General features: G+C 49.3%; 3 protein-coding genes across 4 annotated transcripts; 1 reads left to right on the top strand and 2 right to left on the bottom strand.

The window, feature by feature from the left end:
- The first annotated feature begins 5,299 nt into the window (after positions 1-5,299).
- Robo3 (roundabout, axon guidance receptor, homolog 3 (Drosophila)) lies at positions 5,300-21,397 on the top strand. Its single transcript, XM_013009864.1, has 28 exons — positions 5,300-5,631; positions 8,898-9,224; positions 9,635-9,792; positions 10,110-10,230; positions 10,327-10,465; positions 10,741-10,868; positions 11,094-11,218; positions 12,202-12,373; positions 12,659-12,864; positions 13,086-13,167; positions 13,474-13,639; positions 13,834-14,000; positions 14,511-14,632; positions 14,796-15,021; positions 15,385-15,506; positions 15,682-15,853; positions 15,959-16,141; positions 16,704-16,727; positions 16,841-16,883; positions 17,064-17,203; positions 17,513-17,707; positions 17,862-18,000; positions 18,176-18,388; positions 18,775-18,926; positions 19,054-19,164; positions 19,355-19,516; positions 20,014-20,198; positions 21,212-21,397. The coding sequence occupies exons 1-28, from the start codon at positions 5,466-5,468 to the stop codon at positions 21,221-21,223; spliced, it is 4,158 nt and encodes a 1,385-aa protein (XP_012865318.1). The 5' UTR covers positions 5,300-5,465; the 3' UTR covers positions 21,224-21,397.
- Positions 21,398-23,268: 1,871 nt separating this feature from the next.
- On the bottom strand, positions 23,269-35,204 carry Robo4 (roundabout, axon guidance receptor, homolog 4 (Drosophila)). The gene is made up of 18 exons (XM_013009865.1): positions 35,087-35,204; positions 34,434-34,763; positions 34,045-34,202; positions 33,736-33,856; positions 33,373-33,500; positions 33,041-33,269; positions 32,439-32,551; positions 31,661-31,832; positions 31,326-31,511; positions 31,158-31,200; positions 29,039-29,175; positions 28,686-28,949; positions 26,531-26,638; positions 26,212-26,350; positions 25,851-26,087; positions 25,372-25,730; positions 23,970-24,176; positions 23,269-23,833 (listed from the first exon to the last, which is right to left on the bottom strand). The coding sequence occupies exons 1-18, from the start codon at positions 35,154-35,156 to the stop codon at positions 23,823-23,825; spliced, it is 3,012 nt and encodes a 1,003-aa protein (XP_012865319.1). The 5' UTR covers positions 35,157-35,204; the 3' UTR covers positions 23,269-23,822.
- Positions 35,205-45,168: 9,964 nt separating this feature from the next.
- Hepacam (hepatic and glial cell adhesion molecule) lies at positions 45,169-58,370 on the bottom strand. Of its 2 annotated transcripts, none has more exons than XM_013009639.1 (7): positions 58,221-58,343; positions 49,504-49,845; positions 47,970-48,251; positions 47,605-47,698; positions 46,671-46,744; positions 46,332-46,402; positions 45,169-45,646 (listed from the first exon to the last, which is right to left on the bottom strand). In XM_013009639.1, the coding sequence occupies exons 1-7, from the start codon at positions 58,303-58,305 to the stop codon at positions 45,338-45,340; spliced, it is 1,257 nt and encodes a 418-aa protein (XP_012865093.1). In that variant the 5' UTR covers positions 58,306-58,343; the 3' UTR covers positions 45,169-45,337. The 2 variants fall into 2 exon arrangements, with proteins under 2 accessions (XP_012865093.1, XP_012865092.1); XM_013009638.1 differs by having other exon boundaries at positions 45,297-45,646; positions 47,599-47,698; positions 58,221-58,370.
- Positions 58,371-61,332: the final 2,962 nt, after the last annotated feature.

The following is a 61,332-nucleotide window of genomic DNA, read 5'->3' as shown; positions in this document are numbered from 1 at the left end:
GCCCAGGCCCAGAGTTCAGGCCCCACGACCGACCCCCTTACCCCCCCCCCAAAAAAAAAAAAAACTCAGTGGCAGAGTAGTAGAGTGATTGCCAAGTATATGTGAGTTCCTGGGTTTGATCCCTCACTACAAAAGAAATCTAAAAGGATATGTGAGCCCCATGGAAGTGGGTGTATAGGACAAAACACATACTTTTTTTTTGGCCAGTCCTAGGGCTTGAACTCAGGGCCTGGGCACTGTCCCTGAGCTTCTTTTGCTCAAGTCTAGCACTCTATCACTTGAGTCGCAGCACCACTTCTGGCTTTTTCTGCTTATATGGTACTGAGGAATTGAACCTAGGTCTTCATGCATGCTAGGCAAGCACTCTACCACTAAGCCCACATTCCCAGCCCCACATTTGGCTTTATAATCTCTCACTTTTCATACTGCTTGGGTATTTTAACATGAGTAGGCATTATGCCTATAATAAAGATGGTTTAAGACTAGAAAAATAGAACTCCTGGGAGAGCCCTAGAATAATGGAAAAGGAAAAGGAGGCAAGGAAGACAGGAAAAGATGTACTGAGCTGAAGAGTGTCTCCTGTAAAAATTCATGCCCATCCAGAATGTGGTCTTGTGGCTAAGGGTATAGCTCAGTGGTAGAACATGTGCTTAGCATGTGTAAGGCCCTGGTTTGGATATGCAGCACAGGCACACATGAGTACATGCATGCACATACACACACTTTATTTAGAGATAAAGTTTTCATAGATATAATACTGAATGAAGTTGGACATGACTATGTAGACTTATAGGAAGAGAGGGACACAGAGACACCCACTTGGGGGGAAAAGGCATGTGATGACAAGCAGATCAGGGTGATGTGCCTAGAACCTAGATGCCTAGAACACCAGGGTATTCTGTTGGCAATGACCAGAAGATGAAGAGGCAAGGGAGCATTGTCTCTAGAGACTTCAGAGAGGACATATACAGTGAACACCTTGATTTCAGACTTCTAGCCTCCACAATGAAAGAGGATACATTTCTGCTATTTTAAGACACTATTACAGTAGTCTTAGGAGTGGTCCTAACAGTGAAAGAATGAGAGAGACAGACAGAGAGAAGTGGACAGAGGAGATGCTAGTGGCTCCAGAGGGGGAAGCGGTTGAAGAACAGTTAGATGTATTCACTAAGCATACCTATGGAGTGCTTGCTGTATACCTGGCTTTTCAAAAGTCACCAGCAAAGCTCTGCTCTTCCTAGCCTTTGTTACATCTGTACTGGGATGTGTCCAGTTGCCTTCAGATTTCCAGACCTGATGGGGTGTGCGGCCTCCTCAAAGGCCCCTCCATTGGAACCCTTTTGGGGGGCAGTACTGATGCAAGGGGCCCTGGCTTATCTCCACAGCTTCAGGGGTTGAACCACCACTCTGGCTCCTGCCAGGGGCAGCTCCTGCTGTCTGCCTTCCGGCTGGGTGCTGCTCTTTGCTCTCTGATCCCCAGTCCCCTCCTGCTCAGCCCTCTGGCCCCTGCTGGCTGGGTCACTGCCCCCTGGCATCATTACTCTGAAGCCTGCAGCCCTGCTGGGCCATTCACAGGCATAGCCTAGTGGGGGTGGGGGCAGATGCTAGGTCCTTGCCCCTGTCCTCCTCCCCAAACACACACACACACACACACACACACAGAAGCACACACACTTGCCTCAGTGTGTATTAGAGTTCTGGGAAGGGGTCCAGGCAGGGAGAGTGATGGGAGACAGTAGGCCCTGGGGATGGATGCAAATGGATTGGTGTTGTATATGTGCATTGGAAAGAGGCAGAGGTAGTAATCAGTGTAAGGTTGGAGGCTGTCCTCAGACTGCCCTCTTGGGCAAAATCACCGCTTTGGACCACCAGGAAGCCTTCCCATATGGCCCTCAGCTCGGCCACTAGAAATTCCCAGCCACATTCTCTGGCCTTTGTGCTGGCACTAGGCCAAGGGAGTTAGTCTGGGGTAGTTATTTTCCCCTACAACACACACACACACACACACACACGTTCGCACGCATGTATGCATGCGCACACCTCATTTTAGAAAGAGGAAAGCCCTTTTAGAAGCATACAGTTCCCCAAATGTCCCTTTTGTGTAGGGCTTCTGTGCTGCTCATAATCACTCTTCTTCCTTATTGTCTAAAATGTTACTTTGGGAACGAAATAATTGCCTTCCACATCTTTGTCATCAACTGTGACCCCATGCACTTCTTTATGGCTCTGTCTGAGAAAACACACACACACACACACACCTTTCCCATCAGATGTCATGACCTTATCAGAACCCCACACACCTACCATCCCTCCTGCCTCTTGCCACTCTCCGTTTTTTCTGTAATAAATCCCCTCTCAACTTCTTTTCTAAAGAAGTTCTAAAGTTTGGTTGTTCTACTGTTGGCAAGCCCCTGATGAAGAAGTTGATTTCTGAAGTGGGAGAAAGGAGAGACATGAATTCAACTCCTACTCTTTTTTTTTTTTTTCTAAGGTGGAAGCTTACAAATCAATTGAATTGACTGTTTACACAAGGCCCAAGTTCCTGAGCTTACTGGTTTAGTAGCTCCCCAAGCACCAAAAGGCTAGGAAATGGAGGTAGATGCAGTGTTGCCTACTTCCACTGAGCAAGAGCCAATGTCCAAAGACTTATCCTAGTTATTTGGGAGAAGGCAAACCTTTTCCAGAACTCCCTTTGGGAACAGTGCACAGGGCAGAGGTCCACAGTTAAGCAAGGGGGGAAGGAAAGACTGCAGAATTCTGGGAGATATGAACTCCCCTGGGCCTTCTGTACTCACTCCGGACTGGTCCCGTCTCAGAGGAGGTGCTCTAGGAATAGTGGGGTGGGCAGGTGGAGGAGGGACCTTGTGTTAGGGTTGCAAGAGTGCTTATTTAGAAGGCCTCTCCTGGGCGCCTCAATCTTCTGGCTAGTTTTGTTTTAAAAGGCAAGGTATTCTAGAGTTGCTGGAAAATATTTTTTAAGAAAAGGAAAGTGAAGAACGAAGGAAAAGTAAGAAGAGAAAGACAATATGAGAAGGGGTGAAGTTCAGAAGAAAGACAGGAGATTGGGACCAGACATACAGTAGCTCCACCATTTGTCCCCCTCCAAATCTAGATGACAGGGATTAGGCAGCAGCTTTGCCCATGGGCTGTGCTGCTGTCTCAGCTCAGGAAACCCTGAGCAAATACTCCCTGATCCCCACATAAAGGGCCAATTAACTGCGCCATCTCCGGAAACAAATCCGCTAACAGGGTGACAAGCCCCTAGACACTAGCAGGGCCAGTGTTTGCTGAAAGGCCGGCCAGGAGCAAATCAGGGGATTAGGATGGGGCAAGATCTGGTTGGCAGGAGGGTTTCCAGGATTTCTCGCTGCAGAGCAGAGCCCGGAGCCAAGACGTGAGATTTCTGTCTGTGGAGCTTCTGATGTGGTTGTAACCCGGATGACTGTGGTCAGCCTCAGGAAATCAAGACTAGGAAGAGTCAGAGCAGATCAAGTAGTCCAATTCTTCCTTGTCAGGTTGGGGTAAAGTGAGGTGTAGAGTGCTATCATTATCACATGAAGATGGCAACCCACCTGTGGGTTCATCATTTCTGAAGGAATAGATTTCTGATGGGGAAATGGTATACATAACCTAATTTACCACCTCTCCAGGCCTGCAATAAGGCCCAGAGGTAAAATCCTATCTCTTAGTATGCTGGTGCTTTAGAAGCAATGTATCCCTAGCCCCATTCCCACCTATCCAGCCTGTCTCACCCTCAAGGTCTGCTAGGGTTTAAGCCTTCCATGGTGCACCCAGGCCCTAGTGTGGCACCCACCTAACACGTGCTGAAGGAACAGCTCCCAGCTCAGGCTCCGCCCTGTCCCCTCCTCATTCCCTCTCCCCCCCCTCCCCCCTCCCCCCCTTGCGCTTCAGGCCTGGTGAAGTTTGGTCTACATTTGAGGTATAAGAGCCGGATGTTGTCTGCTGGGGTCCCTTTCAGTTTTCAGGCTTCACTAGGGGGATGTGGCCTGGGGCGGGGTGGGGCGGGGGAGGGGGAGGCGGAGTGAGTTTTGGGACACACCCTTAACCCTTTGACTAAGTCTAGCAGGGGTCTGAAAGATTCCGCTTGTCAACCTTTTTTCAACTGTGATTGCTTACCTCTGATCTCCACCCTTTCACCCACCCACTCCGGTGGAGTTACAAAACCTGATTGCGGTGCCAGAGCGAACTTCCTCTCGGTCAGGAGAGCCCTACCCCAGATCCGAACTCCTGAGGTCTCTCCCCACCACCCCAAAGTCTCATCCCGAGCCTAGGAAAAGTGTATGTGTGTATTTGTGAGTGTTAGGGATTGGAAGGTCTTCAGGTGGAAAAAATCCCCAGAAAAGTCAAAATTCTGTGTCTGGGGGCAGGGGGAGCAGTCGTTTTTTTTTCTTCTTTTCTTTCCTGGAAGGATTGTGTGCAGTTACATGGTTCAAACAGAGTTGCACGAATTTTGCATCCTTCTCTTTTCTTGCACTTGTTTATAGATTCGTATTACTGCACTTGGTCTTTGTTCCATTCTTTTATTCCCTTTCAGTCTCCTCAATAAATGGAAAACAATAGAATAAAATAGCTCAGAGTAAAGCAGTATGCAAAGAAATGCAAACAGCACGGTCTCCCACCCAGGTAAATCCGCGTTCTGCACGTCTGCCAGGAACTCCAGATTATGAGGGCACTTGCAGTGGGACTCTGGGGTCCAGGTGAGTCGCTCCATTTCTTGGCCTCCAGGCTGCCGAGTTAGATGATTGGGAGGCCAAGGGATGGGCCTGTGTTGGAATTCTCGTCCCATTCCCACTTCTTGCTCCAAACCACTTCAGCCTCCCTAATTCGCATCGCTAAGCCCTGGGGGCCGGGGACCGCATGGAAACCAGGGGTCTGAAAGCCAGAGAGCGTCTGGTAGTGGGTAGTGAGCAGTTTGCCTCGGTTTCCTCCAGGAAAAGGAGAGGAACAACGGTCTAGATTTGGTCAGAAGGGAAGAGTCCGAAAGAACCTCAGCCCCGACCTTGGCGGCTTTGAGAAAGGAGGGAAACCCTCCCGCCCCGTCCAGAACAGATCCTGGGGGCGAGGGGTAGAGGAAGGGCGGGGACTCCAAGTCGCGCGCCACCGCGACTCGAGTTTCCGGCCCTGCTAGTGGCCGTCGGGGTGGGAGTGGGGATGGGGAGGCGGATTAAGCCCTTAATTACGCAGTGATCGGAGTGGCACCTGCTTTCCGCCTGCCCCGCTCCCGGGGGACGGCGGCCAGGGGGGTGGAGAGAAGGACGAGCGGAGGAGGTGGAGGAAGAGGAGGAGGAGGAGGGCACGCGGAGGCTCCGGCCGGCCGTTCCCGGGCGCGCCCGCAGGACGGCGGCACCGTGGCTGCGGCGGCGCGCGGCGGCTCCCAGCCCTCGGGTCTCGGACCCAGGGGCTGGGCCCCGGGCCCCCCACCACGGTCTCGAGCGGGTCGCGTCATGCTGCGCTACCTGCTCAAAACCCTCCTGCAGATGAACCTGTTCGCGGACTCCTTCGCGGGGGGCGCCTCCAACGCCAGCGACTTGCTGCTCTTCGGCGGCTTCAACTCCTCGCTGGCGCCCCTCCACCCCAGCCCGCTGCCTCCGAGCGATCCGCCTCCCAACGGTGAGTCCGCCCCGGGGGGCGTCGGGTCAGGGGCGAGCAGAGGGCTGCCTGGAGGGGAAGCGGGTGCGGGAGGAGCCCCTGAGTTGGGGCCGCCTCCCCGGGGCGCCCCTCGCCCACCCCCGGTGGGGAGAGACGTGTCTGGGGTGGGCAGGTCCCCAGCCAAGAAAGGTGCACGCGCGCGGGGCAGAGGAGGGGCGCAGTCGCCTCCCGGCCACTCGGGGTGACCCGCTCGGGGAGCAAGTCCCGCGGTTCTCCGGGAGCTCACGCGGGACGAGGGCGAGGACGCCGAACTGCCGGCTGTGCTTGCTGCCCAGGGGGACGGGGACAGCCATCGTTTCGGGGAAACTTGGAACTAAGTTTGTGTGTCAGCTGCGGGAGTCACCGCCAGCCCACCCGGGCAGAGCAGCGGGGAGCGGGCAGCGCCGGCGGCTGCGGCGGCGGCCAGGTCATTACCGCTAATTACCGTGATTAATAAATGACTGAGACAGCGCTAGCTCCCCGCGCGCGACGGGAGGCGGCCGCGGTGAGCCCCGCCGCGCGCGGGGAGACGCGCGAGCGCGCCCCCTCGCGGCCACCGAGGGAATTCCCGCTTCCCGGGACGCTCCTGCGAGGTTGTCGGTTCAGGTGCTGCTCAACTGCACCCCTCTCGGCCTGGGTGCTCTAGTCCGACGGCGAGCACTGGGCTGGGGAGTCAAGGCGAGGAGAGACGCGGGCAACGTGTGTGCGTTTGTCTGTTAGGTACTCCAGGTGCTGGGGAGGGGCCCCAGAGCCTCATTAGCATGCCCATTAGCTATTCATTAGGTTGCAGTTGAAGCATCTCTGGAGACAGGGAATGACAGGCAAAAAATTCCAGGGAAAGGGAGCCGGCAGCTGTGTCTACAGGAATTAGACGGGGAAGGGGGACTTGAGGGTGTGGTATGTATGCAAGAAGCCTGGGGGAAGGGGATGGGAGAGGAAGCTGGATTCCATCTCCTGACCCCTCGGGAGTCAGCACTCCCGAATTGATGGCCCCGAGTTACACTCCCTGCTCTCCTACTGCTTTTTGCAGTGTTTCACCATATCTCGCGTTATTTAAACTTGAGAAATTAGCCATGTGCAGAAGACGTTAATAGTCACATATTGCAGCTAAGAGAACAAAGTTATAGAGTGAATGGTACCCAAATGGTTGCAACAGCAGTCTGAAGCAAAATGCCAGCAATAACAGATCAAAGTCAGCTTCCTGCAGTTGGTGTAAACAAGAAAAAAATTACTAGGGCCTATTTGAATCTCATTCAGGTGAACTGTAGAGTGTGCTGTGTAGACTAGCCTTTAAAATAGTGACAGAGCAAGGCACTTACGGTTCACATCTGTAATCCTAGATACTCAAGAGGCTGAGATCTGAGAATCACAGTTTGAAGCCAGCCCAGGCAAGAAACGCCTGTGAGACTCTTAGCTCCAATTAACTTCCAAAAAAGCTGAAGTGGAGCTGTGGCTCAAGTGGCAGAGCACTAAGCTCAGAGACAGTGCTCAGGCCCTGAGTTATTCAATGAATAACATAAAACAAGAAATGAATAACATAAAACAATAAGAATCACCAAATGTTTTAACTTTTTCTGCAGGGTCTTTACACCATGTTACAGATAAAGAAACTGAAGCTCAGAGATGTTAAATATTTTGCCTTAGCTGGGTGCCTGTGGCTCACACCTGTAATCCTAGATACTCAGGAGGCTGAGATCTGAGGATCAAGGTTCAAAGCCAGCCATGGCAGGAAAGTCTGTGCGACTCTTATCTCCAATAAACCACTCAAAACTGGAAGTGGCGCTGTGGCTCAAGTGGTAGAGTGCTAGCCTTAAGCTGAAGAGCTGAGGGACAACACTCTGGCCCAGAGTTCAAGCCCCACAAGTGACAAAACAAACAAACAAACAAACAAAAAACCCACTTTGCCTAGATTCTTACAGCTATTAAATGTTAAAGTCTGGGATTCCAACTGGGTGTTCCAAAGCCACCTTCCTGGGCTCTTCCTTTGATCATGCCTGGATGGATCACCATGGATCCCACTAGGGTGGGAAGGAGGAGAAGATGGGTGAGCTTCAGAGATTTCCTTTTGTAGCCCCTCCCTCCACTAGAGTGTGAATTCAGGACCTTGAATGCTAGGCAGGTGCTCTACTACTATCACTAGCCAGAGATTTCCCTTTGAAAGGGAGAAACTTGAGGAACTTGCTTCTTTCCCAAGAGGCAAGAGAAATTGATTATACCTGGCAGTTAAGCTCTCCGCAGAACAGTGCTGGCACACTTGGCAATCTGTCCAGCCTTGTCTATGCCAGAATTTCCAAGAGGAAGAGCAGGAAAGGAAACCTACTTCTCACCAGGTCTGGAAGCTAGAGATCCCAGAGGTGTTTAAAACGGGGTGGGCACAAGGTGGGGAGGGAGGCCTGGAACGGATGTGCCAGGTTGTCCTGGTTATTTAAGGGCACCAAGTTACACGAGGCTGCAGCGACACTTACTGGTGGATGCAGGTTACAAACCATTACGGAGAAAGGGACTGAGCCTGCGCGACTCTAACAACCTCCCAGATCCCAAACCAAGCCATGGAAGATAAACCTGGGGCAGAATATGCAGACGAACCGATCCGAGCGAACAGAGGAGACAGTAGACTTTCTTTTCCAGTGTGCTTCTTCGCCTTTCCCCGATAGTAAAATAATCTGTTGAAAGCTAATACCTTTCAGAAAAAGGCGCATTACGCATGTTTCCACTACCAGTTGTGTTCAGGTTCCTGTTATATCATAGGATCCACACACACACACACACACACACACACACACCCAAAGCAAAAGGAAATTGGGGGTGTCAGGGGTCCAGGTTAAGATCCCCTTCTAGTCAAGGCCCATCAGTTGTCCTTACACAGAGGACCCCAGACCCACTCCCATCCTCATCCATTTCACCAGGCAGAGGTGGTTGCGCACTGAGCAAGGAACCACCTTCGAGCCAGAGCCCAAGGGCGAAGCCGGTCCTTAGTCAGGCCACGGGCCGGTCGTTCCCCACGTAAGCTGGGCAGGAGAGGAGAGGAGGTGGGGTTCTTTCAGTGATTCACAAGTTCCGAAGTATCCTGAAGGATACTTCCAAGAAGGAGATACGAATCTCTCCCATGAAAAGGGAGGGCCAGTGGAGACCCAGCTCTAGCGGAGGAGGCATGGGGGGGGGTTGTCTTTTGGGACGTCCGCCTGTCCCTGTTTCTTGGTCTGTCCCTGTTTCTTGCTGTGAGCCCTCTGAACCATTACCCTTTCCAGGGACAAGAGTCGGGCCTGAGGACGCCATGCCACGCATCGTGGAGCAGCCCCCAGATCTGGTAGTGTCCCGGGGCGAGCCGGCCACGCTGCCCTGTCGTGCCGAAGGCCGGCCTAGACCTCACATAGAATGGTACAAAAACGGGGCGCGCGTAGCCACCGCGCGGGAGGACCCGCGCGCGCACCGCCTGCTGCTGCCCAGCGGCGCCCTCTTCTTCCCGCGCATCGTGCATGGGCGCCGCGCGCGGCCGGACGAGGGCGTCTACACCTGTGTGGCCCGCAATTACCTCGGGGCAGCGGCTAGCAGAAATGCCTCTCTGGAAGTAGCAGGTGAGAGTCCTGGTCGGTACTATTTGTATGTGTGTCAGTACTGGGGCTTGAACTCGGAGGCCTGGATACTGTCTCTTACATTTTTCACTCGAGGCTGGCATTCTACCACTTGAGCCACAGCTCCCTTTCTGGCTTTTTTTTGCTGAACAGTTGGAGATAAGAGTCTCATGGACTTTCCTGCTCCAGCTGGCTTTGAACTGCAAGCCCACAATCCTCAGATCTCAGCCTCCAGGATAGTTAGGATTGCCAGCGGCCAGCCACTTGCACCCGGCTTCATCTTTGGTCTTTAATTCCAACACCAGGGCCAGAGGAAGAAGCCAGTGGGCGGGTCTCTAGATGCGTTTGTAGTTTGGAACCTGAGAATGTGCTCTGGTCTGCTGTGATCGCTCTGCCTTCTCCCCCCCCCCCAGTTCTGCGAGATGATTTTCGTCAGTCCCCCGGAAACACGGTGGTGGCAGTGGGCGAGCCGGCAGTGATGGAATGCGTGCCCCCCAGGGGTCACCCAGAGCCTTTGGTGACTTGGAAGAAGGACAGCACGAGGCTTAAGGAAGAGGAAGGAAGGATCACGGTCAGGGGCAGAGCCAGAGGCTGTGGGTCTGGGACCTGTCTCATGGGAGAGAGACCTGAGGGTCCTGGAAGCTGGGAATAATGTCCCTGTGGGAGATTTGAGTTCAGGGCACCAGGTGACAGGAAGCTAAGATTCAGCCACAGGGAGAGAGACAGGGAGGAAGGGTGGGAATGATGTAGGTGGGATGTAGGATTCAATGCCCCAGGGTCTTCTTAGGCTTGCCATGGGAGCCAAGTAAATTTCTCACACACACACACACACACACACACACACACTGATGGTTGTGAAGGACCAAGGTTACCACTATTGCTCTGCAGATACGTGGAGGGAAGCTGATGATGTCACACACATTCAAGAGCGATGCTGGGACATACGTGTGCGTGGCCTCCAACATAGCAGGAGAACGAGAGAGTGGGCCAGCTCAGCTGGTGGTACTGGGTAGGCACTAAGAATATGGGAGATATGGGAGGAGTTAGCCCGGGAAGTAACTAAATAAGCTGGCAGACCTCCTGTTGACTGGCTCTCACTCTGTAGAGCGTCCTTCATTCCTGCGTAAACCAGAAAACCAAGTGGTCCTCACTGGTGCCCCTGTGAACTTCCAATGTGAGGTGCATGGGGACCCCCTGCCTCATCTCCGCTGGCGCAAGGAGGATGGGGAACTGCCCCCTGGCAGGTGAGAAGCCCCCTCCTTCTGCCTGTAAAGAGACCCAAGCAGCCCCCAAACCTCCCCTGCTCTAGAAAGCCGGAAGGCCGATTCCCTCTCACCTGAGGACACAGAGAAATCTGTTGCCCAGAGCCTATGGTTCCTATCGTACCCGGTCCCACCGCATGTCCCTGTTGAGTTCTGCCTTGCCTTTCTGTACCCTGACCCTAGCATCTGTCCTGGGGGAAAGAGAATGAGGTCTATGACGGTGGCCAACCCAGCCTGGGGGGTGGGGAGTGGAGCAGGTATGAGATCCGGAGTGACCACAGCCTTTGGATCGGGCAAGCGAGTTCTGAAGATGAGGGGGCTTACACCTGTGTGGCGGAGAACAGCGTGGGCCGCATAGAAGCATCTGGATCCCTCAGCGTTCACGGTGAGGGCTGCACATGAGATGGCCTGCAGCAGGGCAGCATGGAGGAGGTAGGAGTGGCTTGCCTGACACTTCTGGAAGGAGAGAGAAGACAGAGCCAAACAGGCTTGGGCAAGACATGGAAGTCTGCTCTTACTTAAGCCAGGTGTGGGCTCTTCCTTCCCATCCCTCACTCATCCTGCCCAGTACCGTTAAGTCCCCCTTCTTTTGGCTTTCTCCTGTTCCCAGTCCCACCCCAGTTGGTGACCCAGCCGCAGAACCAGACAGCAGCTCCAGGAGACAATGTGGCTTTCCAATGTGAGACCAAAGGAAACCCCCCACCTGCCATCTTTTGGCAAAAGGAGGGAAGCCAAGTAGGTGCTTCTGTCCAGGGCTCCACCCACCTGCCTTTCATTCTGGGACTTAGAGCCTCCCTCCTCTGACCTTCTGGATACTTTTAAAAAACCAATGTTAACTATAATGTTTAGATGGTAGGTACATATCTGGAGAAAAAATTCTTGGGGAATGTTTTTGCAGAGTTGTATTTTGTATATAGCAAATCCAATTAGTTCTCTTCTTTCCCACTCAGACTTTCTGGATCTTTGCTTTGGGGGGTGGGGGGAGAGAAACTACTGGAAACCAAGTAGTGAACTAAAAGCTGCTCAGGGTGGAAAATTACTTGCTCTGACAATTCATAGCTCCTGCCACCAGGGGGAGCTCACAGTCATCTCCTTCCTACCCAGCAAACAAATCCCAGATCTCACAACCTGAAAGAACAAGCACGTTGCCACTAGGAAACACAGTCAATATAGTAAAATGCAAGGGATTACCCAGGTACCACATAACCAGGTAACCTGGTAACCCAAGACTTTGTTCCACATCTGCAGCTACAATATCTCTAGCCCCTGTGACTGCTTTGTTTAAAGTCGATTCTCACATAAAATGATGGTATGACAGGGTAGAGCTATGTGTCATTCAGAGGCTTAGCCTGGCCCATTTATCCTGAGACCCAAACTGCTTCCTGTAATTCCACCTGTCTATCTAAAGTAAAACGTTAAAGCCACATGTTAGTACACAAGGTGTATTAAAATACTACCAGGATTCTTTCATTAACCCTCCTTTAAGTGATTGAGGCTCAGGAATTCTTATGCTCAAAGGTTCTCAACTAATAAGTCACACAGCCAGAAAACAGCCCCCCCCCATCTACAATTTTCCCAAGGCTACTTCAATGCTTGGGGATGGGATGTGAATTAGAACCTTAGGAATTCTCTGGATTCTAAAATAGACAGGCATGGCGGGAAATCTCCCTGCCCAGTTGCCAGCTCATTTCCTTCCTTGGTTCCTTGTTCTGTTCCAGGTCCTGCTGTTCCCTAGCCAGTCACTTCAGCCCACAGGACGCTTCTCAGTCTCTCCGAAAGGCCAGCTCAACATCACAGCAGTGGAGAGTGGCGATGCTGGCTACTATGTGTGCCAGGCTGTCAGTGTAGCTGGCAGTGTTCTGGCTAAAGCCCTGTTGGAGATCAAAGGAGGTATTTGTCCATGGAGGCAGGGCCCATGGTCTAGAAAGACATAGCCTAAAGAGATCTGTTTCTCTTGGATGCCATGCAATATATCTGCAAGGAAAGTGGGTATGCTCCTGAAGCATGCCCTTGAAGTATGGAAGTCAGGGGCACAGTGGCCCCAGGCAGAGACTACAGATGGCTACAGATTATCAAAGCCCCCTTGGAAGGTTGGGATGGGGGTTTGATGCTCCAGGGACTGGTGGCTTGACCCTAGATTTCACCCCTGAGATGTCTGAATCCTTCCTCTCTCAGCCTCCTTGGATGGGCTGCCTCCCATCATCCTCCAGGGACCAGCCAATCAGACGCTGGCACTTGGCTCCTCAGCATGGCTGCCATGCAGAGTGGCTGGGAACCCTCAGCCTAGTGTCCGATGGAAGAAGGATGGGCAGTGGCTGCAGGGGATTGACCTTCAGCTAAACCTCATGGCCAACGGCACCCTGTACATTGCCAGTGTGCAGGTGAGTGTCACCCCTGGAGCCCTTGTAACTGAGAATGGCTACCAGGCCCACCTTCCCAACTCTCGTAAGTACTCACTGGACCTCTAACCCCATTTCTGCTCCTCTGCTCTCTCAGACCTCCTAAAGTGTCCAGCATCTTCTTCCTCCTTCTGTCACCTGCCTATCCCCTCACCCTACCTTGCTCCTCTCTCAGTGTGCCAGTGCTCTACCCTCTCCTACAGGAGATAGACATGGGTTTCTACAGCTGTGTGGCCAAGAGTTCCATAGGGGAGGCCACATGGAGTGGCTGGCTGCGGAAACGGGGTGAGTTTGTTCTCTGTCCCCTTGCTTAGCCAGAACCTTTCTCCAAACCTGCTTTGAAGACAGTCAATACCTCTCCAAACCCCAGGGCTAGTTTTAATCATTCAAGTGCCACGGTGTGGTGGGCGGATGGGGAGAATGGAAGTGGTACACTTGAGGCCGACTAGGATACGTTGTTGCCCTCTGCCCATCACCTGTCACAACCCCACTGTTCACTGGTGAAGGAGAGAGGTTGCACTGTGGTCCTCCTTTCCACATCATTCTACTTAATGATTACCATGATTATCATTCTACTTAATGATACTGCAGAAGACTGGGGAACATCACCAGATCCCCCTACAGAACTGAATGCCCCTCCGGGGCCTCCCTCTCAGCCTTTGGTTACTGAGATCACCAAGAACAGCATTACCCTGACCTGGAAGCCTAATCCACAGGCTGGAGCCACCGTCACCTCCTATGTGATAGAGGCCTTCAGGTATGGAGAAAGTTTGGGGCACAAACCTGGACAGTTACAAAGCGAGAGTCCTAAGTCCTTAGTATCTAGGATCTTAGGATCTTTGCTGTTGTGGGAAGCAGTGCTTCAGTGCTCCCCTCCCACGGCGAGAAGAACACGAGGTGGAATAGACAGGTTGGGAGTCGATAAGCCCTGACACATTATTTCTGTTGTAGCCAAGCAGCTGGCAACACATGGCGGACAGTGGCAGATGGCGTGCAGCTGGAGACACACACCATCAGTGGTCTGCAGCCCAATACCATCTACCTGTTCCTGGTACGAGCCGTGGGAGCCTGGGGCCTCAGTGACCCCAGCCCTGTCTCTGAGCCTGTCCGCACTCAGGGTAAGGTCAGAGTTTCTGGGTTTTGGGGTATGACATGGAACACTGTATGCCACAACAATGCATTTTCTGTACTGTGGCACCATGACAGTTCAGAGTTCTTTCCTGCTATTTCTAGACTGGAGCCCAGCCTAGAATAGGAGATCACATTTCCCTCTTACAGAAGGTCAGGAGAAGAGGGAGGGAAGAATCCACTCCACCACCCCATCACTGCTGAGCCTTTTACCCACAAATAATACAGAAGGCATTTTGGGGGGGGACCAACTCCATGTTAGTGATGATGAAGTGAGATTTTAAAGGATATACACAGTTATACAGGAAGGATATACTCAAGTTAGCTGCTCCCCCATCCCATCTGTGCAAACAGTTCCCCTGAGCAGTCTCCTTAGTGTGTGCTCTGATGTACTAAGTGTTACAGTGTGTGAGAGAGGACAGAGATAGGGCACAAACACATCCTCAGTCCTTCCTCTCTGCCCCTCCTGGGCCTTGCTGAATAGGATCTTTGATCAACAGACAGCATCCCATCCAGGCCAGTGGATGACCCATGGAGAGGCCAGCGGGGACTGGCTGAAGTGACCGTGCAAATTCAGGAGCCCATAATCCTTGGGCCCCGGACTCTGCAGGTTTCCTGGACTGTGAGTATGGTACAGGGGATAAAGGGATGGGGGATGTGAGGGCTCCACAAATGAGTATGAGACAGTGATGAATGGCTGCGGAAGGGGGCGTGAGTGGAGGTGGGGCTGGGTCCAGCATCTGTGTGGCCCAAACCTCTAGTGCACCTTGCCCTGTCTCCTACAGGTAGATGGCCCAGTTCATTTGGTGCAGGGTTTCCGCGTGTCTTGGAGGGTAGCAGGTCCTGATGAGGGAAGCTGGACAGTGCTGGACCTACAGACCCCACACCAGCAAAGTACTGTGCTAAGAGGACTCCCTCCAGGAGCCCAAATCCAGATCAAGGTGCAAGCCCAAGGCCAGGAGGGGCTGGGTGCTGAAAGCCCTTCGGTGACCAGGAGCATTCCAGAGGAGGGTAAGGAGGGCCACAGGGCCGACAGGCCGGTGCAGAGAATGGGTGGGGAGGACGGAGATTCATCCCTAAGGCGGAAGAGCAGGGAGGAGGCTGGACACCAGAGGCTCAGCCTGTAACACCAGCTACTCAGGAGGCTGAGAACTGGGGCATCTGGGTTCAAGCTGGCCCAGGCAGAAAAGTCCTTGAGATTCTATCTCCAAAACGACAGCAAAAAGCTAGGCGTGGTTTGTGTGGTAGAGGGCCGGCCTAGCAAACTTAAAGCCCCCCAGTTCAAACCCCAGGAGGTGAGGAAGGAAAGGGGAAGGGAAGGACCGCTTGCAATGACTATCTGTGTCCTCCTCACCGTGCTCCGCCCTGGCCCAGCCCCCAGTGGTCCCCCCCAGGGAGTGGCCGTGGCCTTGGGGGGTGATGGCAACAGCAGTATCACTGTGTCCTGGGAGCCTCCACTTCCTTCCCAGCAAAATGGGGTCATCACCGAGTACCAGGTACGAGGTTTGAGCCGGGAACTGGGTAAGAGGACTGGGGGTAGGGAGAGGAAGCATCTAGAAGCTGCGAATTCGGGCGGAGGGAACTTCAGGGTTGGCCTGAGAGCTGGGGTGAAGTGGGGAGACGTTCCACCGGGGAAGCCGGGCTCCTAACCCCGCACCTGGGCCTCCCTAGATCTGGTGCCTGGGCAACGAAAGCCGCTTCCACCTCAACCGGTCGGCGGCGGGCTGGGCACGCTCCGCAGTGCTCGGGGGGCTGCAGCCGGGCCTGCCCTACCGGACCCTGGTCGCCGCGGCCACCGGCGCCGGCGTGGGCGTGGCCAGTGCCCCGGTGTCGGTGCAGCTGCGTGAGTCCGGAGGGGGGGCGTGGGGGGGGGCGCCCGTGCCCGCGGGGTCAGCTCCCGAGCTCCGGGGTCCTCCGCCCCGGCTCACCTCTCTGACCCTCGCCGCAGCTCCGCGCGGATCGCCGCCTGGGCCGCAGGCGGGCCCGGGGCTGGCGGAGCGGCTGGCGCGCGTGCTGCGGGAGCCGGCCTTCCTGGCGGGCAGCAGCGCGGCCTGCGGGGCGCTGCTGCTGGGGCTCTGCGGCGCCCTCTACCGGCGCAGGAAGCAGCGCAAAGAGCTCAGCCACTACACCGGTGAGAGCCAGGCCTGGGCGCCTCCAGTGACGGGGCGGGGAAGGGGCCCCCGAGAGGCAGGGCGTGTCCCACAGCCAGTCCAGGGGCCCCGGGGCCTGGGCTTGCAAGAGTGGGCCAAGAGGGCAAACGGTCTGGATTTGGGGCGGAGGGGTGAACTCTGCACTAAGACTTGTAGAGAAGCAGGCGGGCTTTTCAGTTCGGGCTCCACTTGAAGGCGGAGACGGAGCAGGGCCTGGTGTGGAGGGGCCCCAGCAGGACCCCAACACGTAAACTGCGAGTGTGGGGTGTGGATGACACTTGAGTCCCGGGCATCTTTGCAGAGAGGCTGGAGGCTGAGGCCGGTCGTTTCCAAGCTTGGCTATATATGGGGACCACTTGGGAATTTGGGGATAAATTCCCAGACCTGCGTCCCACCTGTAGAAGTTCTGATGAACCTGGTCCTCAGTGCAGCCTGGCTAGTAGAAGCAGGACCAGGGCCAAGGAGTGGACAGGTACATGGGGGTGTTTGTGACCCTTCGCCTCATTTCTCCTCTTCTTTTTCCTATGGGTTCCTTTTCGGAAGCCTCTTTTGCCTACACGCCTGCAGGTAAGCTGTTGTTGACCAGTGGGAGTTAATTCCCTCCCCCCCCCACCTCCTCCCTGCCCTGCGACCCCAATATTAGCTCTTTTCTCATTGCTTCTTTCCTTCATCTTCCCCAGTGTCCTTCCCACACTCCGAGGGCCTGTCTGGAGCCAGTTCCAGGTAATTCTCCGAACCTGTCTCTGAAGGATAATCCTTTCCAGCAAGGGCTGTCTCTCCCCAGTCCTCAGGCCTCCTTATCCTCCAGCATCTTCTACCACCAACTCCACCATTCCTGTCCTGGGACTCTCCGTCACTGCCACCTTCCTGTCCTCAAAGTTCACCTGCTCCGCTCCTTCTCAGGCCAGCTATGGGCCTTGGCCCTGCCTCCTACCCCTGGCTGGCAGACTCGTGGCCCCACCCACCTCGGAGCCCATCCGCCCTAGAGCCCCGGGGAAGCTGCTGCCCCAGCAATCCCGACCCAGAGGACAGATACTATAATGGTGAGGAGTTCTAATTGCTCAGGAGCCCGCCTGGCTCCCTGCCTCCTCTCCAGTTATTGGGGGCTGGGAGGGGGGGAGGTGAAGGGAGCAGAGGAGCTCTATTCCTTCTTGAGTTTGGTCAGCCCTGGGTGTGGGGAGAAAGCAAGTCCGATGTCTCACCTTCACCTTGTTTTGACATGTAAGATTTGAGCTGGGGGAGGAAGTTGGCCGCGTGGGATCCCCTTTTGCCCTCCATTCTCCTGTGGTCCTCTATTGTTCTGTCTTTGCTCCCTGCCTTCTCCCCTGGGCCTCCCTCTTTCTCCTCCTCAGAGGCTGGAATCTCCCTGTACTTGGCTCAGACTGCCAGGGGCACAGCTGCACCTGGTGAGGGTCCTGTCTACAGCACCATTGACCCAGCGGGGGAGGAGCTGCAGACCTTCCACGGAGGGTTCCCCCAACATCCCTCAGGGGACCCAGGCACCTGGAGCCAATATGCCCCTCCAGAATGGAGTCAGGGGGACAGTGGTATGCCCCCGATTCCTCACACCTCGTTTTATCCCTGTCTACAGTCTCCTCTGTTCTGATTCTTTGGCCCCTAGCTAATGCTTCCTTCTAACATGTTGTCTCACCTCTGGCTATCTCCTGCGTGTTCTGTATGTGTCCTGGTACTTCTCCTCAGGAGCCAGAGGAGGCAAAGTTAAGCTTCTAGAAAAATCTGTGCAGATGCCCTCTCTGAACTGGCCAGAAGCCCTGCCACCACCTCCCCCTTCCTGTGAGCTGAGTTGCCCAGAGGGGCCTGAGGAGGAGCTGGAGGGCAGGTGAGGATGCTGCCTGCTGTGGATGCTCCTCCTCCACTGGAGACAGCCCAGGGCCTTCTGGGATGGGAACGAGCAGAGATGCTGGCAGATGAAGGGAAGTGGGCAATGGGAAGGCCATGGGGGAAGGTATGGGAGCTACTTGGTCCTTCCTATCTCTCCTACCTTTTGCCCTCAGCTCAGGGCCAGAAGAATGGTGCCCACCAATGCCTGAGAGAAGTCACCTGACTGAGCCCAGCTCCAGTGGAGGGTGCCTGGTGGTTCCATCCCGAGGGGAAACCCCCTCTCCTACACCCTCCTATGGACAGCAGTCCACAGCCACTCTTACCCCCTCACCTCCTGACCCTCCCCAGCCCCTCACTGACATTCCCCAACTCCACCAGATGCCCAGGTAGGGAGGTATATAGTACCCCACACACTAGAGACCCCCAGTACACATCTAGTCAATGGGTGGCTGGGTGGAGGAATGGATAGGTGAATCTGGGGGTGCAGAGATCCTAGGTCTGTGTCAAGCTGGCAGTGTGATGTGTGATCTGGGGAGAAACATGGGAACTGACAAGTCTCTCACTCCTTTTGGACTAGATCTCCCTGGGAATGGATCTGCAGACTTCCCTTGGCCTTTCACACATGGCTGTCCTCACGCTTCCTTTGTTCTGGAAGGCCTTGCGGGAGACAGTCTGTGTTTTGCTCACCTGAGGATTAGGCTGGGCCTCCAGCAAAGTGCCTGGCATATGGTTCTGTAGTGGGAACAAAGGCTGATGCTCCGTGTCATTGCAGGATGGTGCCCCTTGGGCCAAGTTCTCCTCTCAGTGTGTCCCAGCCTGCTCTGAGTAGCCATGAAGGGAGACCTCCTGGCTTGGTTGCAGGACCCACAGCCTCCTACCACCTCAACCCCAGCCCTGTCCCCAGTTCAGCCAGCAGTGCTCCAGGTGAGTCTGTAGACCCTCAACATGCGTTCTCCTCCCTCCGTGGCTTCCAAAGCTTGGCTTCCCCTCACCTTCGTGTCCCTCTCCCAACTGCCTTCCTTATGTATGCTCTCTCCATCCAACACTACAGGGAGAACACGGCAGGTGCCTGGGGAGATGACTCCCCCACTCCAAGGGCCCCGTGCCAGAGTCCGGAAGAAACCCAAGGCTCTTCCCTATAGGAGGGAGCACAGTCCTGGGGGTAAAGAGGACCTGGGCTTAGGAGATGATGACAGTCCGTAGAGCGGGTAGACTGGAAACCAAGGGGGCTGGAGCAGGTGATCTCAAATCCTGGGTGATTCATTTGCAGCCTCCTGGCGTCAGGGCTGGAGGTGGGAGAGAGATTAGTGTTGGGCAAGACAGGAGACTGCTGAAAACAGGTTTCTCCCCAGACTTGCCTCCACCACCCCTGCCACCACCAGAGGAAGAGGCAAGCTGGGCCTTGGGGCTGAAAACAACAGACAGCACATCCTCCTTGGAGCGGGAGCACACAGGGGAGAGGAACGTGGGCCAGGCAGTGCCTCTGAGTGCCCAGCGGGGGCCCCACCTGGATGGTAAGGAGCACCAGGGCAGCAGGAGGGGGATTGGAGGCTGGCAATAACCCACATGGGTTATTCTATCAAAAGTACTAGGTAAAGACAGGCGATAAGAAGTGCTTCACGTAGCTCACCTGTCCACTCCAGTTGGGTTTATGCATTCGGTCAATGTCAAAGACTGTCTTTTCTTTCTTCCTCTCTCCTAGAAGAAGTTTCTGAAGGCCTTAACATGTGTCCTTTCCTAGGACTGAAGCCCAGGATGAAAGAGTGGGGTCTGGGTGCTCTGATCCCCCTTCCTTAAGGCTCTCTCTGCCTACGAGTTTCCCACACATTTCTGAGCCTCTGTTATGTCAAAGCTAGGTGCTGGGTGCTCTGCTCTCTTGAGCTCCCAGTCTGCCGGAGCCCAGTGCCGGCCCCTGGGTCATCTCTCAGAGCTGAGATACAGGTTACGTTGATCATTGGCTGAGAAGAATCTTTCTTGCTCCAGCCCAGCTGTCTTTCTCTGTCATCTGCAGAAGAGGCCTGGCTTCCATATGGCAGACCGAATTTCCTGACCCATGGCCAGGGTACCAGCACCTGTTCCACAGCTGGCAGCAACTCTTCCAGGGGCTCAGGCAGCTCTCGGGGATCCCGGGGTCCTGGACGAAGTCGGAGCCGGAGTCGGAGTCAGAGCCAAAGGCCCAGACAGAAACATCGAGAGGTAGGGGCCAAATATCATAGAGAAATGAAAGATGAGGGTTAGAGAGGAAAGGGCTTGCAGAAGATGTTCAAAGGAAGGTTCCAGGGCTAGGTATGACAGTGTCATATAATCCTAGCTATTCATGAGGTAGAGATTGGAGGATCAAGGTTAAAAGCCAGCCTCGGCAAAAAGTTAGCAAAACCCCATGTGGTTCACATTTGTGATCTCAGGTATTTAAGAGGTATAGGTAGAAAGATCCATGGTTCAAAGACAGTCTTGGCAAAAACATAAAACTCAGCCTGATAAATAACTAAAGCAGAAAAAAAGGCTTGAGGGGTTGGGAATGTGGCTTAGTGGTAGAGTGCTTGCTTCGCATGCATGAAACCCTGGGTTTGATTCTTTAGTACCACATAAACAGAAAAGGCCACAAGTGGAGCTAGGACTCAAGTGGTAGAGTGCTAGCCTTGAGCAAAAGAAGCTTAAGGATAGTACCCAGGTCCTGAGTTCAAAGTCCAGGACTGGCAAAAGATTGAGAGCATAGCTGAAGTGGTAGGGCACCAGCCTGGCAAATGTGAGGCTCTGGGTTTACTCTCTAGTACTCCAGAAAAAAAAACTACAACCCCCCAAAAACAACCTGTGTGTGGTATCACACTCAGAATCCCAGCTACTTGGAAAGAGGAAGCAAGACTAAACTGAGGAAAAGTTAGCACAAGACACTATCTGAAAAACTAAAAGCTAAAGGCCTAGAGATATGACTCAAGTGATAGAACACTTGCCTAGCAAATAGATGTAAAACACTGAATCTAGTACCTTCAGAAAAGAAGTGAGAAAACCTTCAGTGAGGAGAGAGAAAGAAGGACCTTTAAGAAGTGACAAGGGGGAAGGGCAAGATGAAATCTAAGAGGAGAGCCTGGGAACCCCATAGGAGACTAGATTAGGAGAAAGACAGATCCCTTACTGTGGCCTGTTACCCAAAAATGACCATGCTTTCTTTTCTCTTTCCCTCTTGCTCACTCTTCTCCCTTTCTCTGTAGGAACCAAGATGACCCTTGTTCAAGATGACCCTTGATGAAAAAAAAATAAAAAGACAGTATCAAGAGTTCTATGAGGGAAATGGGTGGGAACCCCCACCTCCTTCAGAAACAAGGGTGTGAGCCTAGAGGAGCTGAGACGGGGCTGTCTTCCCCTCAGCAATGATGCATGTGGCTCAGTCAAGTTCACTGGACTCTGTGGCTCCAATTGACTTGGAAGCTAGAGAGCCAGTTCTTCCTTTTCCATTTCTTTTTCTGATCGGAACCCATTTGTACAAAAGATAATAAAAAGATCTGATCTATTTTGTGCAGTATTTTGGAAAGAAAGGGACTATGAGGATCTCTTGGTAGCTTCTATGACCTTCTGAAAGTCTATCAAAAGCACTAGGTAAGGAAGGCTATTAGAGATGCTGATCGATCTTGCTTTCAAGGAGCTGAAGTCACTGTCCCCCCATGTATCATTGAAACAAGTTACCCAATGCCAGCAACTTAAGGGAGGAATAATTAATTTCAGCCAGTTGTCAACAGGATCTTTTGCTTCTTGGCTGAGGGGGAGAGGATATGGTGGAGCACTGATGCCCACCTCATGGCAGCCAGAATCAAGAATAGGGCAGGCCAAGGTCTATCCTTAAAGACATGCCTCATTCTATCCTACTTTGTCCAATCAGGCCCCACTTCCTGATAACCCTGTGATGACATAATACCCTCCTAATCCAATCACCTCTCAATATTGCCAGCAGTTGAGGAAGAAGCCAATACTTGGGCCATTTGGGGGAACACTTCATACTCAAACCACAACCCCTATAACAACTCTAGGGACTTTCCAAATAGCCAATGAGCTGATACTGTAGTGTCTCCTCCAGGGTCCATCTACTTTTCTGTAAGAGAACATACTCCTCACAATAAGAAGCTTTAAAACTCCCCAAAAGGAGGTACATCTGGGGAGGGAGGTTCCCAAGCAAGAAGTAAGCATATTCCTCTGTGCCCCTGAATCTTCTCACAGAGTATCTATAAACAGGCACCTCTTGGCCAGATTGGGTGCAGAGATTTGGCTGGTACATTAAAACCTATGAATGCCACAGACAGCATCACTGCTGCCCCATAGGTGGGCTACTTGTTCGCTGCCTGGGGTCTTACTTCCTTTGCACCTGCTCCTCCCAGAGCCCAGTGACTGACTTGGACCCTCAGGCAGGTATTGCTGATACCCTTCAAGCCCCAGCCCTGACTTTGGCTCTGTCCAGTTGACTTGAATGCCTGCAAATCCCTTGTCTCCCTTCAGGCTGGCAAATAGGGTTGGAATGTTTTTGAAAGGAATTTTACCAGGAAGTTAAAAAGCAAAATCCAAAACAGGAAAAGCAAATGGAAACGGATACACATCTGGAGCACTAGTTCCTTCTCCCAAGATCACGACAGTCCAACGCAGACTACTGGCCTGCAGACCCCAGCTCAATCACCCAGCACCAGGTCACACCCATTCAGCCTCTGACTTTAGAGTGCACTCCAGGTAAAGCTGCCGGGTTTGGGGGACTAGCACCTACTTATACGGCCTGCTTTTGAACCCCTCTCTCCCTCCCAGAAGTACCTCCCTGTGACTCTGGTCATGTTCCCCAAACTTGGGGGTTTTGCTCCCCACCAATGGCTTTCAGAAGCTCGAATCCTGGAAGTCCTGTCCTTTAGTTCATCTCTCTATATCTCTGCTCTGTTGTTTTTGTCTGAAGACGATTCAGTAGCCCACCACTGCAGGTGTTTCTACCTGTTGTTCAATATAGGTACCTTATCTATTTTTAAGAAACCATCAGGTACTGGTCTGGAGTGTAGGGCTGCGGAAAGCAGCAGCTGTCTCTTCAGGTATTATTGCCAGGATCAGCCAACCCAGAAACTCCCCCATTTCCCTGAGTCTGCGTAAAAACTAGTGAGTACTCTTCATTCTCCCTTCAGAAATGAGAATACTTCCTGAATATGAACAAATGCTTGATCCATCCTTAACCCAGGTATCCTGATACCCTTCCCAGTGTACTTCCCAAAATGGTGCTCCAACAAATGATTGACAGAACTCAAGTCTTGACAGTTTTATAGTATCAAGTTCCTTAAGCTCAAAGAAACATCGGGAGGAGTACTTTTTCCCCACTGTCAAACCTCCCTTCAGCCTCCTCCCCAGGCCTAACATTGAACTCTAGGCCTTGGCACTAGGTGGGTAGGGCCTGGCATCACACTTTATTTTCTTTATGTTGTATATCAGGAGAGAAGCACTTTCCTCCATGGCCCTGTCCCATTGCTACCATGGTCCTCCACAAAGATTCTTCTGACCTCCCCTCATTTTCCTTGAACAACACACATGGAGAGAGCAGGAAACAGGGCTGTTCTTAGGTTAAAGGTCCTGGCAGTGAGAAGGGCTGGAGAGAGTCCTAGAGTCCAGGGAGATGCTCCCTTGCTCCCGCAGGGTTTGCCTTGCTCTTGTTGTGGTTTGCTGTCATTTGTTTGGACAACCCAGCAGCAGAGTTCCCCTGAAGCTCGGAGAAGGTAGACCCCTACGGCAGAGAGGCATAGGCCAGGCCTTGTGGGAGGACAGGAAGGGTGGTCCTCAGGCTTTTCTGGCAGTCTTTAGGGACACAGTTCACGAGGAATCTGGAGAAGTTGAAGGACAGTGGAGTTATCCCCTTGCTCCCATCTTCCCTGCCAAACCCCAATCCTCTCGGAGGCTGTCTCCCCAGGATCCCCCCAGATGAAGATTGTCATGTTAGCCAAGCAGAGAGACACTCACTACCAGCCTTGGGCATTGCACCACTGAGCCGACTTCTCTGGGCAGAGACCCCAGAGTCAGGAGGCCAAGGAGGCAGCCCCCTTTCCAGTCGCTGGGTATGGTTGATCTCAGCATCTTCCAGCCAGTCTGGCCTCCACTCCCATAGGGGTAGGGAGAGGCTCTGGGTCAGGAAGAGGTCATCCCGTGGGGAGGGCGGTGAGGAGGCATCTGTCAAGGAAGGAAGAGGTGTCCGTGGGGGTTTTGACTTTTAGCAGAAAGCTCAGGACCAACTTGGGTACACATACAACCCTAACTATAATCTACCCCCAACTCAGCCCACCAGTCCCAGTGGCTATATCCTCTGGCTGTCCGCGGGTTTCATTACAGAGAATAGCTTGACTTATCTCCTCCCAGCCCAGCTCTGGCCTCTATTCCAAACACTCCTGTTTCTTGGTATTCTTCTCTGTCCGTTATAGGTCCTTCTTTCCTGGACAGTCCTTGTCCCCTCATTTGCTATAAGCCTTATTGTTTTCCTTGTGGGCAAAGAGTAGAGTCAGGGTAAGATGAATATGGGAGATCTGCAGATTATTGGGGGAAGGGAATCCAAAAGGGGACAATGAGGCCTGATAATGGACCCAGGTACTCTTCAATCTCCCTCCATGGACAGGATGAGCAGGATGAGCAGAAGGAGCAGAGTCACATACATCACTAGATTAGGAAAAAATGGAGAGGCTGAGGTGACCTTCCCTGGGACCCATGTCTAGGTAACAGGTAGAGGAATAGGCTATACAACGGATTACGTCCCTGCTTTAGAATTGTACAATTTGTCTTTGTTCTGTGGGTGATCCTTGGCAAGTTAATAAGCTTACTTTATAGTTATCTAATCTGAAAAGGAGGGATTAAAAAATATTCCTCAGAATCAGGCACTGGTGACTCAAGTCTGTTATCCTAGCTACTCAGGGAGGCTGAGATCTGAGATGGTGGTTCAAAACCAGCCTGGGCAGGAAAGTCTGTGAGACTCTTATCTCCAATTAACCACCAGAAAACTGGACATGGAGCTGTGGTTCAAAGGAGTAGAGCGCTAGCCTTGAGCAAAAGAGTTCAGGGACAGCATCCAGGCTTTGAGCCTTTTTAGTTCAAGCTCCATGAGTTCCCCCATTCCCCCCCACACACACACACAAAGAGTATTTTTCACTCAGGGTTGTTAACAACTAATACATATAGAGCACTTCTCATGGTTGGACTCATTTATCATTCAATACAAACTAGCTATTTTGATGGCCATGAGGATGATAATAACAATTAAGAAACCAAGCCTCTTGGCTAGAATGAAGAGAGAGAGAGAGTGTGTGTGTATGTTATGGGAGCTGTGTCCATACTGAGGGGGTAAAGGTCAGAAGTATGATAGGGTGATTCCACATACCAGTGAAGACACAGTCTGCCTCCCTGGGCTCCAGACCAAACCCAAAGCTGTCTACAGCCACTGCCAGGGCACGGGCAAAGTGGGCATCAGCAAGGAAGGAGCCATCGGAAGAGCTGACCAGGCTGGCTCTGGCACTGGGAACGTTGTCTTCAGAGGCTGAGCCCCAACCATTGGCCAGGGAGCCTTCACTGGGGGTGGGGGTGGGGCAGGGCCGAGGTGGGCACAACAAGCCCCCCACCTCAGACCCGACTCCCCCTCCAGCTCTGCTCATGTCTGCTAGCCCGGAGGCTGCTGGGATACTGATGTACCCATAGGTTGTGGGAGGTGACGGGGCCCTTGGCATCGGAGAGACACTGTTCCTGGAAGAGGCAATTTTGGAAACAGTGCAATGGTGAGGGCACAGTAGCAGAAACAGGCCCAATGAGGTAGGCACGCATACCCCCATAGAGATCTTTAGCTATCTCCCTTAGATTACTCACCTGGGGGTCTCCTCACCCTCACTGAGTTCCAGGCACAGCGCCACCTCCTCCGGGGTCAGCACACTGTCCTGATCCTCTCCCAAGGAAGACAGTGAAGAGCTGGATAGGCGGCTAGAAGCTGGGCTGGGACCAGACAGGGATGAGGCCTGGAGGCTGGGAGGCCTGCAGGGGCTAACAACCGGGAGTGGGTCTTCTGGCAGCGGGTCGGAGGAGGGAGCCTGGGGCTCCACCAAGTGCCTGGTTGGGAGAAGAGAGGGATGGTAGAAGACTGAGTGCTCCTAGCTCACATTCAATCCTAGCACACGCTCCTCTTCGCCACCTACATATACCAGCCCTACTTCCTGACCCGATGCCCTCTTACTGGGTCTGTGGACTCTGAGGGAGGATTCCTCGAGCAGAAATGGATACTGGAGGGAGCGGGCGGGTTGCCAGCTCATTGGAGTTGCGGAGGAGCTGTGGTCCCAGCGCCCGCCAGGCAACCACAGCTCGGGGTACAGCTCCTAAAGATCAAAAGCCAGAGCCTGAGAAGGGCTGTCAGCCCAGACCCCCCCCCTGCCTGGCCCCAACCCCATTCCCAGTCTCACAGATTCCAAAGGACCAAGCCATGAAAAGGAGCCTGGGCTGATGTACTCGGTGGGCTGCTTCCCCACCCCAATTCCCCCTCAAACACCCTCTCTCACCTGGGCTTTCAGAACAGTTCTTGGTGGCTCTATTTCCCATTTCCCAGCCCCAGAGCTCCATGGGGTGGCTGCCCCTGAGCAGTGGGGAGCTATTGGCTTGGTGCAGTTCTGCAAAACAAAGAGGTGGCCACTTGTGGACAAGCCAGGGTGTGGTCTTTCAGACCCCACTGAAGAGTCTGTCTTTACCTTTACTATTCATTTCAGCACTGGACCTTGAAACCAGAGAAACTAGGAGAGAATCTATCCTAATCTACAACCACCTGCATCCAGGCAGCCTTAGTGGACAGAAGGAAAACTGGACTGACAAAGCTTTTTAGGTCTGTGACCTTAGGTAAGTCCATTAACCTGTCGGAGCTCATTTCTTTTCACAAACAGTAATTTCAAAGGATGGTCTTGAGGATAAAATAAAAATTGGGCACCAGTAGCTTATGCCTGTAATCCTAGCTACTCAGAAGGCTGAGATCTGAGGATGACAGCTCCGGCAGGAAAGTCCATGAGACTCTTGTCTCCAATAAACCACCAGAAAACCAATAGTGCTGTGGCTCAAGTAGTAGAGCGCTAGCCTTGAGCTGAAGAGCTGAGGGACAGTGCCCAGGCCCAGAGTTCAGACCCCACAATCAACAAAAAAAAGAAAGAAAGAAAGAAAGGAAAGAAAGAAAGAAAGAAAAGAAAAGAAAAAAGAAAGAAAGAAAAGAATATTAAGTTTTACCCTTTAAATATGTTCAGTTCATTGTATATTAACTATACCTCAACAAAGTTGTTTCTTGTATGTTTGTGTATACATGTGCATATGCCAGAACTCGGGCTTGAACTCAGGGCCTAGATACTGTCCCTTAGTTTTTTCGCTCAGGGCTGGCACTTTACTACTTGAATCACAGCTCTACTTCTGGCTTTTTGGCAGTTAACTGGAGCAAAAAGTCTCATGGATTTTCCTGTTCAGTTTGGCTTCAAACAGCAATCCTCAGATCTCAGCCTCCTGAGTGGGTAGTATTACAGGTGTGAACCACCAGCACCCAGCTCTTTTTGTCTGTTTTTTTTTTTTTTAAATAAGTTCTTAAAAAAATCTTTTGGCAGGGCTGGGAAGGTGGCTCAGTGGTACAGTACTTGCCTTGTATGCATGAGGCCCTGGGTTCGATTCCTTAGCACCACATAAGGAGAAAAAGCCGGAAGTGGTGCTGTGGCTCAAGTGGTAGAGCACTAGCCTTGAGCTAAAGAGCTGAAGGACAGCGCCCAGGCCCAGAGTTCAGCCCCCATGACTGACCAAAAAAAAAAAAAAAGTCTTTTAGCATTATTGGGGATTGAACTCAGGGCCTTGCACTTGCTAGGCAATTACTCTACCACTTGAGGCTTTCTTTTCTTTTTTGGTGCTAGGAACTGAACCCAGGACTTCATCTATCCTGAGTGTGAATTCTACCACTTGGCTACATCCATAATCCCCTAAGGATATTAAAATCCACAAAAACCCAGGTCCCTTAAATAAGATGGTATATTACCTGCCCAGATCTCCCCGTGCATCTTAAATCATCTCTGAATTACTTATAATACCTACTCTAAACATTATATAAGTAGTTACATTGTAGTGTTCAGGGAATCATGGCAAGAAAGTCTGTACATGTTCAGTACAAAGGCTATTTTTTTTTTTGCCAAATATATTTTAACCTACAGATGGTTGAGTCTAAGAGGGAGGGCCAGGTCTACCCATTCCTCTCTGAGAAGTGAGTGGGAGTTTGTACCCAAGCAGACCTGAGTAGAATGTGTGAAGACCAGTCCCTATGAGCCTGGGTCTTCCTGCCAGCACCGGCCACCTTCTCTTGTGCTCTAGGATTAACTTGTATGCTGGTCAGTATTTTCATCAGACTGGGACAAGGGCTGCCTGTTCCTACTAGCTCAGCATGTCTGGTATACAGTGGTAGTTATTCAATGTTTTCTAGTTGGACTGATTGTAGAAACAGAGTCCTGCATCATAAAGAAAAGCCGAGGTGGACACACTCCTGACTGAGTGCTCCTGGGTGGGGGAAGACCTGTGTCTACAAGAGGCACTTTGGAGCCATAGCTCACATCCAGTTCAAAGCCAGCAGGCCACACCCACCACATTTCCTACTCTTGCTTCTCCCCATCACTAGCTCCAGATTTCGAGTCTCCTCTCTATCCTTACCCTGCTTCTTCTTGGCCTTCCAGGCCTCTGCAGGGGCCAAAGACAAGCGTGGAGAAGAGATGCCCCTACGGCTGCAGAGGCTGTCTGAGCTGGGCCAGGGGCTGGAGGTCCGGGTCAACTGGGATGGAAGGTGCCTGGTAGCTGGAACCTGGGGGCTTGGCCGGGCTGGGGGCCTGGAGGGCAACTCTGCGATGAGGGAGCCATAAAAAGTACTGGTGTCTGGAAGCAAGGGCACTCCGGGACTGCGGGGGTCCCAGGAGATCACTGCAGAAAAGAAAATGACAGACGTTAGGGTGAGAGTATCCCACCCTACATCCCATCCCTGAGACCCTTGCCCCATGAGGCCTGCTCACAAGAACGTCGGCAGTCTAGCGGGTCCCGGGGATCCACTCCCAGCCGGCTGCTGAGGCTGCTGCTGCTGCTCAGGTCTCGAGAGCCAGAGGTAGAACGCCAGGTGTCTGCCAGCCAAGGAGAGTCACTGTGGTCCATCCTGAGGTAATGGGAGAGGGACCAGGGGTGGGAGGTGGTGAAAGTTGAGGACGTGGTAGTACTGGATTTATCTTTCTTGCTACTTTCAGCCCTTCATAGATTCCTCAAGTTCTCAGACCTGGTTGGTGCCTTGACTTAGTAGCCCTTCTATAGAGGGATCAGGGGAAATCTAAATTGCTCAGAGCAGAAAAGGATTAAGGTGAGACAGCTATGGATGCTGAGACAAAAAGAATAGATGAGCCAGGAGCTGGCGGCTCATGCTTATAATACTAGCTACTCAGGAGGCTGAGATGGGAGCATCGCAGTTCAAAGCCTGGACAGGAAAGGCCATGAGACTCTTATCACTAATTAACACCAAAAAGCTGAAAGTGAAGGTATGGCTCAAGTACTAGAGCTCCAAGACTTGAGTAAAAATACGAAGGGAGAATGCCCTGGCCCTGAGTTTAAGCCCCAGTATCAGTGGGGGGAAAAATAAAAGGAACAGATGTGATCAACAGACCTGGTTTGAAAATCCCTGTCTACCACAGCTTAGCCCAGTCTAGTAAATCTATTAGATGCTTCAAGCCCACACTGCCTCCTCCATAAAATGGCAACAATAGAGCTTTCCTACAGGGCAGATGCTGTAAGTCTAACTGAGGATGTGACATCATTCAGCTGGTAAAGCACAAGGTTGCTATGTGGATGTTAGCTTCCAGCTGTCTGAATGTCTTTTAAGAACAGGCAGCTGACCAAGGTACTTCTTTGCCTGGAGCCTTCAATGATTCATTCCCTCATCACCAAGATAGAGCCCAGCAGCCTGGCGTGGCTACTCTGGCTTCCAGCTTTGTAACCATATCTTTGCTCAGATCCATTTCATAGCTTACGCCCCCATCCAACCCAAATGGCTCGTCTTTGGGCATAACAGGTTATTTCTGGTTGCACTGCTGCTCTTCCCCTCATAACAGTCAATCTTTCACTATGTTTCTCTACCTGACCTCTTCCGTGTATTTCCCCCATCTGCTTTTCCGTGGACTATTCTAGATTATTCCCATGCCTGTCTCTGCCTAGAAAGCTCCTTCTTGATGGATGGAGAATATTGCAATAGATCAGATAATCAGAATTGCATTTCCCTCAAGGACAAAGGAGAGGGTCCAGGGGAGCAGAGCAGATAAAGGCCGGGAGGTGGCTAGAAGACCAAAGGCATTGAGTACAGAAAAACTCTGCCAGCTAGCCAGCTTGGAACCCTGCTTTGGGCTGAGTATCAAAAAGCAAACTGGCAGCCCAGGGTCTCTCTACAACTACCACTTAGTTAGGTGCTTGATATACTTTTGTCAAATAATTCAGACGTGGGCTGTGAAAACTACTCTAGGAAATCTAACCAGACGATGAGCTGGGAAGTTGAGAAGAGCAATGAAATGGCTGCTCGGTGGAAAACACAGCACATTTTTAAAAGAAGTTTCTTTCTTAGAATTTCACAACCACAGACTTGCTTTGTCAGCCAAGTTAGAACAGAAGTACATGCAGGCTGGCCCTGGGTCTAAACGATAAGAACCGAGGTCTGGACGCCCTCTGCCGGAAGTGGGGTGGATCGCATGCAAGACTGTAATTCACAGAATGCACTAGGTAGACGCTGGCAATTCAGGAAAAAGTAGACATTAGAAGTGGTTACCTGTGTTGGTTACTACTCACTTTGCAGCGTGAGCTAGCGGGACAGTGCATTATCTTGTTAGTGAGAGGAGGTACGAGAGCACCGGTAGGGGTTTGGAAAGCCAGCTACTAGTTTACGAAGCCTTTGGCAAATTCACTTAAATTCTATGACTCTCAGTTTGTTCTGCCATCAAGTGGTATGGTAGAACATTAGCAAAAGGGAAATTCACTGTCACTCAAAAGTCTAGCACATCATCAGGTACTAGTAGGGTAGATTAGAACTTCATCTAATTCCCTGTCCCAATTCTACTGTCTCAACCCCACACTGCCCTGTCCCCACATCTTTTTGCCTCTCACCTGTGTTTTAGGATGGCGTCTTCACTGGTATATCTGTACATACCTTGGAAAAAGCAAGAGACAGGGTAAATGCAAAGGCTCCATTTTCTGGTCAGAGATCTAAACCCCTTGTAATATTCTCACTGAACCCAGGAGAGGCCTGGACCCCAGAGAGGTCCTCTCACTCACCTGGGCCCAGGTGCATCCCAGCTCTGCGCCGGCGGTAGATACACACCGCAGTGCCCAGCAGCAGGAGCCAGAGCAGGACAGCCCCGCAGGCAATGATCTCTGGCCGTCTCAAGGTGGCCCTCAGCCACTCCAGCGTCCAAGGACCTTGCTCACTGGCTTCTCGGACTGATTGTTCCATGGCCTGCTCTGTATGGGATGTGGAGCTCAGGGGCAAGGCAGGCAGGGCAATGATCATTCAACAGAGAAGAGGAAGGGGTTAGAAGTGTGAGACTAGGAGAGAGGAGGGTGGTATGGGGGTTGAAGGATATGGATGACCATGTAGATACATTTCTCACCTAAAAAGAGACAGACAGGGCTACTGGGCTTCCCAGCTCCAGCCCCTGTGACTGCTGCCACTTGCACACAGTAGGAGCCTGGCATTCGGGTGGCAATCTCCAGCTGGGTCTGTTGCTGTCCCACTGTGGTCCAGTTGGCTGGGTGTAAGGAGGTATTGCCAAGGCTCCAGACCTGGACAGGAGCAAAGATGATCAGCTGCCTCTAGACCACATCCCTTCACCTACAGATCAGACTCTGGGAATGGAGGCATCCTGCCCTGACGTTCACCTGACATTCTCTTCCCTGATCCTTCCTTCTACGAGAGACTTCTCTCTAGATTGACTTCTGTCTAGAAATAGGCTAAACTATACCTGGGAACAGCAGTTTCTTAAACCTCTTCTGGAGACTTTATAAGGTACAGGTGTCCAAGCTCATAGTTTAAGTTTCTGATTCAGAGATCCTAGGGAGAAGACCTGGGAATCTTCATTCCCAACAAGTTTTCCAGGTGACGCTGGCATGGCTGGTTCTGTTTCTTCTGTCTATGATGTTCGTTTCACTTTGCAGGTATAAAGAGGGTTAATTAATAACTCGGGGCCAACTATGAGATGGTAGAGTCGGTAGATTGCTTGGCAGAGTCTGGCTGATGCTCAGTCCTTGCTCAACAAGAAGTTAAGTTTCCTTTGCTTTTTGGCACAGGTATCACTTCTTGGTGGGCAGAGCAGGGGATGGGGGGAGAGTAGGACAACAGGTGTGCCATCTACCAGGAAAGGCTGTGTCAGCAAACAGCCTTCACAGTACCTGGTAGCCACGGATGATGCCATTATGGTTTTCGACAGGTGGTGGGGCCCAGCTCACAAGGACACTGTTGTTCCCAGGTTTTAGGGTCACCTCCTGGGGTGGGGCATTAGGCACTGAAGGGAAGGAAAAACAGACTGTGAGGGTACTAAGGGAGAAGAGTCTTTTCTAAGCTTGAAAGCTGGCATCCTATTGAGTTAGAGTCCCATTGAGGATAATAGAAGCTTCTTCCAGCTCTGCTTGCCTGGCCAGGGTAGAAGGGAATCCTTGAATAAGACTTTCCATCTCCCCAGATTGGACTGAGACAGTCTAAAGGTCAAGAGAGCCTAGTTGCTGATGGCTCACATCTGTCATGTTAGCTACTTAGGAGGCTGAAATCTGAAGATCTCAGTTCAAACCTAGCCTGGGCAGACAACTCTATGAGACTCTCTATTAACCAGCAAAATGGAGGTGTGATTCAAGTTGGTAGAATGTCAGCTTTGAGCAAAAAAGCTAACCAAGAGTGCGAAGCCCTGAGTTCAAGACCTAGTAACTGGTACCAAGAAAGAAAAAAAAAAGATGGAATCTGGGATCTGTTGTTGGGTCTGGGAGGATCTGTCTCTGACCTTGTTCGGGCAGCCTCAGGAGCAGCACGTTGCTGTCAGGACCTTGAGCTCTACCGGAGGATGGTCTCACTTTGAACTCGTAGTCTTGACCCCAGAGGAGGCCCCCAAGCTCTGCGCTCTGCCGACCATCCAGCAGGGCCTCTGCCCACGGAGCTCCCTGGCCCTCCGGGACCTTCTGGGCCCTGAACAAAGCTGTGTAGGACTGAGCAGGGGCTGCAGGGCCACTCACCTGGGCAGGGAGGAGTCAGAAGAAGGGGAATGGATCAGGAAGCTCATGCCAGGTGGTTTTTGGAGCTCTGTACAGGCTCTCACCCTTAGGTCCTGAGTCTCACCTTCCAGCTAAGCCACACAGTTGGCCCAGGCTTGGGGCTTTTCATAGGATCTGGATTCAGCAGGGTCACGTTTTCTAGCCGGATGCGCACGGCTAGAAGCTCCAGAGGCTCCTTGTGGTCCCTGGACTCTATAGAGGAACAGAGGACTGGAATGAGACCCACAGTCCCCATGTGAAATAGAGGAACCCACACTCTCCAAGCATTCCTGTTTCTATTCCAGCATGGGTGAGTTTCTTCTCTCAGGGAACCTTACCAATTGGCTCCTGGTCTCAGGCTTAGCCTAGACCAGGATCTAGACCATGCTAGACCATGCTACCCTAACTGGAGGGTCCCACCTAATTTGGACCCTCCCTCCATCCTTACCCTGGACGGATAACCTGGCTGATTGGCTCTCCTGTTGTCCCGCATTGTTGGAGGCTACACACATATAGCTCCCTGCATCGCTCTTCTTTGCTCTTGCCACCAGCAGGCCACCCTTGGACACCTGTCAGAGTGAGGTACAGGGTGAAGTCTTCAATGGGAAGAAGGGCTCTGAGGCTGGAGGGTTGCTTAAGGCCTCCTTGCCCTTCCTTGCTCCAATCTCCTGGGCTCCATGGGGCAGGACAATCCCTCAGGATGTATCCAGATGTGCCAAGGACAAGATGACATGTGGGGTCTGGGGGCTTCACTCACATTGTGTCTTCCTGGTTGGAGGATCAGGGGTTTTCCATCCTTCCACCATGAGACTGTGGGTTCTGGGTAGCCCCGAGGTGGCTTACATTCCAGAATCACCTGCTCACCCACAGTCACCACTGTATCTTGAGGCTGGATCTGGAAATTCTTTAAGAGGACTGTGGGGAAGATGGCAAGTAGGTAGGAAGTTGGGACCCAGAGTTCTACCTTGGCATTTCCTGGCACGTTCCCTCCCTCCCTCATTTTACATTTGTCCACTTCCCAGGCCTCCCAGGTAGCAATGGCTCAAACCCTGCTCTTCCTCCTCAGTTCCCAATCCAGGCCTCCCCTAATAACAGGTGCCTCAGCCTCAGGTTGTGCTAGCCTGAGCCTTCCCTCCTAGGCCTCACCAGCCACAGACAGCCGAGCACCTCGGCTGACTGCTGTGCCCAGCTGGTTGCTGGCTTCACATGTGTAGACACCCAGAACTGCCGACAGGGCCTGGTCATCGTGGGCCTGTCCCTGGACAGGAGGCTTCAGTAACATAAGGGTTCCATCAGGTAGGAGGTGGTGGCGATCTGGGGGCACCATGCTCAGGGGGTGCCCATTCAGCAACCAGCGGATGGTGGGAGGAGGCTGTCCTGATGCTTGGCAGTTCAGCTTGATGGGGCCGGGACCCTGGATCAGCTTGTCCTGGGGATGAACTAGGATCTGGGGTGGGAAATCCTGAGCCATGCCTCCTGAGAGGAAAAAGGAGACAGAGCCTGGTCTGAGCACCACAGGCCCCTAAGTCACTGCCCCGTGCCTCCTCTCTCTCTGGTGTGGGAGATTGTCTGATGGCCGGTACTGGGCTACTGAAGGCTGATTCCAAATAATAAGCTAGCTGGGAGGGGAGAAGTCAGCATGTACAACATGAAGGCCAGAGCTTAGATAGTTCTTTCTTTCTGTCACACACACACACACCCATCATTAGCATCATCATCATCCATCACTCAACAACAGCAACAATAATACAATCTCTGGTACCCCAATGTCAAAAAGGAAGCAAAGGAGCCTCACTTACCCATGATGAACAGAAGCCAGAGAGGTAGAGGCCCCCAGGTCCTGGGAAGGCCCACACCTCCAGAGCCCATAGCTGCTCCCAGGCCTCCAACCCAGTCGCAGGCACTTTGTCCAGTGACTCTGAGCTCACAGCAGCAAGGAAAGGAGGGGTGGGGTGGGGTGGTGGTAGTTGTTTGTGACTGAGACTCTGTCCCAGTAGGGAAGCGGCTTTGAGGAAACGGATGCTTCCTGCCTAGCCCTCAATGCCTAGGAGAACTGGGAGGAGACCAGAGGTGAGAAATTCTCTGACCTCTACCCTTCTAGCCATAACCCCTGCTGTACTGTTTGCCTCCAGCCTAGTTTGAGATTTCTTTTTCTTTCTGTTTTTAAGGGGGTGGGCTGAGTCTTGCTGTGTGGACAGTCTGGCCTGGAACTCACTAAATAGTCCAGGCTGGTCTTGAACTCATGATCCTCTTGCTTTTACCTCCTGTCTACTGCCATTATAGGCACGTATTACTATACTGGGCTAGTCTGGAACTATCTTTCTTTTCCTTTCTTTCTTTCTTTCTTTCTTTCTTTCTTTCTTTCTTTCTTTCTTTCTTTCTTTCTTTCTTTCTTCCTTTCTTCCTTTCTTCCTTTCTTCTTCTTTCTTTCTTCCTCCTTTCTTCTTTCTTGTTTTGTGTGCTGGGCTTAAACTCAGGGGCTCACATTCTCTCTCTTGGCTTCTGGCACCCCCACCTCTTGAGCCACTCTTCCACTTTTTGGTATTTTGCTGGTCTGAAATAAAAGTCTCATGGATTTGTCTGTCCAGACTGGCTTTAAACCATCATTCTCAGATCTCAGCCTCCTGAGTATCTAGGATTAGAGGTGTGAGCCACCAGTTTGGATTTTTGTTGTTGTTGTTGTTGAAAGGGGAGGTTCATATTGACTGTAAGTCCACCTGTATTCTTAATTGTTCACTCCTAACACTCTATGGAAAGCTTCTCCTTGAATCTCAGTCCTTATTGTTTTGCCTCTGGATGACTATCTGTTAGGGCAGAGTAGAGATGCTGAGGCTCAGGGCACAGCAGGAATAAGCTGAGAATGGAGGGCAGTAGGGCTGCAGGCTGAGAATGCTAAGTGGGAAAGTGCTGCCGTGGATCAGTTATTGGTCCCTTTCCCTAGGGACAGATGAGGCTGGGGGTGGGGAGGGCAAAAGATGGGAATGACTCAGACCTTGGGGCCAAATTGGGAGATTCCCACTGCGTGTGTGTATTCTGCTCAGAGAGAGGGAAAAAAGCTTTTGGGAGACTTTGGTTAGATTCCTTAACCCTACAAATCAGTTTCCTTATCTGTAGAATGAGAATGCTAAAGTAAATTCTATTTCAAGGGCTATCATCGTCATGAAATGAGATAAAACATAAAAAAGACTTCATATAGACAGTGCTTGATTATAAGTGAAAGGTTAGCTTGTTCTATTTGTTTATTTTTCGTATGCATCCCTTCACTGAAACTATTTGTGCCTCCTCCTTGGGGCTATTTTTCTGCTTCTGGAAAAGAGTGAAGGACCTTTCCAGTTCTGAGACCCCATGTCTACAGTGGACAGGCTCTGTAGCTTCTCAGCCTGTCATGCCAGAGACTCCTGGTAGTCTGGAAGGGTTGCTCTCTGCTCACAAAGCTTTAGTCCTTGTTTACAGGTCTCTTCCTTCTAAATCTGGAATCTCAGCCATTTCCTGAAGCTGTTCACAGAAGGCCAAGGCCAAGCTCTGGGGCTCAGCGGAAGAGTATCCAGCCTTTGTTCTCAATTGTTCTGGCCTGTTTCTCTGCTGGGCCCCTAACCTCGCTGACTCCCTCCCTTCCTCCCCCTCCCAGCTGGGTTGAGGTCCAGACACAGTTCTAACAGCCTCTCAAGTGGGAAGCTTCCTTCATTCCTCCTCCCCTTTTCCCCTGGAACTGAGACCAACACCCCATTAGAACAGAATCAGATCATGATCTCTGCAAAATGGGGAGTTTTATGGGATAAAGACTAGATGGGGGGAATGGACTAGAGTGACCAAATTGGAAGGGCAGGAATTGGAATCAGAAGATAGACTATGGGATTTTAGAAGTGGAAATGCAGCCAGGTATGGGGATGCAAACCCGTAATCCAGCCCTTGGGAAATGGAAACTTTGAGGAGGTAGTGAGATTGAGACCAGCCTAGGCTGATCCTGTTTCAAAAACACACAATGGGCCAAGCACTGGTGGCTCTGGTTGTAATCTTATACCCCATACCTGTAATCCTAGCTACTCAGGAAGCTGAGATCTGTGGATCTCTCAACCCAGGCAGAAAAGTCCATGAGACTTTTATCTCCAATCAACTACCAAAATGCCACGAGTGGAGTTGTGGTTCAGGTTGTAGAGGGGAAATAATTTGAGTGAAAAAACTAAGGGACAGTGCCCAAGCCCTGAGTTCAGGACCTAGTACACACACACACACACACACACACATGCAACAAAAACAGCAAAAGCGTGGAGGGTGGTGACCAAATTCATGACCTGAAAATAGATCCATGTGTGACCCACAAAGTACAGAAGTGATTAAAGGGAAGAATCTGTGGGGTCAGACTGAAGAGGATCTATTTAGCATTTGGATACTGGGGTCAGCTGAGGAAGCGACAGGAAAGGATGTGATAGGGCAAGTAGATTGACTCCCTACACAGCCAATATGGGATTTCCCAAGTGCAGAAACTCCAGGAGTAGCCAGACTCTATGTTATGTTATTGTGAGCAGTCCTTCTTTGGTCTCTCCTGCTTCTAGACTGTACTTGGAGAGGCTGCAACTTCTCTGCTATTATTGTGATGTTGATTTGGTTTTACTCACATCTGTATGATTCAGAATGATGGTTAATCTCCCCCATGGGAGAAGAGGCTAGTCACAAAGGAACTGTCTTCAGACTGGACAGTTAAACAGTGAAAAAGAGATGCTCACATCATGCTTTGGTAATGGAGCCCCAGAGTCTACATCAGCTAAAGGAGAGACCCTACTCCACAGCCTCATGCTCCATGCCTGGAGTTCGTTTTGGAATACCCTCTCCCCATTAACAGACTCAGAAGATCCAAGTACTAAGAACTGAAGGGGATTGGAGAGGGGCAACCATTCCGACAAATCTGTATGACTTTAGAACTCTTATTCCCTCCAAGCAGCCTGGGTACCAGTGATGAACATGATCACCAATGGGACTTTCCAACAAGGGACTTCTGGATGGCTCCTAGAGGTCCAGCAACCTGGTCCAACAGTACTCTGATTGTCTCATTTCCACAAAGTAAGGAAAAGCCAAAAGTATGAGTCATTGGGGATGATGTAGATGGATGAGCTCTGCCCCCTGTGTTATTTCAGGCCCAGTGACCAGTTTAAACACTGCCTTTTGTAACCCTAGTTCTAGTGTTTTGTGTTTTTTGTGAGTAACTCCTCTTTAGTTGTTTGTAAGAGGGAGGAAAGAGGAGAAGGACCAGACACTCTTTGGCACGATCTTTACAGGAAATTTCTCTTCACCTCTGACTGCTGGCTTCTCTGGCTTCCTGTGTCTCCTGTTGGTCAAGCTGACAGGGTGAAAAGGATGATTCTTGTGGGATCTGAAATAGGTTGAGTAGAAATCACACTTCCCTCCTCCTCCTCCTCTTCTTCCTCCTCCTCCTCTTCCTCCTCCTCCTCTTTCTCCTCCTCCTCTTCCTCCTCCAGCAATAGTAGGGATTGAATTCAGAATCTTGTGCCTTTACTACTTGAAACACATCTCCCAGCCCTTATTTTCTCCTTTTCATTTTTAAGTGTGTCTTGGCTATTTGGGAGTCTTATAAAGTTCCTTGAAAACTGTGCAATTAAAAAAATGGATTGATTGCATAAGAACGAACGAACATCTTACAACACAGTCTTATTCATGAATACCTCTTTAAGTTTTCATGGCCTTTCAATACATTTTTGTAATTTTCTCTATAGATCCTTGAATGTATTTTTAAGCTAATGTATTATATCTTACATTGATAATTAGTTGCAAAGTTAGTTGCAATAATTCCCACTATCCCTTTAAGCTTGTCCCTTGGGGAGTTCGTTTTCTCTCTCATGAAGAAGAAAATGGATTCATCAGCCCTTTGAGGTTGGGTTGGCCTTGTGAATTGCTTTGGTAGAAGTCATGTTGCAGAATTCCTAAGACTAAGCTTTTAGGAGGTCTTGAAATTTTACTGTGGCCTTTTGAGTGACTCCTTGGTGACTCCCCATTTCCATGGGAAATGCTTGTTTTAGCCCCAGGGAGCTGAGATAAACTAGAGTAGCTGAGAATTCTGAAGCCTCCTGGCCAACAGCCAGCATCAGTCACCCGACATATGAATGAGGCCATTTTAGACATTCAGCTCCCCAAATCAAGCTGTTGGATGATAGTCATACATGACCTCAGGCAGCAGCAGTAAATAAACTGCCTGTTTTGAAACCAGCCTAAACCACTGTTACTAAGAACTGCAAGCCAATGAAGTTATTTTAGCTTTAAGTTGCTCAATTTTGGGGTGGTTTGTTACAGAGCAATAGAAAACAGATATCTTGATACTGTGTCTAATAATTTGCCTATTCTTTTCAATTTGCTCCATAGAAAAATCACATAATTTGAACAGAATGGCAGTTTTTGTTTTGTTTCTAATTTTTTTTGGGGGGGAGGGAAAGGGTGGGTTTGTACTGAGGCTTGAACTCAGGGCCTTGACCCCTTACCTGGCCATTTCTGCTTAAGGCAAGTATTGTGTGGACCACAGCTCCACTTCTGGCTTTTTGCTTGCTGAATGGAGATAAATATCACACAGATATGTCTGCCTAGGCTGGCTTTGAACTGTGATCTTCAGACCTCAGCCTCCTGAGTAGCTAGGCATGAGACATTGGTGCCTGGAAGATGCTTTGGTTTTTGTTTTTGTTTTCTTTTGGGTCCAGTCATGGGGCCTGAACTCTGGGCTTGCGCACTGTCCCTCAGCTCTTCAGCTCAAGGCTAGTACTCTACCACTTGAGCCACAGCACCACTTCCGGCTTTTTTCTTTTTGCTTATGTGGTGCTGAGGAATCGAACCCAGGGCCTCAGGCATGCAAGGCAAGCGCTCTGCCACTGAGTCAATTTCCCAGCCCCGATGCTTTGGTTTTTAATCTACAGACTTAAACAGCATTTTTTGCTTCATCTTATGCTATTTGTATTTTCTTGTTGGACTTTTTTGTTTTGTTTTTCTGCAGTGCTAGGAATTCAACCCAGAATAACATCCCTATCCTTTGGTTTTTTTGAAAGAAGATCTCCCTAGGCTGGCATCAAATTCAAGATCCTCTTGTGTCCCTTTCCTGAGTATTGGGATTATAGGTATGAGTTACCATGTTGGGCTTACTACGCTTTAAGTTAAAATTTTTCTTTTGTGATTTCTTTTGTGGCATACAAATTATTAAAGAAGTACATTTTAAATTTAAGTTTTAAGTTAATTTGTAGTCAGAGAATGCAGCTTGTCTGATCTCAGCTCTTCAAAATGCATTGAGACTTATGTCCTAGAAAATGATCAGATTTTGGAAACTATTCTATATGTTCTTCAGGAAAGTATGCATTATTTGATTGGAAAAGATTTTACACATTGAAAACTAAGTTTATATATTGGCATACTAAAATGGCATAAGTCTTTATCTTCTTTTTAATTCTGTTCAAGAAATGGAGTCAAGGCAGGTGTATTAATGCCTAATACTGCCAAGTAGATTTGTAGACTTTGCTCAGTAATGCTATTAAGTTTTACTTCATATACTTACAGACTAATTTAGTCAACTTTCAGTATTCATGGGAGATTAATTACAAGACTCCTCTGAGATAAACTCTCAGGATGCTCAAGCCCCTTGTATGAAAAGGCATAGTATTTACATAGAACTGACACATACCCTCCTGTGTGCTTAAAAGTGTTTCTAGATTATTTTTTCTTTTTTTCATTTTGGTCAGTCATGGGGCTTGAACTCAGGGCCTGGGTGCCATCCCTGAGCTTTTTTGCTCAAGGCAAGCACTCTACCACTTTGAGCCACAGCACCACTTCCAGTTTTCTGGTGGTTAACTGAAGATAAGAATCCCACAGACAGTGGTGCTATAGCTCAAGTGGTAGAGCGCTCGCCTTGAGCTGAAGGGCTGAGGGACAGCGCCCAGGCCCAGAGTTCAAGCCCCACGACCGACAAAAAAAAAAAAAAAAGAATCCCACAGACTTTGCTGCCCCAGCTGGCTTTGAACTGTGATCCTCAGCCTCCTGAGTAGCTAGGATTACAGGTGTGAGTCATTGGCGTCCGGCTTGTGTTTCGTTTTTCAGAATATAGTGGTTTTGATCCCTGCTTGGTTGAATCTGCTGGTGTGGAACTTTTGTATGCAGGGAGCCAACTGTGATTAGATGTATACAATTCATCTTTAATGTCTGCTTAGCACTGTAACTCTTAATATCATGTAGTTAATCTCTATAGCGGATGCCGTTGATGCTTATACTTGCATACAACTTAGACTCTGAAGGCTGTTTTCTGCAACTCCGTTTGAAGAATATATTTGGCCTATACTCAAGGCTCAACTGAAAGTGTTGGCCAACTTCTTAAGACTCCAGAGAGGCCCTAAACTAATGATAGAGAGTTGGTGGATCAGTACCCTGGCTTCCTTGCCTCTGTTTGGATTGCCTAACTGTTTAACACTTTCTTCCAGTGCTACCCATGGCCTTGAGCTCCATTTCCCTACAATGTTAATTGGCTCTCATCCCTTTCCTCATCTGCCTCCCTACTACCGTACTGCTATTTTGGAAATGAATTACTTGCATTCAATGAACACTTTTTTTTTTTTTTATCTGTCGTGGGGCTTGAACTCTGGGCCTGGGCGCTGTCCCTCAGCTCTTCAGCCCAAGGCGAGCGCTCTACCACTTGAGCTACAGCGCCACTCCCATTATTTGCATTCAAATTCAGGGCATCCTGATTATTCTTAATAATTAGGGTAGACATCTATTTGAGGGTACTTTTGGCAAGCTAAAAGGTGCTATAATTCGAATGTGGTATGTATCTACCCCCAAAGATTTATGTGTTGGACTTGGACCAGACTATGGTGGTACTGGGTAGTCACTGGGGGTTGCCCTTGGAAAGATTTCTGAGGTCCCCAGAGATCTTTCTTCACCTTTTTCTTTCTTTGTACCAGTAGTAGTAGGGCTTTAACTTAACACCTAGGAGCCATCCCTTAGCTTTTTTAACTCAAGGCTGGTGCTCTTCCACAAGCTATAGCTCTACTTCTAACTCTTTGCTGATTAATTAGAGTCTCACAGACATTCCTGCCCCCACTGGATTCTAACTAGAATCCTCAGATCTCAGCCTCCTGAGTAGCTAAGATTACAGGCATGAGACACCGGTGCCTGGCTTGCTTTCTTTACTTGCTACCTATACACTTCCACAGATAATCTGATACACTGCCTACAGCCTGGCCCTCAGAATTCCCCAAGTATCTTGCATGCCTAAGCTTTTGTACCTGCTTCTCCTGCTTAGAATGTGTCCTCCCATCCTTCTTTTAATGCTTAACTAATCTTTCTAAGACTAAGCTCAGGTTCATTCTCCCCAAAATATCTTTACTGAAGTCCCTAATGTGGGTCTCTCCTACTTTCTCCCAGAGTACCTTGTAGCTACGTGTCATAGCATTTCATATACTAGATCATAATAATTTTCTTACTTATCTTGTCATCCTCCATGAGATTAGCTTCTGGGTAGGGACCATGGACATTATCCTAGGTGTAGCACAAGGTTTGGTTAATGGTAGATAAACAATTATCTGTTGAGTAAATTATAAAAAGCCCACTTGGATGAATAAATGATGATTTTGGAGTGGGCAACTTAAGAGATTTGAAAGGATAGTGAAAGAAGATAAAAGGAAATGATTCATATAGTTAAGTGGTTCATTTTGCTTAAGTGAAAGAAGGTTCTTATTTAATTTCATCAAAACTTTATTGAGCATCCAGCATGTGCTAGGCACTCTGCTAGATGCTAGTAATACAAAGATAAAGATCAAAACAAAACGAACAACAACAACAAAAAATCCACGTTCTTACTTACCCCCCCAATACAAGGCAGATTTGGCTTGAGCCTGGGAAGCCAGCCCCTGAGGGGTTCAGCACCAGGGTGTGGCATGGTCTCATCTCACCCTAACCTTCACCCCTATATCTCAAGGCTGACTTAGCAGGTACCACTTCTCCAATGTCTTAGCTACCTGAGCAGCTTCTCCTTATATACATTATGAGGAGTGATGTACCCTGTAAGGTTAGGGGATCCTTCTCATTAAGAAAGGGAAGATGCAAAGAAAGATACACTTGCTTACATGAACCCAGGAAGTATCTAGGGAACTGGCAAGCTGCTGACAAGCATGCTATTGGAGTGAGGGTAGAGGGGACAAACTAATCTTGGTGCTCTTAGGCTGGGGCAATGCACGGCTTGATAAGAAGGTGGTGGATACAAGATGACTTGAGAGTTGCTCATAAGGGAAGTAGACGTGTGGTTCAAATGATAGAGCACTGGCCTTGAGCAAAATAGCCTCACAAGAGTGCAAGGCCATGAATTTCAACCCTAGTTCAAAAACAAACAAACAAAGGCCAGGAGTTTGTGGCTCATACCTGTAATCCTAGCTACTCAGGAGGCTGAGATCTGAGGATTGTGGTTCAAAGCCAGCTAAGATAGGAAAGTCCATGAGACTCTTATTGTCAATTAACCACCAGAAAAACAGAAGTGGTGCTGTGCTTTAAAGTGGTAGAACACTAGCTTTGAGTGTAAAAGCTCAGATATAGGACTTGGGCCCCAAATTCAAGCCCAACAACCACCATGTACAACAAGAAGTTGTTTACAGGATGGTTAGAGCTGAGACTTACAAGATAAGGAGGGGTCAGGGATGCAAGGCCTCCCAGGAACAGTAGGAAGGGGAGGACAGAATACCTGGGGCTTCTTTCTCTTCCTATGTTTTAACTACCCTATCTTCTTGCCCAATAGATTATTGCCTCTCCTCCAAACTATTCCAAAGTGGTGGCCACTGTAGACTACCTAGTACCCAGCCCCTTCGTATTCAGAGGGTAGGATGATTGGGGAGTTTGCGCTGTCTGGTGGTGTGGGGTTTGAGCATCTGGGAGGAAGGCAGCTGAGGGAGTGGGGTGGGGGCAGAATGTCTCAAGGATTGGATCAGGACTGGCATTGCCTGACTGGGCAGGCAAATAAGTGTCCTCTTCTCCACACCTTTTCTCTGAAGATCAGAATCTCATGCTTCCAGTTGGAGGAAGCTCCCCAACCTTCCCAGGGATGATTGTGTGAAATGCTTTTTTCATAAGGAAGCCAAGGAGAATCGTGAGGAGTTAAAAACAGATACCACCAATATAGCTTTCTGAGAGAAGGGTGAATAGGCATGCCCTTCTTTAAGGGAATAGACATGGCCCATCTTTCCATGAACAGGGACAGGAAGAATGCCAAGCATGACCTGCAGACGTGTGTGTGTGTGTGTGTGTATGTGTGTGTGTGTGTTAGTTCTGGAGCTTGAACTCGGGGCCTGAGTACTGTCCCTGAGCCTTTTTTTTTTTCTTCCTTAAGGCTGGTACTCTACCAATTGAGCCACAGCTCCACTTTGGGGAGGAAGCCAACATGGGGAGCTTGAGTAGTTTGCTAGCACCCGGGTTCTGGGGTATATGGTATATGTCAGAACCCAGGAACTGAGCTCCCTGGGGAACTGTTCTAAGACAGGGCCTTCACATTGTCCTTAAGGACAATGGGGCACTGGGGGCAAGCAGTCTTCCTAATCTGGGCTTGCAAAATAATAATAATTAATAATAAAAGCCAAAGAAATCAAGCTTCCAGAAGGAAAGGGAGTGGAGCAGGGAGCATTAAGAGCTCCCAGGATCATTATGGGGGTTAGATTACTGATGTTAGTTTCAGAAGATCCTTTTTTTTTTGGAGGAGGAGGAGGAAGGGGGCAAGAAATTTAATAATCTATACAGTCCTAAGAGGGCACAACCTATACCCACGGAGAACAAAGCCAATAAACCCAGAGCAAACGCAACCTGGTTTCACCCCTAGATGAAAATGATGATGATGATGATGATGACGATGTTGGCAGGGTATGTCTGCGCATGCGCACACGGGTCTGTCCCCCTCCCTCCCTTAGCCCCTAGGCCCGGAGGCTCCGGGACTTCTTAACCCAGCTCCCAGGACGGGACGCGCGCGCGTGGGGCTGCGGATCACGCGTGGGGCTGCGGATCACGGGGCGCCTCGCGGGGCTCCCCGAGGCGGCTCAGGCGCTGATCTCCACCGGGCTGGCCTCGTCCTGCTCGCGGATCATGTGCACGCCGCCGGCAGTCCGCAGTGTGCGCGAGGCGCTGCGCGAGCGGCAGGGCGAGCTGGGAGCCCGCGGCGGGGACGCCGTGTGGGTGCGGCTGCTGGCCGGGGAGGGCGCCGGGGAGCGCGGGTAGCGGCGGGCGGAGCGGATGGGCAGGCCCGGAGAGCGGCCGGGCACCGGGGGCGAGACGGAATAGCCCGGAGGGCCGGGGTCTGCCGTGCTCCGGGGCTCCGGAGCGGGGTTCTCCTCGGGGTCCGGAGAATCCTGCAAGGACACGAGGTGCGGGCATCAGGGGCCCTGGTCTAGCCTGGCCTAGGAGGCTGGGGCTGCGGAGACCTCCTTGGGTGTGGCTGGACCATCTGCTTTTCCTTCTGTTTCCTGAGACATGTACTAGACTAGTAGGGTGCCTAGCAGGTAATAATAGGCGCTCAGTAACTCGTGGACAAACCTCTGAGTACTTTGTCCCTTTTGTTCACCAGTCTTGGGCAACCTGAAATCTTAAGTCATGAAATAGGAAACCAATAGAGCTGGTGTCCAAAGACTTAGATCTGGAACCTAGACCTGCTACTTACTTGTGTGCTTCATCCTGTGCAGATTGTATTTTCTAACCTGTAAAGCGGAGATGATGCTGGATGCGGGCATCTCACACCTGTAATCCTAGCTACTGAGAGGGCTGAAATCTGAGGATCGAGGTTCAAAACCAACCTCAGCAGAAGAGTCTGCAGGACCCTTACCTCCAATGAACTAATAAAAAGTCAGACGTGCTCAAGAGCACCAGCCTTGAATGAAAAAGCTAAGGGACAGCGCCCAGGCCCTGAGTTCAAGCCCCAGTACTAGCACCAAAACAAACTAACAGATAAATAGGAATGCCAGAAAGATTTCACAGGTATCCCAGCATGTGCTGGGAATTCACTGCTGGTTTGTGGGACACCCATCTCCTAGAGCTTACCTTGTCCTTCAGGATGTAGAGTGCCATGGGGTTCTTCCGCTCCTGTTCTCCACTTCGTGGGAGGGTGTCTGCTGCACAGGGGAAAAAATAGAGTGGCTGGCCCAGGTACAACTCTCTCTACCAGCCAGCAGCTCCGCCCCTTCCTTCTTGAGTAGTCAATGTGGCTGAATACTTGAAGTCCTACCTTGCCTTGTACATGTCCCTGTTCTGCAGTCTTCCAGAAGTTGGTTAAGGAAGGGCCCTGCAGAGCTGGCTTCCTTGTGGCCCATTTCTCCCCTTTCCCAGCAGCCCACTGATCTGAGTATGGATGGGTGGGTGGGTGGGTGTTGGGGAGCTTACCTTCTGATTTCAGGCGGTCATCATTCTGATCCATGTACTCCAGGGAGTTTTGCTTCTCCAGCTTCCTCTTCTTCCTGCATATCAATCCATCCCCCCACCAAGAAAAGAACTATTGAATGGGAGCAGAGGACCTGGGGAAGGGACCCAGGAAGAGCTCTGATGACCATAAAGGAGGCCTCCTCATAACAGGAAGATAGGCTGGGTATGAGGGGGGTAATAGGAGTAGTACCTGAGCTTTGGAATGGGTTACATTTAAGTTTGCATGTTGATCTGTCACTAGCTTGTGGCTATGGGCAAGTCATTTATCCAACATGAGTCTCAAGAGTCTTGATGCATAAATTGGAGGCAATCAAACTTAAGACCCCATCCCTACTGCCTGGCCCAAAGATCCTCAGCACATAAAACCATTATTTCTGGAGGCAATGGGCACAAGATACAATTCCATACATAATGAAAAGAGACATATCTTGGGAAAAGGTAAAGAGCCCTGGGAAGCAAGGCATCTGAAGAGATGAGAAAAGATCCCTGCATGGTGGCTCATGTTTGTAATCCCAGCACTTGGGAGACAGAGGGAGAAAGACTGAGAGTTGGAGGTCAGCTTGGATTACATAGTAAGAACTTGCAAGAGAGGTGGGGGGGAGAAGGGAGGGAGAAAGAGAGAGGGGGTGGGAGGAGGGAAAGAAGGAAGTGAAGGAGAGGAAAGGGGAGAGGAAGAAAAGATGGAGATTAAAAAAAGAGGGGTAAGGAGAATAATAGAGGGAAGGGGAGGAGAGAAGAGGAGAGGGGAAGGGGAGGGGAGGAGAGGATAAAGAGTCTATGATGTATGAATTCCTGCATTCAGTCCCAGGCACCTAAATAAATGATAGAGTTTAGGGCTGGAACAGACAGAAGGATTTGGGTGCATGGGTTGTGGAATTTGCCAGATTACCTAGACTTTTTGGAGGGCTTCCAGCAGGCACAGACTGTCACCAAGGTCACAAGGAGGAAGATGCCTCCTGTAGACAAGATGATGTAGAGGGAGCTTCTTCCTAAGGGGAGAGACAGACAGACAGACAGGTGGGAGAAACTTCTGGAAGGGGCAGTGGGTGTAACAAGGAGAGCTCGTGGTAGTGGAAGGCAGAGAAAAAGAGCCTCAGGTGCCATGGCTGGCAGGTGGCAGAACTGGCTCAGAGCCCAGTCCCCACCTTGTCTGTCCTCCACAAATAATCGGCCCATCTCTGCCCTCCTTCGCCCCTCAGAGTTGCTCTCTGCCCTTAGCTCCACTGGGCACCTGACTCTCGGGCAGGCGGGAAGACTCACTGTACACGGTGATCTTGACCGGCAGGCTGCGGACCTGGCTGATGGGATTCTCCACCACACAGCTGTACAGGTCATCGTCCTCCATGAGCACGCGGGTGATGGTGAGCACCTTTTGGTCCGGGGACAGGAGCATTCTGGAGTCGTTGAGGAGGGGCTTGCCATCCTTCAGCCATGTGTAGCTGGGCTTGGTGCCGTTCTCATGTGAGCAATTGAGGGTGAAGCCCTCACTGAGCTCGAGCACAGTGGTTGAAGCCACTACCACCTGCGGCCTTGAAATGGGCACTAAGCCCCAGTGGAAGAGCCAGTAAGTCATGGGCAAGAAAGTATCTCCCTCCCCCCACATCCCCGCCCCGCCACTTTTGTTTTTTGTCAGTGGTGGGGCTTGAACTCTGGGCTTGGGCACTGTCTCTCAACTCTTCAGCTCAAGGCTAGCACACTGCCAACTGAGCCACAGCACCACTGGTGCTGTTTTCGGGTGGTTAATTGGATATAAGATTCTCACAGACTTTCTTGTCTGGGCTGGCTTTGAACTGCAATTCTCAAATCGCAGCCTCCTGAGTAGCTAGGATTATAGGTGTGAGCCACAGATGCCTGGATCCCTTTCCCTTTTTTAAAAAAATTCCCTGAGCCAGGCATTGGTGTCTCATGCCTATTATCCTAGCTACTCAGGAAGCTGATATCTGAGGATTGAGGCTCAAAGCCAGCCTGGGCAAGAAAGGCCATGAGACTCTTCTCTCCAATAAACCACTCAGAAAACCAGAAGTGGTACTGTGGCTCAAGTGGTAGAGCACTCGTCTTGAGCTGAAGAGCTGAGGGATAGTGCCCAGGTTGAGTTCAAGCCCCATGACCTACAAAAAAAATAAAATAAATGAATTCCCTACATTCCAATATGCCATGAACTCAGCTTGTGGACTGAGGTAAAGACATGCCTAAAGAGTTCCTCAGTGCAGTCCCTTCCCATCGTTCATTCTTCCATTCATTCATCCGTTTACTCATTCCATTTCTCATGTCCCTACTAAGTGCAGGGAGCACAATGCTGAACAAGACAGCCTGGTATCTGCCTTGATTCTTCCTAAGTACCTTTCCAAGACCACTGGGCTTTCATGTCTCCAACCAGCTTGGAAGATACGTTAGTTAGGAGAAACCTTAGTTCTAAGTATCTGCATTCGTGTCTTGGCTCTAGCAGTTGTATAGGCTTGGACAACTGATGCCGTCTCTCTGTGCCTCAACTTACCTCATCTATAAAATAGAGAGAGTGACATTTACTTTGCCTAAATGATTGTAACTGCTAGGAGCTGACATACGCAAAACACTATAGGTAGCTTCTGGCACACAGCAAGGCCTCTGTCCATGTTGGCCGTACTCAAGCATTCCCCCCCTCCCACCCTGCCACCCGGCTCCCACAATCTAATGTCTGTGCTCAACTCCAGAGTGCCTTGTATTGGTGTTCTCTTGGGTCTAGCTAGTGTGCTGGGCAGACCCTTCCACAGTCCCAGCCACCTGTCCTGCCTCCATCCTGGTCAGAGAGTTTTACCATCGACAGTGAGGTTGATGGTCTTCTCCCCCGTGAACGTGTCATCAGTGATGGAGATCTCCACCTCATACGTTCCCTCGTCAGCCAGCTGCAGGTCACTGAGAAGCAGGGAACCATTTTCAAAGAGTCGGATACGGTCTCGATAGTCAGGCCGCAGATTGCCGATGACTTCAGTGCCAATAGACTGCACCACGGTCACGGGCTTGTCTCGCTTCAGCTGCCACTTTACCACAGGCTTGTCACTGCTGGTGCTGCTGTACTGCACGGAAAGCAGAGCTGACTTCCCCACGGTGCCATGGATCAGACGTACCGGGCTGGTGATGTTCACCCCCTCCAGGGGGGCTGCAAATAGCGTCCCATGGGGAAGAAGGTTAGGCCCAGAACCTTACCCTCATCCACCTTTAAGTCCCTTGATCTCCCAGTATCTTACCCTGTGGGTCCTTCATTCCCTCCGTCATTAACTCTCCCATGGTGGCTCTATGCTTTGGTGCCCTCACAGCCATCCCATGGCTCTCCTATTTCCTGGTTCTCTGCCTCCTCTGGCCCTTTTTCCATTGCCTTCCTCTTATAGGAGATTTAGCCTACCTTCGATGTCTTTATTCATAGAAATAAAACATCTCCTATGTGCCAGACACCTTTATCCTATGGCCTTCAGATAAATCAAAAGCAATGCAGATAGAAATCTTTGCACTCCCGAAACTTATTGCTCATTGGATAGAAAGGGAGAATTTGTCAAACTTGAACATTGGGCTGGTGGGGAGCAGAGAAAGCATGGGAAGGTAGATCCACAATGCAAGAGTGTGTTATAAGAGGGGGTCGAGAAAGGGGCAGCTTAGGGGGCTCAAGACATGGATACTTTCCATCATAGCAAGAGTATCTGATCTTTACCCCAGAAGCAAGTAGCATCTTTCTGAGCCTGCCCAGTACAAAATAGAGGAAGAATTTGGATGGATAGAATCAGAAGAGCCTTGCAAGACTTGCCTCTAGCCTACTAGCACTTGGGAGGCAGAAGGATCATGAGTTTAAGGCAAGTCTATTCTACACAGTGAGACCTTCTCTTTAAAAAAAAAAAAAAAGCCAGGCACTGGTGGCTCTCACCTGTAATCCTACCTACTCAGGGGGCTGAGATCTAAGGATTGTGGTTCAAAGCCACCTGGGCAGGAAAGTCCGTGAGACTCTTATTTCCAGTAAACCACCAGATAACTGGAAGTGGCACTGTGGCTCAAGTGGTAGAGCACTAGCATTCAGCTGAAGAGCTGAGAGACAGTGCCCAGGCCCAGAGTTCAAGTCCCACTACTGAAAAAAAAAGGCCAAAATTACCACTTACTGCACAGATTTAGGCAAGCAAATCTTTCTAAGTCCCTTTCTTCTTGTTTATAAAATAAATATATCATTATAAAATAAAGAATAGTAACAATAATAACAGCAACTACCCTTTCATAACCATAGGATTGTTAAGCACCCCAGTTACTGTTGTGTAGTGGAAAGAACACAAGTTTGAGCATCAAAGATTAGGCCTTCTGCTGGGCTGTTTGATCTATGAAAAGCCACTTACCTGTTTGGGGTCAGATTCCCCTAACTAATTTGAGTAGAGGCTATATGGCCTCATGGACTCTAGGATTTTAGGACCTTGTCCAGGGAGTCCTATTCAGAGACACATCTCATATTCTGAGGCTTCGTTGTAGATCTAGGGCCTAAATGGATGCTGTTCGTTGGTGTTACTGGTCAAATAGAGCATCCCAACCACTCAAAAGAGAGTCATCTGGAAAGGATGCTGGTAGGAATCAGGAATCAGGGCTTAGCTGAATAGACACATGCCAGGTTCTCAGTCCCTCTGTTCTCCAGTTGCTTCCTTTTACCCTCTTTGTCTCTGAATCTTCCTATCCTTTTTGTCCTTACTTCTTACTCCACTATAATGCAGTCTAGAGTTGAGGAAGCTGAGCTATGCTTTCTCATTCTTCCTCTCCTCTGTTCTAGGGAGTCTAGACCAGAACAAGAGACAATTAAAACTTTATAGTTGTTTGTGGCAGGGTGGGTCAAAGCAAATTTTATTCATTAAGCATATTCAGTCTATTTTCAGAACTGGTACTTTGTTTAGTAGTGAGCACCTCACCTTTGGAAGAAGTCAAGAAAAGACCAGTTGACTTTCCTTTCACCTCTCTGGGTCTCTTTCTTTGACCTGTAAGCCTTTTCTAACGCTAATATTCTATGACCCATTACCATCAATGTATCACAAAACTTTGAGTGGAAAAGATGGCTATAAGAATTAGGACAGGGGCTGGGAAGGTGACTCAGTGGTAGAGCGCTTGCCTTGCATGCCTGAGGCCCTGGGTTCGATTCCTCAGCACCACATAAGCAAAAAGAAAAAAGCCAGAAGTGGTGCTGTGGCTCAAGTGGTAGAGCACTAGCCTTGAACTGAAGAGCTGAGGGACAGTGCCCAGGTCCAGAGTTCAGGCCACACAACTGGACCCCACCCCACAAAAAAAGAATTAGGACAGTCTAGAAGTGAATTTTTGAGCATTTTATGTTTGTTGTTAAATGGAAGTCTTAATTTGAGGAAGGCTGAGTGGACAAAATAGTTTTCAAACATTATTATTATCTTAAGTAGTTTCACAAAGGGGTTTCAACTCAACATACCCATTTATGAGCACAAATGCACCTAGATCAGTATAACCATGTCCATCCTTCTATCTCAACCTACCTCATCAAACTTTTTTTTTTTTTTTTTTTTGGTCAGTCGTAGGGCCTGAACTCTGGGCCTGGGCGCTGTCCCTCAGCTCTTCAGCTCAAGGCTAGTGCTCTACCACTTGAGCCACAGCGCCACTTCTGGCTTTTTCTGCTTATGTGGTGCAGAGGAATTGAACCCAGGGCCTCGTGCATGCAAGGCAAGTGCTCTACCACTGAGCCACCTTCCCAGCCCCTCATCAAACTTTTTTAAGGCATTTTTATTCCTATAAAATTTTTCATCAAAATAGAAATAAATATAATGTTGGTCTAACTCACCTACCTAAGTAGAATTTGTGGAAACATAAATCATGTCCTCCAAGTAATGGGATCTACTAGGAATCCCTAGTCTGTGTACCAGGTGGAGATCCATTTGGCCATATGATCTTAAGGTTACTTGCAACTCTCTGTGATTACTTAAATGGGATTTCTAAATCAGATCTCAGGTTTGGCTTGATTTAGAAAAACAAATTCTCTAATTTCTTCAATTAAGCAAAGGAGACTTTAGTATATATGACCCGAGGTGTTCTTGAGAAAGGCCATGAAGAATATGGTAGTGATGGCATATATGAAGCATCTTCCTCCTCCTCAGGATGCAATAGGGATGTACACACCAGTTATATTTGCAGAGCCCTCCTGTGGGTTAGCCAATCTGAATAACACCCCTGCTGTGGTGTGCATTGTGGTCTGTTTAGGTATTGGAAGCCTAGTCCTCAATGTTGTAGGTTTTAAGAAGCAGTGAAACCTTTAAGAGGTAGAGGAGTTTAGCTTCACTGAAGGTGCTGAGAGCTTAAAGGAGTTTTTGTAGTTTTAAATTGATTCTCCAGAGAAAGAGTTATTTAAAAAAAAAAAGAGCCTAACCCATCTCTGCCTTCCTATTTTTCCATGAGATCTTTCTCTCTCACACACATTCCCTGAAGTCATCTGCCCTGGTGTGCTGCAGTTAGACCCCTTTCCCCCGTCACCAAAGCCCAGGGTCAAGCTGTTTGGATGGACTTTCTACCCCTAATGTTGTAAGTTAAAATAGCATCTTTTTATTATAAAGTACTCAGCTTTGAGTATTTTATTATATCAGTTGGAAACTAACACAGATCACTAGTACCAAACTTTGAGATTTCTATTTCCATATACCATGGCTGGAAGAGACAGCCTTAGCCCTAAGATGAAGCGATTCTCCCTCTCCCTTCTATAGCTCTGACCTCCCTTGAGTTTCTCTGGCTTATACTGTCGCCTATCTCATCCCATTCCAAGGTCCCAGGAGACTTTTTTTCTTTTTTTTCTTTTTCCTAGACTTTTTTTCTTTTGTGTCAGTTTTGGGCTTGAACTCAGGGCCTGAGCACTGCCCCTGAACTTTTGTGTTCACTTTACCACTTGAGCCACACCTCCATTTCTGGCATTTTTTTTTGGTAGTTCATTGGAGATAAGTCTCATGGACTTTCCTACCTAGGCTAGTTTCGAACCATAATCCTCAAATCAGCCTCTTGAGTAGCTAGGATCATAGGCATGAACCACTGGCACCCAGCTTCCCAGCACCCCTTTTAGTGATGTCTTTCCTCTCCCATTCTGTTCTTCCTATAAGGTTAGATAATTTATTTTGGATTAAAAACATTGGGGAAATTGCAGTCTATGGATTACCTCAGGCCATACTCTTGTCTAAATGGCTACTCTCCTTCCTTAAGCCTGTGAACATGGCATTCCCGGGGAGTGGAGGACATTCGTCGTGTTTATATGGGTCATACATAGTCATACACCCATGTTCACATGAAAAAATGAGCAGACTTTGCTAAGCAAAGGCTGTTTTGCAAGAACTGTAGGCAAAATCAGAATCTATATTAAATTCAGGATTCCACACTTTCAAACGACTCGGAGAACTGGAACAGGAGCCAAAGCAGGACACAGAAGTGAGGAAATGGCTCACAAATGTAGCCCAGAGTGGCAATAAAAAGAATTAGGACTATTCAACCTGGAGAAGTAATTAACATAGGCATTGTCTCTGAGATATCATTATGTAGAAAGTTTTTGTTCCCACCTAAGGCTCAATAAAAGGAAACTAACATCCCATCAAGAAGTTCCTGTGGACCTCAACAATGCTCTTTGGATTAGATCAGCCAAGGAAATTTCCAGAGTTGTGTGCTCACTCATCTTGTCCTCAAGGCTGGCACTTCTACTACTTGACTGACACTTTCAGCTGGTTGTTTTGCTGTTATTTTTGGAGATAAAGTCTTGAGGACTTCTGTGTCCAAGCTGCCTTTGAACTGTGATTCTCCAGATCTCCGCCTCCTGTGGAGCTAGGCTTATAAATGAGAGCCACTCATTCTCAAGAGAATAAACCAGTTGTGACTTGAAGGAAAGTCAGACTTCCAATGTAAGAATGTATCTGAAAAGAGCTTTGGGCTCCCTTTATAGCTTTTTCATTGAAAAACAAACCATCTAACCACTATCTACTCATATTTGCTGGGCAAATATTTCCCTTTTATCATATTCACCACAAATTTACCTTTCAAAAGTGCCAATGGGATCTGGTTTCAGTATTCTAATGCCAAGAACTGTAGCTATATCCCCTTTTACCAGAAACATTTTCTTTCTTTCTTTGTGAAGTCTTTCTCCTTAAAGAAACTCCTCCATCTCTTCATCCATCATGGACACCCTTCCTTGGGATTTCTCCAGTTACCTTCTTTGTGCGGGGACCTGACCCGCACATAACAAAGGATAGCATACAGCAATGTCTTCTAAAAGGAAAGACACATTGTTTTCTGCTTTGGCTCTTAGTTATCATTCCTAATGATACAACAGCCTCCACCCGTGACCCGTGCTGTTGCTATCTAGATGCATTACTTATCGTATAAATGTAGGGGCTATTGTGTTGTATTGTTATCCTGTTGAGGCCTAAGACGGTGAAATCATTTAAAGTACCAATCATTCAGGAATGGGAGAGAAAAACATCAGGAAACAGAAACTGTGAAGAAGGCCCTTGGAATACAGAAAGAGAAGACTCTAGAGATTTTTATATGGTCACAGATACCTAGCTGTATGAATTAAAAATAGCATGTAGACAAGATGTTTGTGAATTGAAACACTCACTGTTGTTAAGCTGTCAACTCTCCCAACTGACCTTTAATTTAATACAATACCACTGAAGACCCAGGAGGTTTCCTTTTTGATATTGGTACAAAATTAGCTCAATAGAGTAAAACAGGACATCCCAAAAAACAGAACTCTATATATGTCAGTGGGAGTACAAATCAATACAACTACTTTTTTGCAGGGGGAGGGGGCGGTCATGGGGCTTGAACTTAGGGCCTGGATGCTGTTTCTGAGCTTTTCTGCCTATAGCTAGTGCTCTACCCACTTTGAGCCACATTTACTTCCAGTTTTCTGGTGGCTAATTGGTGATAAGAGTCTCATAGACTTCGAAGCTGGCTTCAGTCCATAATCCTCAAATCTCAACCTCCTGAGTAGCTAGAATTATAGGCATGAGCCACCAGCACCCAGCTTGTTTCAATTACTTTTGAAAACAGATCATATCAAGGAAAGTTCAACATGTTGTGACTTGGATATGGTTTACTTGTGTCCTCCAAGGATTTATGTTTCTGAAGCTTGGTTCTCAACGTAGTAATTTTTAGAGGTGGTATAGAACTTTTAAAGGCTGGAGCTTAGCAGCACTGCTTAGCACATTGGAAATGTTCCCTGGCAAGGGGTAAATGTAGTTTTCCTGGGACCCTAGTTAGTTTCTAGTAATGTTTTACCTTCCGGTATCACCCTGTGATCTCTTCCTCCTCTTTTCCATCTGTGATCATGTCCTTCACAGCTTTATGGTTTGTATATGAAGTATCCTTCCAAAAGGCTGAGTTTCCAGTGTGGATCTAATTGTTGAGAGGTGATTAGATCATGAGGGTGCTAATTTCATGAATGGGCTAATTCACCAATGAGTTCATACTAAGTGGGCTATTAAGAGGTGGAGTCTGATTAGAAGAAGTAGGTCACTGTGAGATGTGTATATCTTGAAGAGTTTATCTTGCCCCATCTTCTTCCTGTCTCTCTCTCTTCCTATTATCCATGACAAGGTGTATTATCCATGACAAGGTGAGACAGTTTCTCAACCACATACTCCAACCATCATGATGTTCTGCCTCACCATGCATGGGTCCAGAAGCAATGGAGCCAACTGACAATGGAGTGAAACCTCTCTAAGCCAAAATACACCTTTCCTCCTTTAGGTTGTTTTCTCAGGTGGTTTACAATAGCAAAATCTACCAGGATCAGGCTGATACCAGCACCATACTCTTGAATCTTTAGAACCGTGAGCTAAATTAACCTCTTTATTTTATAAAGATATCAGGCCTAGAATATTTTGTCATACTAAAGAAAAATATACTAAGAGAATCTATAACTCAGCAATTCTATTCCAAGGTATATTCACAGATGAAATTTGTATATATTGTATATATTTACTAAAAGTCATATACCAGAATATTTCAACAACTCTGTTCATAAAGCCTGAGTTGAAGATTGGTTTAGAAACAACCAGAGTATCTACCAAAATGGGAGAGATAAATTGTGTTATATGGAATACCAAGCAATGAGACCAAATGACAATTATAATAACAATATACATAAACCTGGCAAACTGTTCAGCAAAGGAAGCTAGATACAAAAATGCATGCACATAATTTCATCTATAATGTTCACAGACAAGCAAAATTAATATGTATTATCAATTAGGATGCTCCTGTAATCCTCAAGAGAGGGCAGTAGTAACTGAAATACTAAGGGGCTGATTTTGAGGCACTAAATATTTGATTTCTTTATATGGGGGATTAATATTTGGGGTTACTTTTTATAGGTTCATCAAACTATGATTGCCATCCCCATCCATTGTTTCCAGGCTATATTTTGGATCTTCTGAATGTAGTTTACACTCAACTTCACAAGCTGAATGTAGTTTGCCTAACTCAACTCATACGTTCCTCCCCACCAATGATGAACTGCTGGTTCTGCCTAAACACATGAAGCTATTTCAAGCTAATGACTTTTGCCTATTTCCTCAACTGTAGTGCCCATATATACTCCTACCATTTTTCTCATCCTTTAAAATTCAATGCAAATGGAAGTGGTGCTGTGGCTCAAGTGGTAGAGTGTTAGCCTTGAGCATAAAGAGGCTCAGGGACAGTACCCAGGGCCCCAAGTTCAAGCCACAGGACCGGCAAAAATAAAATTAATTCAAATATTCCTACTACAGGAAAGCTAACCTGAGATACTACCCCCATCCCATTCTGCTCCAAGGGTAGGCAACCTTTCTCTGATTCCTATATATTATCTGTGTCTAACTCATGGTAGTTTCTGTGTTTGTTCAAATGATCTCTTCACTCTATCACGCATTCCTAGTCTCTCCGTAACCTTTGTGTGTTTATACACAGAAAATACATCTACTGTATTTAAAGTAAGATCAGTTCTCCAAGAAGTCAGTAGGGGGCGCTACAGGAGGTAGGTGTCTATGACATGGAATGAATTACAGCTAGGTTAGTGTTCCTACCCTAAACCAGGAGGCTTGTTATCTTCCAGCTATCCCATCTCCCATGCAGTTTACACTCAGAAAAGCAGAGGAGGGGTTTAGGGAGGTGCAAAATCGAGATTTTTCCCTCCCTCTCCCTCCTAGCCCCATCATAATCCTTTGGGAAGAATGCTGGACTGGCCCACGCCAACAAGTCATCCCATAAGACGTGGCATAGTGCCCTCCATCTAATGTACTGAATGCCGTGGGAGCTCCTTTTGGGGGACGGGGCCCGAGGTGGTGGTGGGGGGGGGGGGGGAGGGGGCAGGAGACTCATGGAATGAAGAGATACATTCAACACCAATGCTTGAATTGTTGCTTCCCACAGCCTGAGCTCTCTCCCCTCCTCCCACCCCAAAGGCATTCTGGCCTTCAAATCTTCCCCTCCCTCTCCCTTGAAAGTCCTTTCTCCAGATCCTTTCTTACCCTTTGAGTCTCCTACCTGGCTGGATCAGAAGCAGGTAGACCAAAGGAGTGAGGTGCAGGGCCCTGGAAGCTCTGGACAGGGCTCCCCTTTCTCTCTTCATTTTGGGTGGCGTTCTCCAGCTCTGCTGCAGACAATTAGCATGATTTCTCCACTCTGGGCACGTCCCTTTGTACCACTCGGAGTTTCTCTGCCCGAACACAGCTCTGCCAACTTCCCTCTGAATACACAGAGCTCTGTGTATTGCTGGGCTTGTGCTTTCCCCTCACTCAGACCTGGCATTTTCTAGTATCCAAGCCCTGCATCCCCAGTTGGGATGCGATTCTGCTTAAGAGATCATCTCCATTGTAGGTTCCATTGTGAGGGGTTGCTGGTGGGGGTGGGGGGGTTCTTCGCTTGTCTGAGCTGAGACCCACTCCCAGAGCAGATGACAATCTGGTCTCAGTGAAGGCACAGCACAGGGACACACTGAAGGAGACCTTCTGTCTCAACCCACCCTGTCTCCACTTCATACTCCTTGTTCCTGAGAAGGAAGGTTCCTGCCAATAAGCTCTGGAAAGAGAGAGAGAAAGGAACTTTTGTAAAGCTAGGAAATGAGGAACTCCACAGAATTTCCATGGAATTTCTAAAGAAATGGGAAAACTCCTGTTTTACCTCACAGGAAGAAGATTGGAAGATAGCTCAAGTTCTGTTGTTTTCATACCTTTCCTCACCCTGGCTGGCATTCTCCTGTCATAGAATCACGTAGATGCTGGGTACATGCTCTGTTCACTCCCCTGCCTTCAGCCACTATTCGAGAACATGTCAGAGCAAAGATTAAGGTAAGGTCACCAGCCAGTATCCCAGCACAACAGTCTAGTCGTGGCATCCTGTCTCAAGGCTGTACACCTAAGCTCTACCCCGATGCAGCTTGTGACCATATCTCCTCATGGTGGCTGCTAGTAGGCATTCTTAGAAACTGAGTGGTACTGGGATGGCTCACTACGTCTCTTTGAGCCTCTGATTTCACATCTGTAAAATGGGGAGAACAATAGCCTCTTTGGAAGAATTGTTGGAAGGATTGGTATAAATATGGCACATGAGAATGACTAGCACATTTTTTGTTAGTGAGATGATACTTAATGCTGAGTGTAACAGTACCTCCTGGGATCCCAGCACTCAAGAAGCTGAGGTATAGGATAATCAGGAGTTCAAGGCTGGCCTGAACTACCTGGGGAGACCCTGTCTCTAAAAAAACAAGCAAGCAAGCAAACCAACAGAAATGATATTTAAACCATGTCATTAAAAGTGCCTTTTCTTCTTTCGTTTTTTATTCCTACAGGGATATTTTATTTAGTGAGACTAGAGTTCACAACTCTACTCTCCCTGATCTGATATAAATGCACCAATGATCTTACCGCTTCCTCTTTTTTTTCATATTGAACCAAGCTGTTTTAGAACTGAAGCTTCATTCATCTGAAAATACAGAAAGATAATATAGAGGAAGAAGAACTGGGAAGCATTGGTGTTGAACTTCACAGAGGAACTCCAAAAGATATTTAAAAACCCACTTTTTCTCTCTTTTTTGGAAGGGGGGTGGTACTAGGATTTGAACTCATGCTCCATGCTTGCTAAGCAAGCACTCTACCTATTGAGTCATGACCCCAGCCTTTTCCTCCTTTTGTAGCTCGGTACCTATGACTTTTCCCTACGCAATGTAAAGCACCTGTTTTTCTCTAAAAAGCTCTTGTTCCCGCAGGTTTGCAAAAGAGAAGACAAATTCAGCACTCAGCTTTTGACATTTAGAAATTCACATGGAGTTAGTAGCAAAATAAAAAGCTTAAAAGTCAGTAGCAAAATAAAAGGCTTAAAAGTCAGTCTTTGCAAAGAACAAAAGGATATTCTAATTTCTTTCCATCCATCCCTTTTACATATCTCTTTGGCAGGTGGTGGACCAAATCACAGAGTTCTTCTATGGTATAAATAAATAGGCCATTTTGCCTGTGATAGCTTGGCCTTGAGGCTTATTGGATGGGAGGTAGAGGAGCATATGAAGTTCAGGAAATAGCCTGAAATCTGCTGCTGCCGCCTCCGCCTCCTCCTCCTCCTCCATCACCACCTCCTTCACCTCCTCTTCCTCCTCCTCCTTCTCTTTCTTTTTGCATGAAGAACTGTGGAAAATAAAATGTGTGAGAGAGAAAGCAAAGAGGCATCTAAATCCTTAACAGAGGGATGAGACTAAGGCTACTCTACTTGCACAGAATTTGCAAGTACTACAAAGTGCCTACAAGCCCTTGGGAGATTGAGAGGTGCTGGGAGGGTAAAGATCAGACAGAAACCGGGTGCTGGTGGCTCACATCTATAATCCTAGCTACTCAGGATGCTGTCTGGGCAGAAAAGTCTATGAGACTCTTATCTCCAATTCACCACCAGAAAACCAAAAGTGGTGCTGTGGCTCAAAGTGGTAGAGCACTAGCCTTGCATAGAAGAGCTCAGGGACAGTGCCCAGGCCCTAAGTTCAAACCCCAAGACTGACCAAAAAAAATGTACAGGCAGAAAGCAGAAGGTAGAGAAAAGAGGCCAGAGTGTATAGGGACTTTGATATCTCTTCACCAAGGGGTGATAACTATGGGCCTAGCAAGGCTGTATTGGGAGCCAGCATGTAACTCATTAGACCTGGGAGCACCGTAGTAGGATTCTGAGAATATAAAATGAGTCCACTTCATTCTCTACCCCTGTTGCAACAAGGTCACCTTAGCTAGCCCACCTATCCTTGCCCCACCCATTCTCAGAGAGGAGCTGGGGTTAGGGGAGGAAATGGAAAATCTTGCTTTGCACAATTGTCAAGTTGCCCAAGCATGGACCTAGTTACCTGAAGAAATAGTTAATGTGGTTACACTAAAGTGTGCATAACAGTAACCTGAAGGTTAGATGCTCATGTGAAGGCCACAGCAACTGCAAAGACATAAGGGCACTACTTGGTATATCTGAATGTATAACATGCAAATTTGCAATCCTGGCTGAGAGGAGCAGACCTGGAGAAGCTTAAAATTGACAGTTTACATGTCTTTCTCTCCTAATAGACAGAGAACTTCTCCACCCTGCACCCTCTGGGTACTGGGAATTGAACTCAGGGTTTCACCACTTCCTA

The sequence above is a fragment of the Dipodomys ordii genome, unplaced genomic scaffold (assembly GCF_000151885.1).
Source record: "Dipodomys ordii isolate 6190 unplaced genomic scaffold, Dord_2.0 Scaffold10, whole genome shotgun sequence".
In the NCBI taxonomy this organism is placed as follows: Eukaryota; Metazoa; Chordata; class Mammalia; order Rodentia; family Heteromyidae; genus Dipodomys; species Dipodomys ordii.
The sequence above is the reverse complement of the archived record's forward strand: the minus strand, read 5'-3'. Positions and strand labels throughout refer to the sequence as shown.

Coding starts and splice junctions, on each gene's coding strand:
- Robo3 (XM_013009864.1), top strand. CDS start 5,466: ATGCTGCGCTACCTGCTCAAAACCCTCCTGCAGATGAACCTGTTCGCG. Junction 13,640..13,833: donor TATGTGATAGAGGCCTTCAG/GTATGGAGAAAG, acceptor TTTCTGTTGTAG/CCAAGCAGCTGGCAACACAT. Junction 14,001..14,510: donor TGAGCCTGTCCGCACTCAGG/GTAAGGTCAGAG, acceptor TTTGATCAACAG/ACAGCATCCCATCCAGGCCA.
- Robo4 (XM_013009865.1), bottom strand. CDS start 35,156: ATGGGCTCTGGAGGTGTGGGCCTTCCCAGGACCTGGGGGCCTCTACCT. Junction 28,950..29,038: donor GCTAGACTGCCGACGTTCTT/GTGAGCAGGCCT, acceptor TCTTTTCTGCAG/TGATCTCCTGGGACCCCCGC. Junction 25,731..25,850: donor GAGGGTGAGGAGACCCCCAG/GTGAGTAATCTA, acceptor TGCCTCTTCCAG/GAACAGTGTCTCTCCGATGC.
- Hepacam (XM_013009638.1), bottom strand. CDS start 58,305: ATGAAGAGAGAAAGGGGAGCCCTGTCCAGAGCTTCCAGGGCCCTGCAC. Junction 48,252..49,503: donor CATCAACCTCACTGTCGATG/GTAAAACTCTCT, acceptor ACTGGGGCTTAG/TGCCCATTTCAAGGCCGCAG. Junction 45,647..46,331: donor TCTACATCCTGAAGGACAAG/GTAAGCTCTAGG, acceptor GTGTCCTTGCAG/GATTCTCCGGACCCCGAGGA.